Raw genomic sequence first — 72,089 nt, forward strand, 5'->3', positions numbered from 1 at the left:
GCCTGGAAAGCTATAGGACCAGCCCTGAAGCAAGGGCCACTGGGAGTTATCACACAGATCAGCTGGTAGCACCAAACGGAGAGATTCTAGCATGAGATGGGTTGGTAGACCTTGACCTCACTCTCTTCTGAGAAGTGGGTTTGGCAAGAGTTGGCAGTTAGTTAATGTTCAGGCTGCTGACTTTGCCCTCTGGACCTTTTGTTACCATAGATTTTGTGGGACAGACCTGCTCTCCCTCTCCATATGGCACAAACCTGTGATGAAGAAGAGGCCAGAATGTGGAAAGATCATAGCAATAGAGTTCTGGTCTGAGTGTGTCCCAAATGTCATATCCAGGGTGAGATTTTTACTGTCTCATCCCCTGATCCTTCTTCTGTAAAATAGATGTAATAATTTATACCTCAGAATGTTTAAGTGATATCACATTTAAAAGTTTTTAAAGTTCCTGGCACATGTCAGATGCCTTAAGGAGGCATCTGTCCTGGGTGAAGGATGCACAATTCTGGGCAGATGGACAGAGGCCACGTGTAGGTCCACCAAAGAGGTGGACCTCAGCCTCACACTTCCTTTTTCCCAGAAACTCTCCAAAACCTAGGACTCAGCTTCTTGTCCAGTGGCCCTTGTGGCCCAGCTGGAAGCCAGGAGTTAAGCAGACTCTGGAGACCACTGGATAGCTCTGGTTCTAGGCTAACCTGAAGGGTTGTTCTTCAGGGCTGTCTCCTCAGTCATCAGATCTCTCCTACATGTCATGCTCCCTGGAGGATCTCATTAGCTTCCAAAACTTCCAGTGTGCTTTATTATCTTAGCCTCTCTAAATCAGATCTCCAACTTGTCCTCTCTTCTAAGCCAGAGACAGATAGACCCACTATTTTCTGGAAAGCTTCACTGTACCATGGATACATGGGTACCCCAAATTCACATCCAAAACCTAAATCATGTTCTTCCTCCCTGACATTGAGTCCTCCTCATATGTTCCCAGTCTGATGGTATCAGTGATGGTAAAATTTCTGGAAATATAAAAGCAACAGAAAAAAAGAAAAAGAGAGAAAAAAAAGAAGAAAGAAAGAAAAGGAAGAAAGAAAGAAAGAAAGAAAGAAAGAAAGAAAGAAAGAAAGAAAGATCACCATATCTGGGAACAGAAATGGTATCATCCTCCATTCTTTTCGTGAAGCAAGAAAATGTGGAGTCATCCGAAGCCTCCTCCCTCTCTGGTCCCCCTACATATCTAGTTAACCACAGAGTCATTTATTTAATCATTAATTCAACAAATAATTACTGGATGCTTGCTATTGTAAAGCACTACACTGTGTGCAGGACAAAAAGTAGTAAACAAAATAAGCATAACTTCCATCATCTCTGGGGAGACAGACATTAAATAAACATACAAATGAATTCACACGTATAAATTCTGGAGTTATGAAGGAAAAACATAAGGAAAACAATAGGTGGACCAAATTTAGATTGGGAGGTCAAGGAATGTGTACTAGTCAGAAATCTTTCAACTAGAAACCCAATTTGAGCTAGTTTAAGCAAAGAGGAGGAATTGATTGAAAAGATATTGAGGTAGTTCATTGAAGCACAGAAGAATGGACAATTCAGGTTTGGAGAAGTTGCCAAGGGTGGATAACGAGATCCAGAGACTGGCACACCATCTGAACTCTGCCTTTGTTCCTCTTCTCCATGTCTCTCTGAGTTTGGCCTCATTCTCTCCTACTCCAGAAAAGCTTTCTCCACACATCAGAAAACATGATTCATAGCCAAGTATCTCTTTGACCCAAGGGCAACAGAGCCTTCCAGATAGGAAAATCTGAGGAGGGGACTTATATTGACCCAAGGAATGGGATACAATGAAGCTGGTCCAGCCAGGGTCAGTGCCTACCCCTGTCACGAGTGAAAGCTGTTGCCAATAGATGAAGGGTAAGGTGAGGGGTGGTCATCAGAAGTCTTCTCTGAATAAATGAGATGTTGAAAGTGATATGAGACCTAACAGATAAATAATATTTAATTAGGTAATAAGTGAGGGAAGAACATTCTAAACAAAAGAAACATCACTCATTTATGTAGCAAATATGTATCAACTATTTACACATTCCTGGACGTGGGTATAAAACTGAGAACAAGAAAGCTACAGCTCCTGCCCTCCTGGAGTTTATGAGTGCTAAAGATCTTAGGCAGGAGAAACTGGCCTCTCAGAGGAATACAAGAGTCCAGGAGGCTAGAGGACGGGGAGTAAGGAGATGTCAATGAAGGGACACAAAGGAGTAACATTATCTGAGTTATATTTCTAAAATATCCCTTTAACAGCTTTGTCCAAGGGGTTATAAAGAAACAAGAGTTCAAGGACCCCAGTTAGAAGACTACAGCTGTAAGTCAAGCAAGACCGCACGTTAGCTTAGACTGAAAAGAGATGGAGAACAAAAGGAATGTGATGTCTGTGAGTTGGAATAAATGGTACCTGAGAATAGGTGGGATGTGATGGGGGATGAAAGAAAGGGAGCATATAAGATGACTCCCAGATTTCTGTTTTTCTGTTCTGGGTAACTGATTAGCTAAAGGCACCATTTACTGAGATGGGGAGACTGCAGGTAGGTTACATTAGAGTAGGGAAAATGACACGTTTAGTTTTGAACAAAATAAGTTGAGATGCCTGTGTGACATCTAAGCATAATGTCAAGTCGTCATGTGTGTGTGTGTGTGTGTGTCAAACAGATGGCATATGAAATGGATGACCTCAATTAAGAAGAGTTTAGAGTGAAAGAAGAGACTCAATATGAACCATGGGAGCTTCGACATGTAGAGGAAAAATAGATGTGAAGAAAAGAAAACCTGGGAAGAAGCAGTCAGAGACTCTAGGAGAGTGTGGTACCAAGGAGCCCAAAGAAGAGAAAGTTTCAAGTATAGAGGTGATCGGGGCACCTGGGTGGCTTAGTTGGTTGAGCATCTGACTCTTGATTTTGACTCAGGTCATGATCCCAGGGTTGTGGGATCAAACCCCATGTTGAGCTCAGTGCTGAGTGTGGAGCCTGCTTAAGATTCTCTCTCTCCCTCTGCCCCCCACTCTAAAAAATATAAAAAAATAGAATAAAAACACTTTTTAAAAAAGAACAGAGGTGATCAATGATGTCAATGCAACTGAGGTCAGATAAACTATCCTTTAAAAATGTCTTTTAAATATGGCAATATAGATGTCATTGGTGGCTTTAGCAAGAGCAGTTTCAGGAAGTAAAGTGTGGAGGTCGGAGGGAATGAATGGGACACTTTAAAATCAGGAATAAGACAAAGATGCCTGCTCACACTATATCAGTCCACTATTGTCTTGTAGTTCATAATCAGTGAAACAATACAAGAAAAATATATCGAAGGTATAAGAATTTTAAAGGAAGAAACAAATTAGCCATCATTTGCAGGTGACATGATTGCCTATATGGACAACTTAAAATAATTTACTAATTACTGAGATGAAAATTTAGCAAGGTAGCTGGATATAAAATCAACATACAAAAGCCTATTTTTGCTGCTCGATACACGTAGGAATAATTTTTTTTTGAAATTAATATCTATAATAGCAACAAGAACAACAATCCATGTGATCACAATCATCTTCATTTTTACAAGCTGTTCCCACTATTTAGGATCCTCTTCTACCTTATATATTTGACAAATGTCTACTTATCCTTCAAAACCCTAGGCAGACCTGATCACCCCTCCTTTTCTCAGAATCATTCAGTATCTCTTATCGGCTGCTTCTGAATCTTCTGGTTGCTTCAATTCTTGTTTGGGACACAGTGCACTCTAATTATGTGTTTAAATGTCTACCTGAAGCTAGACTTCCAACAGCATAACTCATATCTCGGGGAATGAGCAGTAGGAAGGTCAGCTGTGGAGTTTCTGAAAGGCATGAATAAGTTCTCAATAAACACTTTTGGATAATAGAGTACTCAGCGTTAGCCCAAGCCCACAATGGGGATCCTGAGCACATCATTTATTCTCTCCCTGTCCTTCTTCCATTATCCTGAGCCTGAGAATCTGAGGGTCTGGATGTCAGGAAGCCAGGCGTAAAAGTATTCCCAGGGTTAGAAGTCACAGGATACCTTGTTCCAAAGTGCCTCACTGCCTCTTTCATGCCAAAGAGACCGTGCAGAGAATGACCATCTTCTTCCCCAAAGGCTCTCTGGCCCTCACAGAGGACTCCTTCTTGAATGGACTGACCGAGGCAATGTTCCCAGATTAACTGTAAAGGAGAGGTTAGGGCTGGGAGGGAACTTAGAGCCAGAATCCCAGGCACTGCTGTCGGGTTAGCATAAATCAGAAATGCAGGGAAAGAAATCTCCAAGGCGGCAGCATTAAGCAGATGATAGGATATGATTTACTCATCAAAGAAATTTAATTTCCAGGTAAGTTTTCAGCAAACCCATGTATTTCATCAAGGCAGAGACACCTGTATACCTTCTAGTGTTTTTGCAGTATAAATTCTGAATTTATACAATGGCCTTGACTTTCACATTTGAGGACAGCTTATAATCTCTGGGAGGACAAGATGTGATTTATAAAATTATGCATTTATGCAGAGCTTTGCATATAATAGAGCCTGCTGAGGACAAATTGATGGATGAAATGAGGGAAGCAGAAGATACATATAAGGTTTAAAAAGTTTATGCTTAAGCAAATGGAGAGAAGCTTCTTCCAGACATTTTTTATAGCATTTTCTGAATGTTTACTGAAAATCTAAATATATAAGGGGAATTTTGCTTAAAATGATCCTAATGAGGATCTCTACACACTGGTTTTCTAGGGTTGGGACACGTTTGATAATGAGATGCTGAGCAGATCTGCTTTCCAGAGGGGTAACAAGATCTGTGTTTATAAAGCGAATATTCACTGAACATCAGCGTGTGCCAGGTTATTGTTCCAGGCATTGGAAATGAGCCATAGATAAGTCTTCAAGGGAACTATAATCTGATTGTGGAAATAAACACGCACAAAGATAAAACCAGAAATGTAATTAAAAAAGAAACTAGAAGGGGCACCTGGGTGGCTCAGTTGGTTAAGCGCCTGACTTCAGCTCAGGTCATGATCTCATGGCTCATGAGTTCGCGCCCCGCATTGGGCTCTGTGCTGACCACTCAGATCCTGGAGCCTGTTTCAGATTCTGTGTCTCCCTCTCTCTCTCTGCCCCTACCCCACTCGTGCTCTGTCTCTCTCTCTCTCAAAAATAAATAAAAACATTTAAAAACAATTAAGAGAAAAGAAACTAGGAATGCTGAGTGAGAGCTGAGCTTGTCATGGGTTTCCAAAATGGTCCCATGTTTGGAAATATTGAAGAAGGGTCTAACTGGAGGGAAAGGAAAAGAACAGATGGAGAAGCCACCATTTTGTTGATTTTGTTGATAGTTTTTGTTAAATTTTTATCAAATACATGGGTGTGGCTAAAAATAGTAAGGAGACATTCACCATGAGATGAAAAGCAGCACGCTTTCCACTTCTATTGACTCTCCCTAGGAATAACCAGTTTTAACTCTTCTAGCTGCTTGTTCCGGCTCTGGAATCTGCTCCTACCACTATTTCTTAATTTATAAATTCAGAATAGTATCCATTGACTTTTTGCTTTCCTAGGTAGGATTGAAGTCTCTAGTTCCACCTCGGCCTATCTACACACTGAAAATTTTAAGTGGCTCAAATCTTAAGTTCCTTCAATAAATATGCATGCCTTCATTTCTTTTCCATTGACCGTAGATAGTATTTTACAATTCCCCACTGTTATGGACCACAGTATGTTCCTCCCAAATTAATATATTGAAGCCTTAACCCTCAGTGTGACTGTATTTGGAGACAGGGCCTTTAAGGAGATAATTGAGTTTAAGTGAGGCTATAACAGTAGGCCCTAATCCAATATGACTGATATCCTTATAAGAAGAAGAAGAGATACCAGGAGTGCATGTGACCGGAGAGAAAAGCCAGTGTGAACATGGCAAGAAGATGGCCATCTGCATGCCCAGGAGAGGACTCACCAGAAACCACGGCTTCTAACACCTTGGTTTTGGACTTCCAGTCTCCAGAATTGTGAGAAATAAATTTCTGTTGCTTAAGCCATCCATTTTGTGGTATTTTGTTATGGCAGCCCATGCAGATGAATATACATACTTTACAAGATTAGGATCCTCTATCTGCCTTACAATAATCATATTTTTATTTTCCATGATGTCTTTCTTGTGTCCTGATTGTCTTTTTCTCATTTGGTCTTGATCTTGTCTGCAATATGTTTTTAAATGAGGATAATTATTCTAATACCAATTAGACCTTCTTTAATGATTGTTTTTCTCTCCAGCTATTTTCTCTGAAAAGCCTGTTTTTATTTGTTTATTTTTCACATCTCTCTAGCCTATTAGATGATTTCCACAAATGTCCGGAGAACTTTAACCCTATCCGGGAGAGACTACTGTATTGTGTCTAAAAAAGAATGTACAACTTTAATTAAAAAGTACTTTATTGCAAAAAAAAAAAAAAAAAAAGCTAACCATCATCTGCGCTTTTAGTTTGAGTCGCAATCACTGATCACAGATTACAATAACAAATATAATAATAATGAAAATCTTGAAATAGCGCAAGAATTACCAAAATGTGACACGGGCACAAAGTGAGAAAATGCTATTGGAAAAATGGCTCCAATTGACTCACCACACAGGGTTGCGACAGACCTTCACTTTGTATAAACAATCTCTGCAAAGCGCACTGAAGCAAAGCACAGTAACATGAGGTAAGCCTGTATAGAAGGGTCTCCAAAACTCTACTGAGAAAACAGCAATTTAGTTTTTTTTTCAATGGGCAAAAGGTTTGAACAGACACTTCATCAAAGAAAGATATATGGATGGTAAATGAGCACGTGAAAATATACTCGATAGCCCTAGTCATGAAGGAAAAGCCAATTAAAACCACAGTGAGGTACTCAGAGTGTCTACAATGAAAAGTCTGAAGACAGCATGTGCTGGCAAGGACACAGGGGATTGGGACTCTCATATACTGCTGGTGGGGATGGGGAGTGGTACAACCACTTTGGAAGTTTATTAAAGAGGTAACTGTAACCTACCGTATGATCCGGCCATTCCACTCCTACGTATTTGCCCTAGAGAAGGTCCATACAAACACTTGTACTTGGATGTTCACAGCAACTTTCTTTGTAATAACCTGAAGTAACCCCAAAGTGGGAACAACCTTGGCATATTCCAAAGATATAATACTCTTCAACAATAAAAGTGAATAAACTATTGAGCTACTCAACAATATGGATAAATGTTTAAATAATTATGGTGAGTGAAAGAAGCCAGATAGAAAAGGGTACATACTATGCGATTACATTTATAGAAAATTCTAGAAATGCAGAATAATCTCCACTGACATAAAGTAGATCAGTGTTTTGGGGGGCTGGGAGAGGTAGGGTGGAAGGAGGGAGGGATTGCCAAGGGGCACAAGGACATTTGTGGGGGCGGGGGTAGATCTGTTCATTGTCTTTACCGTGGTGATAGTTTCATGGCTGTGCACATGTGCTAGAACTTATCAAATATGTGTATCTTAGGTTATTATACCTTAACAAACCATTAAAATAGTGTATATAAAATATATACCATACATATGATGATACATATTGTAAATATTGTAATATATAAATTACATACTATTTATGTCTTGAAATATAGGAAATAGAACAAAACAGCCCTGACAAACCCCCAGCATCTGTGGACACTGACTTTTAGAAAGAAGAGTAATATAAATGTTAAGTTAGATCACTTAAACCGTACAACATGAAAAGTGGAAGTGGAACACAGGTGCTCACAGTTTCCCCCTGCATCTCGCCATCTCTCTCCCCAGAGGCACTCGCTATGAACCAAGTCTAATGTTGGTCTATGGTATGACTTTTAATGCCTCTACTTACTGCTGAAAGTTTTTATCAAGTGGAAACAAGTCAAACACCCTTGGATAGCTTTTTAAGGAGACCATGCTACCCAAATCTTATCCAAACACAAATGTTCTAAATCATCCAATAAAGTTATTGTTTATTAGACACCGAAGTAAAGGTTATTATAGCTCCTATATTAACTTTAAGTCGAATTTGTGCAGAATATACTACATCTTTAAATGTCATATATAAATAAATTTTATAAGATGTCAAGCATTCTACCCTCTACCCGCACAGAAATTTGTGCCCATTTTATAGATCTGAAAGCAGGGTTTCATTATATCATATAAATAAAGAAATATGGGATTAATGGAGCTCAAAGGTACTGTAATCACGCAGGTTTAGGCTGAAGGCAGGATGGGACACGGGAGAAGGACGCAGAGCCAGGGTGACGTAGGTACAGGGTACCTTAGGCACAGGGATCATCCTCAAAGATGGAGGTGGGGAAGTCCAGAGAGGGTCCAATGAGAGCCCATGCCCTGTGCTTGCTCCAGCAGTGGTTCACTGAAGGAGAAAGGCATGGGACTCAGGCATCCAGGTGGCAGTAGATCCCCAGGGTGAAGGAGAAGAAGCACTCTACATTATTGATTGTCCTTTGTGTGCTAGCCGTCTTGCAGGCACTTCAGAGCGAGCCTGGGGGCAGCCATCATGGCCTCTGCTTTTATTGATGAGGAGACAGAGGCTCAGAGGCAAGAAATTACTTTTGAACAAGTCCAGCTCACGTGATTCCAACACCAGGCACTTGCTCTAGAGGTAGCAGATGGGATGTGGCTGGCTGCCACAAGGAAGAGGCAGAGAGATAAAGGGGTCCAGTGCTCATGTCAGGTGATGCTGGGTCTGCTGGCCCAGTGGAGGTAGGTATGGGAGACATAATGGTGACGAACAGAAACCATGGTAATGAACCCAGATGCTGTTAAGTCTGGCCCACGGGGTTTATTCTGGGGAAGCTGGATAAGGAACGAGGGCAAGCAGGGTGAGACAAGCAGAGATGAAGCCTTGTCCATCACATGATGGAACTGGAACCCTGGGTCCAACTTTCCTCTCCTCCACCTGGCACACACAACCTAAAAGGACATGCTGAATGAACAGAAGACAGCAACATGTAGAGAAGCCTGTCAATGGAGATCTGCTGATGTAATGAATGGCTAGAGTCAACAATAATTTTTTTATTGCCCTTCTCAATGATCTGTTTGTTGGCCTATTTTTGGCAAGCCCATTTTTTTCTTGTGGCAAACCTGAGCGACTTTGCCATATCCGTGGCTTCCAAGAACACTTTGGGCACAAAGACAAGGCCTGCCTTTACCTGTCTCCTGGGCCCTCTGTCCATGGCTTGGTTTCTGCAACATCCTTATGTCTCAGCATTAAGCTGAGCTCTTTCTCCTCCTAGAGAATAGAATATTCTTCCCAGTTCAAGGCCATGGGGAAGTGGCATAATATTTTTTCTCACTTCAGACCATGCCAGACTTTACAGATGGTCCCTTCGCTTGATGCTTCTTCTCCTCTTCTGCACCCTCTCTCCCTGCCCCCAGTTACCTTACCTTTGTTCAGCATCTGAATAACCTTTCTGTCCTTGGCCCTTGAATTCAAGGCCTGTCAGGAATGGTTGGCACCTTCCAAAGAGACTGATGAGAGTTTAAGGAAGGGACTAATTACAGAGGTCTGGCCAGCGTTACAGGCAATACCCAGGGACTAGAAGAAGCAAGGGCTGTTACCACCCTTTGGCCTGAAGGGGCAAGAAAAGGGAAGGGTATTGTCTGAGCCTGAGAATGCTGGAGACATGGACATGGGATGGGCTCACAGGACCTGTGACTATAGAGAAGAACGTAGCATTGCCAGAATCACAGCAGAGCCAGTGGGGAACCCTAGCATCTGTAGCATTGAAAGTTCTGTCCTCTTTTTCTACTCCCCCATCTGCCACTGGTGCCCCTGACCAGTGGGGCCTAAAGGGAAGAAGGAGGGCTAAGGAGCCAGGAATTGTGGTCCATTGAGATCAGCTTCCCAGGGCACGGAGACAGGCAGGGGAGTGAGGAAGGATCTGGAAGGGGTGACAAGTGAAAAGTCACACACACAGTCTTCACATCAGTTCCGTATGATGAAGGCAGCAGGCACCATTATCCCCATTCTTTAGATGAGAAGCCCAGAAACAGGTTCACAGGAACCCACAGAGGGGTTGTGGTGGAGCAGGTGTCTGACTGCCAGATCGAGCACTCTTTAATTTTCTGTCATCCAGGACCAAGATGTCTGCCTGAACACTTCCCAGCTTGTGCGTCCACACTGCAAGCCCTCTTGGCCCTCAGTCTGCCGGTCATTCCTCATGTCCTAATGAGCCCACGCCAGTCCAGGCTCTGGGGTTACGAAGCTGATCCGAGTTTTGTTTTCATCTGGTTTAGGACTATTTCATGCCTTATCTTTCGTCCTCGAAACTCTCTCGCTTTCTCCCCAGTTCTTCCTCATCCCCATTCTCAGCTCTTGACCTCACTTCCTGCTGTATTGAACAAATGAAGTCTCTAGAACAAAGTCTGTCCTCTCCTCACCACCAAGTTTCCAATATTCTTGGCTCAGCACCTTCCCCCTCCTCCTCCTGTTAGAACGGAAGACGTGTCTCTTCTGCTAATCTGAGACCAATCTCACCTTTTAGGCTAAACTTTGATGTTTGGTAGATTAGGTGTGGGCTTTAATTTCATCTAGATTTTCAAATTTATTAGCATAGGGTTTTCATGATGTCCTTGTGTTAGTGAGCCTGGGCTGCTATAACAGAATAGCGTGGGTGTTTAAGCTTGGGTGGTTTAAACAACAGACATGTCTTTCTTATAGGTCTGGAGACTAAAAAATCCAGAATCAAGGTGCCTGCAGAATTAGTTCTTGGTTCTTGGTGAGGGCCCTCTTCCTGGCTCGTAGACAGCTGTCTTCTCCCTGAACACTCGCATGCCTTCTCCTGAGTGTATGCGTGAAGAGAGAGCAAGGCCTCTTCTCAGCAGGGCCCTACTGCATCATGAGGGCTCCACCCTCGAGCCCTCATCTAAAGCTAATCACCACCCAAAGACCCCACCTCCAACTACCATCATACTGGGGAACAGGACTTCCACGTATGGATTTGGGGGGTACTCAAACATTCGGTCTATAACAGGACTTTAACGTTTCTCTTACATCCATATTTTTCTATATTTTGTTTGCACATTATCTTTTTTGTCTCGATCTGTCTTGACAGAGACCTAGTTTATTAATCTTCTGAAAGAACCAGGTTTCGGTCTTACTAATCTTTGTTGCTGTTGTTTTCACTCCTTATTTCGCCGACTTCTGCTCTGGCTTTTATTATTTCCTACTATTTTATTTCTTCTTGGTTGGCTCTCTTGCTTCTTTGCAGATCTTTTTTTTTTATTTAAAAAATTTTTTTAATGTTTATTTATTTTTGAGAGAGACAGAGACAGAGTGTGAGCGGGGGAGGGGCAGAGAGAGAGGGAGACACAGAATCGGAAGCAGGTTCCAGGCTCTGATTGTTTGCAGATCTTTTGAGTTGGTGGCCTAGCTCACTTCTTTTCAACCTTTCCTATATCCTGGATAAATGTATTTATAACGTTCACACTCACCTTTATAATCCACCATGTCTTTATGTTTATTTGGTTCTAGTTACATTTTGATTTTTCTTATGCTTTAGTTTTTAACCCAACTGATGCTATTTCATTTCAGACATACAGGTTTTTTTTTTTTCAACGTTTATTTATTTTTGGGACAGAGAGAGCCACACAGACATTTTGACAGCTCCTGGAAATTCTAAGGTCCCTCCCACCCCAGCCCCAGCACTTGAATTTTCTATGCCTGGCAAGCTCCTGTCCAGGCTCATGGCTTAGCTGGGTCCTCTTGTCCTCCAGAATTGAGCTTAAATGTCACCTGTTCAGAGACGCCTTCCAGGATCAACCACTCTCTATTATAGCACCCACTCTTTCTTCGTTATATTAATCACACGCCACAGTTCTTGATTTTATGTTTTATTTTTGATCATCTATTTCTACCCCAGAAGGGAAGCTCCTTAAGGGCACATATTTTCATCTCTTTTGTCCACTGTTGTATCCCCAGTGCTGAGAACAATGCTGGCACATAGCAGGCACTCAACAAAAATTGCCAAATAATTGGGGTGAATGACCATTTAGTGAATGAAAGGTTAAGGACCACTAAACCTTACCATGCTAGGAATATAGCTAGGTGCGATCTGTACATTTCACCCTTTATACCCTTCACAGTAACTCTAGAAGAATTAAAGAAACTTCTACAGCACACGGTGAGCCAAGAAGCAGAACCTGTTGGAGCCTGATGGCGTGGGGCCTCTTGATGCATCACTGCAGTAAAAGGGAGTGTGGCCATGACAACAGGAAGAGGAAAGAGCTGGTGCACTTGGCCCAGAAAGCCTCAGAAGGGAGAGCTGTGCCGTGCTGATGGCCATGGTTGCACCAGCAGGGAAAGCAGGTGGAGTGGAAGATGAGAGCTTTATTTTTGCCTTCATAGTTCTCCAACCTTCCAGCAGGTGGGGATGGGGACTCACATCTTCAGTGGAGGTTAGAGGTCAAAGACCAGAGTTCAAGAGTACAGAAGACCCAGGTTTGAAATCGGGGCTCCCGGCTGTTCTCAGGAGGGTCCCTACTCACTTACAGCCTCCGGCAAGTTCTTTATCTCTCTAAGCCTGAGCTCTTCACTGTAAAACAGGGATAATTATATCTGCCCAACCAAAATCCCAGGGTCGTTGTGGGTCCCCAAGAAGGGGATGCGTGTAAAAGAACCAGAATTAGTGGCAGACTGCAGTGGATTCTCAATATGTATTTGCTTCAAGCATTCAAGTTTAAGAGGTGCTGCACAGATTTTGGACACTGTTTGGTGAAAATATCAGCTTGATTATGGAACTTTGGGGATTTTTATGAATTCAGGGCCATCTGCTTCCTTCTTACTGGTGTGGATTTGGTCCTTCTCCACTACACTGAGTAAGGATCTCTTTGAATGATTATCACGTTTGAAGGATTTTTTATTTAATGAAGTGTAGGCTGACCTGGGACTTAGCTGTTAATGTTTCCAATTTTTTTTCCGATTGCTGTAAGAATTTTATAAGCAGTTTTACACTTATAATAATATTCCCTCTCTCTTTCTATAAGAACAGCCCAATACGCGATTCAAGCCTTGTGTTCATCTAAGTCTCGGTAAGGAGAAAAGGAGGGAGGGAGAGAGACAGAGAGAGAGAGAGGGAATATGATTGAGTCTCTGTGGAACTCCTGTAAGTAAGTGAAATTCCATTCATATCAGGTTGATTCCAAGCAAATTCTTAGGTTGTGCAGAAGACAAAGGACACACAATAGCTGTTTGTGCTGAGTCTCTGAGGGAATGCATTGACAAGTCAGTTTGCTTTCAGGTTTGGGAGCATGTTAAGGCTACTATTAATACGGGTGGTCCCTGAAGCGTGAACGCTTGGTTTATAAACAACTCTTATATAAGAACAGACACGGCAACATCAAGATGTACTCCCATTGCCCTAGATGCTTCTGAACTACTGTCCCAGGTCCACTGGTTAGTCAGGTAGCCATTCAATACACATGTATCAAGAGCACCTCGTCCAGCTCCAGAGGCAGTGTGGGGCCGTGTCTGAGAAGGCGGGTTAAGGGGGGGCCAGGGGTTGGGGTTTAAATTCTGGCTGAGCAGCTGCGAGACCTTGGATAAGTGGCTCTCCAACAACCAACTGGAGATAACTCCCTTTTATCATAGTTCCACAAATAGTTGTGCTTCTTCCCCTGATACTTGAACTTTATACCTTCTGGAGATTAGGGATCTTGAAAATGATTGTAATTTCTTTCTTCCGGTTGGTTACAAAAAAGCTCAGAGCTAACTGTGCCTGTGGCTTCTCTCTGGTAAACAGAACTTCAAGGCAAGCATTTGGTTACCAATTTTGCTCTCTCTTGTTTTCTCCCTGCCTTGCCTGAATTTTCTTACAGCTCTTTCATTTTTGGCCTCCCTCTGATCTGTTTGCCCTGCCTCGCTGCAGTGAATTTTTCTGTCTAGCAGGACAACAGGTGGTTAAGAGAGAAAAGGCAAGTCCACCGTTACTGTGTTACCTTGGTGAGTTGCTCTGTTTCCTCATCCAAAAGAGCTTCTATAAGGATCAAAAGGTCCCAAGCAAGTATGTAGTGTTTAGATTAGTACCTGGCATTTAGTAAATGTTCACTAATTCTATTACTGGAACAATGTCACAATAGGGCAAGGGGCTTATGTTCTAGAACATTCTTTTTTTGAACGTAAGGTTGCGCTGGGGCATGCACCTGAGGAAGGAACAGGGGCCTGAAACTCCACTCTCCAAAACTAGGATAGAACTACACCCACTCAGAGAAAGGGATTCCTTTAAAAAATAGGCCCTAGGCGACTCCCCTCTCCTGCTTCCTTATGAACTGAACATTCATGAGAGATTAGAACTGAAAAAATTGAGCAATATCTTCCATTTGGAAGAAGTTTAATCTAGCGTCAAAAGAAGTTTAATCAAAAGAAGTTCAATCTGGTGTCAACCGGTATCCAAACGGAACAGTTTCTTTCCAAAGTGTATTTCCCAGTGGTCTTGATCTCACTAACCCATGACTACACAGTAAGGTCCCATTTCCTTTAAAAACCAAGTTATAATAACTCAGAGCCCCCACCTGCCAAATTGGAGAAGTTTGGTTACTTGCCGAAGCTGCGCATGCGCGCGTGCACACACACACACACACACACACACACCCCTGTGCCCTAAACCCAACCTGGATCCTTCTGTTTGCTCACCTGCTGCCACCTACTGGAAGAGAAGGAACTCAGACTCTATCACTGATAAGTCTGACCTCAGGACCACTGAGCTCTGAACCACCCTGTCCCCGCTCCACTGCCTCTCACCTGCAGGTGCGTCTGAGAATTCGCCCAGGTCTTGGCCAGTCTGCAGAGCTCTGGGCTGATTGAATTCCCAATTCAGCTGTCCTCAGAGCTCCGCTTATCTCTGCAGCTGCCCGTATAGTTTATGCCGCTTAGCCCAGTCTTGGTGTTCCTCAACTAGCGAGAGTAGACAGCTACGATGAGCATATGTAGCAGAAAAACTGCTTGAGGCCCCACAGTACAACCCTTAATGGCACATCCTTTAGTTCACCTACATAACCTTTCCCTCCCCTTCCAAGACGCTCTAGTTGGGCCAGGCTTAAAATACTAAAAGCTGTAATCATCAAGACAGTATGGTACTGGCACAAGAACAGACACTCAGATCAATGGAACTGAATACAGAACCCAGAAATGGACCCAGAAACATATGGCCAACTAATCTTTGACAAAGCAGGAAAGAATATCCAATGGAGTAAAGACAGTCTCTTCAGCAAGTGGTGCTGGCAAAACTGGACAGCGACATGCACAAGAATGAACCTGGACCACTCTCTTACACCACATACAAAAATAAACTCAAAATGGATGAAAGATCTAAATGTAAGACAGGAAGCCATCAAAATCCTCGAGGAGAAAGCAGGCAAAAACCTCTTTGATCGTGGCCACAGCAACTTCTTACTCAACACGTCTCCAGAGGCAAGGGAAACAAAAGCAAAAATGAACTACTGGGACCTCATCAAAATAAGAAGCTTCTGCACAGCGAAGGAAACAATCAGCAAAACTAAAAGGCAACCGATGGAATGGGAGAAGATATTTGCAAACGACATATCAGGTAAAGGGTTAGTATTCAAAATCTATAAAGAACTTATCCAACTCAGTACCCAAAAGACAAAGAAATGGGCAAAAGACATGAATAGACACTTCTCCAAAGAAGACATCCAGATGGTCAACCGACACATGAAAACATGCTCAACATCACTCGTCATCAGGGAAATAGAAATCAAAACCACAATGAGATACCACCTCACACCTGTCAGAATGGTTAACATTAACAACTCAGGCAACGACAGATGTCAGAGAGGATGCGGAGAAAGAGGATCTCTTTTGCATTGTTGGTGGGAATGCAAACTGGTGCAGGCACTTGGGAAAACAGCATGGAGGTTCCTCAAAAAACTAAAAATAGAACTACTCTATGACCCAGCAATTGCACTACTGTTTATCCAAGGGATACAGGTATGCTGTTTTGAAGGGGCACATGCACCCCCGTGTTTATAGCAGCACTATCGACAATAGCCAAAGTATGGAAAGAGCCTGAATGTCCATTGATGGATGAATGGATAAAGAAGATGTGGTATATATATACAATGGAGTATTACTCGGCAATCAAAAAGAATGAAATCTTGCCATTTGCAACTATGTGGATAGAACCGGAGGGTATATGCTAAGCGAAATTAGTCAGAGAAAGACAAATATCATATGACTTCACTCACGTGAGGACTTTAAGAGACAAAACAGATGAACACAAGGGAAGGGAAAAATAATATAAAAACAGGGAGAGGGACAAAACAGAAGAGACTCTTAAATATGGAGAACAGAGGGTTGCTGGAGGGGTTGTGGGAGGGGGGATGGGCTAAATGGGTAAGGGGCATTAGGTAATCTACTCCTGAAATCATTGTTGCACTATATGCTAACTAATTTGGATGTAAATTTAAAAAAATTAAATTAAAAAAAAAAAGTGTTCCCATATCCCCTCCACACTGTGCCTAGACTTACTGTCCTTCCCTAGCCCTGTTTCTTCCCACCTCCTTCCTTTGTAGAGTGTTTCCTTGTGGGGTACCCCGCCCCCACCCGCCCAGCCCATTGCTTTTCCTGCGATCTGGCTTCAGCTACTAGCTACCCAGTTCATTACACAAGTCTTAATTATTTCTGAAAGTCGGAAAACAGGCTGTAACCCCAAGACCTTTTCTCCCAGGGCCCTGGCAAATTCCTGGATACAAATAGATACGTTGAGTCTCCAGTCGGTGCAGTAGCCAAAACCGCAGAGGCAAAGGACAGGTGCACCTCCCATCTCCCCACATCTCAGCAGCAGACTGCCACCCAGCCAAGGGCCCTTTCACACCAATTTCCTGGGAAGACTCGCTCAACCCAACCACCATCATCCTTTCCGTGTCTACAAATGCTCTCCGTGGGATCTTGCAAGATTCCCCGGTCTGGTCACCTTTCAGGTCTGCGGGCAGCAACCTTATCCGCTCGTTAGGGACAGAACTCCAAGCAGGTTCCTTCTGAAGCTTCCCCACCCCCACACCATACAGCCTGGGAATCTGTTGATCCACCCAGCAGGGGACAGGAACCAAAGACTGGACCCAGGAATCCCGGCAGGAAATTAAGGCCATGGGCCTGTCCCACTCAGGAAGTAAAAAAACGGACTCAGAAATGGGCTACCAAGGTGCAGTTATCGGATTTAGTGGATAAAAATGCAGGATGCCCAGTCGAATTTGAATTTCAGATAAACAACTATTTTTTAGCGCAAGCAGGACCTGGGCAATGCTGGAGCAACCCCGTGTTTTGTCTGGCAAGCCCATCACGGGCTACTGTCAAGCCCACTTAGCCCTCACAGAAGCCACAGAACCACAGAATTGCCCCAGCCTGTTCAGGATTTATTTCACCGCCTGGGTGTCTGAGAGGTGGTCACGGGTCACACGTGGCCTCCGCGTTGGCTTTGTGGATGTAAACCACCCAGCTGGGAGGTAAACCAGAGTCAACAGCCCCGGGCTGCCGGAGAGAAGGAGGGTTTCCAGGAAGAGATTAGAGGGGAGGATGCGGGCTCCTCCTTTTAAGAGGAGGGCCCCGCCCAGTGTGTCTGCCTCTAGGCTCTGGGGCCTCCCCGCTGTTTTACTTGGAGGGAGGAGCAGGGAAGCTGGGCCCGGAGGCATGTATGCTCCCTGGAAGGAATGGGATGCTTTTCTCCCTCAGACCAGCACTTTATAGTTTCAATCTGAATGTGTTTGTTCCCCCAGTGAAAGGAAAAGGAGGTGCAAGCTGGAGAGGAGGCGGCCAGACCAGGAGTCCAGGAGGCGGCTGTCCAAACAGGCCTTGGCTGGGGCTGCCTGGCGGGCGGCTCACTCGAAGCAGAGAGTGACCCAGGGCAGCCTCCCTGAGTCCTCGATAGGGCTCTGCGGGATTTCAGTGCTTCCAGACCTGAATGATCCAGAAAGGAATGATGATAAAAATTCCTTATGTTCCAGAGCTTACAAAGCATTTTTCTAGACATTCTCCCATTAGGCCCTTGCATCAGCTGCTTGAGGCAGGGAGGCCTGAGAAAGAAAGGGAGGCCGGAGACACAACTGCCCCGGAATTTACAAGGCTGCTGAGGAACTCGAGCCGGACTCACTCGAGCCCAGGTGTCCAGAGATCATTCCAAGACTCGAGCCCAGGTGTCCAAGAGATCATTCCAACAGATGCCCTGTTGCTCCTTCCAGGTGGCTGGGGTGGCCACAAACCAACCCTGAGGGTGGTGACCGGATGTCTGGTTTGTTGCGGGACCAGCTGTTTCCCAGGATGTGGGACTTTCTGTGCTAACACCAGGACAGGCCTGGGCAAACTGGGACTGTGGTCACCCTACTGGGGAGCCTGCAGTGGCTCTCTCCCTGTGTCCCCTCCCACCTTGTCCGGAGGGAGGCCCCTTAAGCAAGCCTTAGCCCAGGAAAAGCAGGAGTTGGACAAAAGGTGGCAAGAGAGCGGGAGAAGGAGGGATTCGAGGGCCATGCAGTCTTACTTCTGTGTCTTCGCCCAGGCTGATCATTACACCTTGAGGCCAAGACTCTCCCCGCGGTGTCTCTTCTGTCCCTCACTCAGCTCTCCTGACAGGGTCGTGATGCTACCTCCTTCATGAGCACCACTGATCTTCCAGAGATTGTGTTAGGTGCTCTGTGTGCTCCCAATTCCCACAGAATTTCCTGGTGAGTTTGCTTGTGTGCTTGCCTGCTTCCTCCCTAGAAAGCAATTCTGTGGAGCCAGGGCTGTATTCTAGGGATACATACGGTGATGCCCAGGACCTGCCCACATGCAGCATACAGCCTGGTGGGTGAGACAGATGTCAATCAAATCATCATACAAGTAAAAAGAAAGCAAAATCACAACTATGTTGGTAAACATTTGTTCTGAGTCCCATATAATAAGTACAGGAACAGTACCCGAGTTAGGAGAGCTTCTAATAGGGAGGTCAGAGAAGCAGGTGTGTTGGAGAAGCTTCCCTTGAGAAGGTGATTGTGGAATGGAGATTCTGACACCAAGAAGGAGTAGGGACAGGGACAAGACCCAGAAGGAGCTCCAAGAAGCAGCAGCAGCCTGTTCCTCGTTGTAGGAGGGAAGACAACAGAGGTTCTCGACAGGGGTGATTTTGTCCCCCAGGGGACATTTGGCCGCCAAGTCTTAGAATACTTTTCTTTCATCACAAGTTAGGTTGAAGGGTTAGGCATCTAGTAGGTAGAAATCAGAGACGTTGTTAACATCGTACAATGCACAGGACAGTCCCCCGCAACAGAGTCATCTGGCTCAAATGGCCAATGGTGCCCCTGTTGGTAGAGCAGAGGGGAAAGGCAGGTCTGGTGTGTGTGGAGGCTGGACCCTGTAGCTCTTGTAGGCATGGTGGCACGATCAGACCAACGTTTGGGAAAGATTAATTTAGCTGTAGTGTGGAGAACAGTACAGATGAGAAGGGGAGTGGAAAGACCGGATGTGGACAATTGTAGCAGTCCATTTGACAGATGACAGTGGCTTGGACCAGGACTTTGGTGATAAAGAGGGAGAGCATGGAATGGATTCCTCAACCACTGAGCAGATAATGTAACCGGCAGTGGGGGTGCAGGTTGGAGGAGAAGCGGACATCCAACCTGACTCCTGGTTTTCTGGCTTGAATACATGCACAGGGAGTAAAAATAGCTATTCTACATATTCTACGTGCTTCAGTTCATTCAGTCCCCACAACTCTGAGGAAACTGAGGCACGGAGAATAGAGTGGCGCACTCGGCTAAGGGGCTTGGCGAGCGCTCCCTCTGAGGTGGTTCACTCCTTGCTCAGTCACTCCTCTGTGCTGCCTCTCTGAACAATGGTGCTGTCCATCCACTGGGGAATGCGGTCAGAATGAGGCTTGGCCAGGGCACAAGAGCTCACATTGGGGCATGTTGAGTTTGAAGTCAAGTAAAGAGCTGCATGCAGTCTCCTCACAGTTGTGCCCCCGCAGCCTCGTCCCGCCTGTGTGACATCATAGAGGGGGGGGACACAGGAACAGCCGCTGAATGAGCCAGTGGCTTAATCAATTGGTTAAAAAGTAACATTTACTGAGCCTGCGATTTTCAAGGCAGGGCGGTTGGTGAGAGGTATATTGGGAAAACTGAAACACAGACCGGGCCCCTGGGGGCTTCCAAGTCCCTGGAAAAACACAAGAATTCCAAGGAACTGGAATTCAGCCCTGCCCCAGACTTAAGCTCAGTCTTCTCTCTCCCCCGCCCTCACCTGTGGGTCTTAGGGGGCAAAATCAAGTGTCTGAACAAACCCTTTGGGCTCCCAGCGTCTGAGAAACCAGAATTCAGTTGTCAGGATGACTCTGGCCAATTAGCAACAAAGCAACAAATGAAAACAAAAACAAGGCCAAGGTGGGTACGGGTGTGTGCGTGCAGGGCCACTCCCAGTCTGTGCTGTACCCGCCCAGACCTCCGGGGATGGCTCGCTATCCCAGACAGTCAGAAATCCTGCCGCTGCCTGCTTTCTGCTCAGGGAGAAATGAAATGAAGAACTCAGCCTGAGATACAGAAACGCCGCTCTTAAAAACCTCTGCCTAATTCTGTGTGGCCACCTGAGGGCATGAAGTTGGGTAATGGGCCCCCCTTTGCTACTCAGGCAGGCCCAGGCCTTAGCTGTTCTCTGCAATAATGAGAAATCTTAGCCTCTGGGTGGGGTTCAACTTGGGCAGGCTGTTTTCTTGTTTTATGGAAATACTACCCTCAGTCCCAGCTGCTTGATTTGCAGGGCCCGATGCAAAATGAAAACGCAGGGCCCTTGTTCAAAAATTATTAACAGTTTCAGAACGCAAAGGCAGGGCGTAAAACCAATGAAGAGGCTCTTCGGAATATGCGTGGGGCCCCATGTACACGCTGAAAAGCCTTCAGAGCCTTGGGTGGTGGTGTGGGCAATACCGGAGAAGCAGGCCGAGAAGCGCCGTCCCCCACACCTTCCCTCTGTTGCCGCCCTGCACTGGGGGGGGGGGGGTTGGCAGGGGGGGGGTCGGGGGACACGAACGATGTTGCTGCTCGAGATTCCAGGAGGAGCAGACCAACCCAACGGCAAAGTCAACAGCAGGTGCGGCAGACCAGAGGAGCGACTTCTAGCAGATGACACAGGGGCAGAGTCCTTTTCTCTGCAGTAGATGAGAAGAGGTGGCCACCAGAGAGAGGGAGACTGGTCCTACTCCAGTTTCCCAGCTGCCACCATCTCAACCCAACCAGGAACACCTCTCCACCCTCCTCTCCCATGCCGCAAGCTAACTGTTGGGACTTCCCTTCCCCAAAGTGTCGCCCTGTCCATTCTTCCTTCCTTATTTGATTAAACAAATACCTCTTGAAAGCCTACTCCCTGCCTGGCCCAGCACTCGGCCCTAGAGGTACAGTGGTATAGACCGATGTAGTCACACTGGTTAAAATACTGAAAGACATCTCTACCCTCTGGCCAATAGCTGCTACCCTAGGTGGTCTTCTGTGGCTCCGCTCCCCCATCCCGGCCACACCAGGACCTACCCCAGGCCCCCAGGACCTCCCATAGACCCAGCAACAAGACCTGCCTTTAAGCTATTTAGCAAACACTGGCTCTGATTGGTTGGAAAGGAAAGGCAGGTAAAGGGTAAGATAGCTCTGTGGAGGTTCAGGAAAGGCCTCTGGCAGAATGTGGGGTCAGAGCAGAGACCTGAGTGAAATCAGGGAATGATCTGTAAAGATCCAGGGAAAGCAGAAGGAATGGCCTGGAGGTGGGGTGACGTGCCAAGTTCAAGGACATGGAGGGGCTGGTTTGACCAGAGCCCCGTTAGGAAGAGGTGAGGTGGACGGGAAGCTAGGCAGCACGTCCTGAGAGCCTGACACACCTCATAACCTGGAATTTGTGTTTCCTTCTGAGTGTGACGGGGAATGAGGGGAGGGTTTTGAGCAGAAGAGTGGCAAGCTGATTTACGTTTTGAGAAAGGCTCTATTTTTTACAGCAGTTTGAGATTGACAACAACACCAGGAGGAAGATACAGAAGTTTCCCTTATTCCCTTACCCCTACACATCCACAGTCTCCCCCGCTCTCAATATCACTCATCAGAGGGGTCTGTTTGTTACCAAGGATAAATGTATACTGACAATCACCGAAAGTCCATGGTTTCCCTTAGGGCTCACCCTGGCTATCGTAGATTCTATGGGTTTGAGCAAACGTATAAGGACATGTACCCGTCAATATAGTATCATACAGAGTATTTTCACCACCCTAAAAGTCGTCTGTGCTCTGTCTGTGCATCACCCTCCCCCCACCCTGCCTACTAATCTTTGTATTGTCTCCATAGTTTTGCCTTCTAGAATGTGATATAGTTGGAATCATTCAGCCTTGGAAGTAGTTTGGATTCTTTCGCTTAATAATATGCATCTAAGATTTCTCCACATCTTTTCGTGGCTTGATAATCCATTTCCGTTTGGGGTTGAATGTTTCATTGTCTATACGCGCCACAGCTTACTTATCCGTCCACCTACTGAAGGACATCATTGTTGCTTCCAGGCGTTGGCGGTCATGAATAAAGCTGCTACAAACATCTGCGTGCAAGTTTCTGTCTGTTATTTGCTTTCAACTCCTTTGGGCAAAAGCCAAAGAGTGCCGCTGCTAGATCATATGGTGAGGGTGTGTTTAGTTTTATAAGACACCACCAAACTGTCTTCCCAAGTAGCTGTACCAATTTGCATTCCCATCAGCAATGAATGAATTCCGACAGCAACGAGCGTGAGCGTTCTTGTTCCACATCCTTGCCAGCATGTGGTGTTGGCCGTCTTCCAGATTTCGGCCCTCCCAATATACGTGTGGTAGTATCTCGTTATTGCTTTAATTTGTCATCTGCTTGTCTTCTTTCGTGACTGTCTGTTAAGGTCTTTGGCCCATTTTTAATCAGACTGTTTTCTTATTGTTCAATTTGGAGAGTTTTTTTGTAAGTTTCGGAGAGCAGTCTTTTATAAGATACATCCTTTGCGACTATTGTCTCCCAGTCTGTGGCATGTCTTCTAATTCTTTTGATATCATTTTTCGTGGAGGGGTTTTTAACTTTAGTCTAGCGTATCAATTATTTGTCTCATGGATGATGTCCTTTGTATTGTATCTAACAAGGCATCGTGATACCCGAGCTCAGCGAGGCTTCCTCCTAGCTTATCTTCTAGGAGTCTTTTAGTTTTTCATTTTGCATTTATGTCTATGACCCATTTTGAGCTAATTTTTGTGAAGGGTATAAGGCCTGCGTCTGGATTCACTTTCCACATGTGGATGTCCATTTGCCGGGGAGACTACCTTTGCTCCGTTGTATCGCCTTTCCTCCTTTGTCCTCACTTGCATTTTAACGGATCACTCTGGCTGCCAGGAGTGGAAGGACAAGAGCCACTGAGGAGGACTGTACCTTGTCCAGTGACAAGTTCCTGACCCCGCGGGAGAAGTACTTTGGGGTTTCAGAAGGAGGGACGGTGTGCAGTGATTTGGCTCTTGGCCCCAGGTCTCCCAGGCTGAGTCAGCTGTGCCAAGTAGTTACTGCACGAACACTAAACTCCATCTAAGGAGGTGGTGGCAAAGTGGAAAGCATATGGGCTTAGAAGCTTGCAACGTCAGATGCGCCTCACTTTCGATCCGTGCAACTCAGCTGGGTGACTTGGGCAACGTTACTAAGCGTCTCCGAGTCTCTGTTTCCCTTCCTGGGAAAACTGCCTAATGGTAATACCTGCTGTGCATTCATTATGTGCCGGGCACCGTTCTCGGTAACAGGTAACTCACTCGGGCCTCCCCATAACCTACAAGAGGTGCAATTATCACTTCTATTTTATAGAGAAGGAAACTGAGGCACCAGGTAAGTGATTTTCTCAAAGTCTTGCCCTTGAGGGGCAGGAGCTGGCATCTGAAGCCAGGTACTTGGCACGACACTCCTCATTCTACCCTGCCTCCCGCTTTGCAGAATCACTGGGAGGTTTGGATAAGACAAGGCATCTAAGTTACCTGGCGCAATCGTCCACACGTTAAGACCAAAGACACTTGTCTGATGCTTCACAGAGTAAAACAGGCAGACGATAGTTGGAAGCTGCAGGATCAGAGCCCTTCAGAGGGGGGTGTGCCCACAAAGATGGTTGAAATAGGACATGTGTGACAGCAGAAACTGGAAACAACCGAACCGTCCATCCTTCAGGGAGCGGACTAATGCATTCTGGTTCATGTATCCAATGGTGTACAATACACAGTGAAAATGAATGAACTGGAACATAGATCTCAGAAACAAAGTTGGGTGGGGGAAGCACACGGGGTAGGGTGGGAGGGGAGAAGCCAAGTCATACACGAATAATTTTTTTTAATGTTTATTTTTGAAAGAGAGAGACAGAGAGACAGAGAGAGAAAGACAGAGCCTGAGAGGAGGAGGGACAGAGAGAGGAGACGGAATCCAAAGCAGGCTCCAGGTTCTGAGCTGTCAGCGCAGGGCTCGAGTTCACGGACCGCAAGATCATGACCTGAGCCAAAGTCGGATGCGTAACTGACTGAGCCACCCAGGCGCCCCAAGTTATACATGAATATAGACAGTATGATACTATTTATAAAAATGTTAAAACATAAAAAATGCCTATACTTTGTTTACGGATATATCTAATTTATACATATAAGAAGTACTACATGGGCAGGAAAGAGACACATCATGATTGGACAGCCTATAGATGGACAGAAGGGGATGAGGAGAGGAAATGGAAAAACTTCTACTTTAGTTGTAACATTTTATTTAATTAAAAAAAATATCTGAGGCAAGTATGGCAAATGTTAGCACCTGTTAACACTGAGTGAGGGCACAGGGTTTCTACTTTGTAATAACAGCTAATATTTGTTGGCCGCTTACTATGTGCCAGACCTGTTGTCAGAGCTTTCCCGGTGTTGACTCAGTCCTTGAAGACAATCCTGCGAGGTCGTTCCAATATAATCTATATTCCTACAGATAAGGGCATGGAAACACAGAAAGGTTAAATAACTTGCTCAAGATGATACTGTCACCGGGCGTTAGAGCTGGATGGGACGCACGGGCAGGTGACCCGAATACAAAATCCACACTATCGTGGCCGATACAGACCGTGAACGCTAACACAGAAGCCGACTGTGCCGGGCTCTGCTCCGGGACATTAGGAGTGCTAATGCATTTCGCCTTCACTGCTGCCTCACCAGGGGGTGTGACCGTCCCTGTGTCCCAGGAGGAAGCTGAGCTGCAGGGGGGGCAGCCTGCCGGACCTCACACAGACTGACCCCTTGGCCTCTCTCAACTGTCACTCAAAACCACCACTTGAACTTCTGTTCTATTATTCCTAGTATTTTGAAGCATGGGTGAAATACTTCATAATTTGAATGTTTTGGTTAGAATTAAAAATAAGGAGGGGCGCCTGGGTGGCGCAGTCGGTTAAGCGTCCGACTTCAGCCAGGTCACGATCTCGCGGTCCGTGAGTTCGAGCCCCGCGTCAGGCTCTGGGCTGATGGCTCAGAGCCTGGAGCCTGTTTCTGATTCTGTGTCTCCCTCTCTCTCTGCCCCTCCCCTGTTCATGCTCTGTCTCTCTCTGTCCCAAAAATAAATAAACGTTGAAAAAAAATTAGAATTAAAAATAAGGAGCATATAAAAGGGAGTTCATCACTAGTGTTGAATACTATGGAGAGAACGGAGACTTGGTGTGAACTTGGGGGCTCTTTCCATTTGCCATTGGAGGTCAGCTGCCCCTCATCCCTGCCGCCATCATTCCTGGGCCTGTCTCCCCACTGGGTTGTAATCCACTGTTTCTGTCTGCCTGTCCCCCGTCATAGACTGCACACAAATCTTTGAAGGTGAGTCGCTTTTGGATTCTCCTCTCTGCCCCCGAGAGCAATGCCTATTAAATAGCTGAGGTCAAATAATGACACTGGGTGAATAGTGAGACCCAAGAAAAAAGCCAATTGCTTTCTGCCACTGCCTGCCCTACCCCGACCCACACAGGAGCTGGCAGCTGGGAGTCCTCACTGAGGAGAGATGAGACACCACAGCTCCAGTCTGACTGTAGCATAGATGGAGTCAAGACCCAGGACCGTGGAGGAAGGGGACACAAACCAATAGGAGAAGGGTCCAGAGACGCAGGTGTTGGGGGGCCAGGTGCTGATCTGACAGGATCAGAGCTCCCAGGAGGGTGGATGTGAGGTACAGAGAGGTGGAACTTGCCTTACGAGGCAGTTGTCGTACTGAATGAGTTTCCTGACCCTGCACAGGACAGCAAGGACAGCACAGCATCGATTAAAGACCAAGACACGAAGCGTGTGGACTTGGCTTTACAGAGCCTCCAAGAGCGCGTTCCCCCATCAGAAATGGACATCTGCCTTCTTTTGCGTGGGCAGATTTTTAAAAAACACATAGATACGAAGTGTTTTCTTTCAGCTTCCCGACTCAAATCTTTCGGCGATAAATCAGCTCTCAAAAAGGTACACCCACTTGGTTTGTGGAAGCAACGTCCGATGCGAAAATAGTCACCAGAATGAGAAACTGATTCGATTTCTCAGGAATGCAGACTATTTGGCTCTTTGCGCCTGAAACTCTTCATTCACTAGCTTGTGTCTGCTCATGGTTGGTTCGACCATTGCCTTTAACTCGGATTTTGCTTTACTGTCAGAGTTTAACACTTCCCAACTACTTACATGTGTCCTGTGATACAAGGGGATTGAAGAGGCCTAGAGGGAAAGGCGAAGGAAGAGGAAGCCAGACAGACCAGAAGGGTCTGAAGGATCCCTATATAGAAAGGTCCATGAAAAGTTTTTGCATGGACCGGACTCTGAGAAGCGCGCTGAGTGTATATGGAGCCCGTCTTGTTATGGATGTATAGACAGCTTACTCACTGGTTCCCGAGATTCCCGAGATTCCTCAAGGTGTTGTCAAAGTTTGGATGAGTTTACAGGTTACAAAGCTATCTGACAAGTTAAAACAAAAAAGTCAGCCAGAGTCACACCCCAGGGCTTCAGGAACATGGCTCCTGGTGTTCTCAGCCATGAAAACTGCCAGCTGAGGCATGAATTCTGGACTTCCTGGGAGCAGAGGTAGAGGCCCATAATCCTAACCCTCCACCGTGGCATTCACCCCCAGAGAAACGCAGTATGCTACAGGCAGGCCTCTCGTAAAGGGATAGTCCTCAGAAAAGGGAGGTCTTTTTAGTTCACGGCAGAGCTTCACATTCACTGTATTAATTAAGAAAAAAAGGAGCGCCTGGGTGGCTCAGTCGGTTGGGCATCCGACTTCAGCTCAGGTCATGATCTCCTGGTTCATGGGTTCGAGTCCCGCGTCGGGCTCTGTGCTGACGGCTTGGAGCCTGGAGCCTGCTTTGGATTCTGTGTCTCCCTCTCTCTCTACCCCTCCCCCGCTCACTCTCTCTCTCTCTCTCTCTCTCTAAAATAAATAAAATTTTAAAAATGAAGAAAAAAAAAAGGTCAGAGTATCTTTAAAAAATTTTCTTCCCTTCAAGCTTCTAGACAAAAACAAAGCTCCAAGTTATCTTAGGTTCCTCTCTCTCCCTCACCTCCCACACCCAGTGGGCTGCCGGCCCTGTCTGCCCCGCCATCCAGCCCTTCCTCTCCTGCTGCTTTTCCTACTTAGCCTCTTCGCTGGCCTCCAGGCTTCCAGTCCGTCCCCTTCCATGGAGCAGCAGCGTTCCTGATACACTCATCTGTGTCCAGTGCCTGGGGCCCTGGCGTGGTTCAGTAAACGTTCAGCCTCCGAATCTCTGATTTGTCTGCCATTTGGTTCAGAATTATTATACAGGTGCCCCTGAATTCTACACTTGAAGTCTGGACTTTTTTTTTTTATTATTATTCCATTATTAGAATTTGAAAATAGTGGGCACACAATGTTACGCTAGTTTCGGGTCTACGACACAGTGATTCAGCTTCTCTGTTGAAGTCTGAACCCTGCTCCTCAGAGCTCTCAGGATTCTCACCCACCCAGCCTGCCTGTCGCTGCCAAAGCTCATGGAACTTCTTTCCGGGCCGTGCTTCTGGCGCTCTCCTGCTTCCTGTCCTTTGCTCATGCTTCGCTCTCTACTTGCAACGTCCTTTCCCCACAGTCTTATTCTGCAAGACTCATGCCCAGTGCCACCTCTGTCTTGAAGCCATGCCTGACCATGTGCAGAGGGACACCGCCCTCTCCTTCCTCTGCGCTCACCGGACTTCTGCTCTCTTGTGTGGAACTTACTGTCAGTTCTGCGTATATCGTCTTAGACTGTGCATAGCTGGGGGCAACATCAACGTCCTCAATGCAAAGTGCACGTCAGAATAACTGGCGCCTAGCAGCATTCAGTAAATGTTAGAGTCAGTCCCCCCTTCCCTGACAGCATTTTGTGAGGTGAACCGCTAAAATTCTCTATGCTACAGCTCCTTTTCTTGAGAAGCCCAAGGGACCCCACGGCGTCTTCTCTCTGCTTGAGGGGAGGCGGCATGAGGAAGCAGAACATGTCAGACCTGGGTCCGAGTCCGGGTTTACAGTACCGTATCACACCTTGGTGATTTTAGAAAATTCGCGTGGCTTTTTCATTTTTTTCATCACGAGCATAGATTTCTGCCCCACTCACTGCATTACAACTGTAGAAAATGAGTTTACGTAGCAGAGAGATGTCCAACTAGAAAGACTCAAATAAGTTAGAAGTTTCTTGTCCTTTCATGTAATGACCCATAGGTGGGCAGGTGGTTGAGGTAGAAGACTATTCTCTGAGGCTGGCCAGGGACTCAGTTTCCCTTGGTCTCATTGCTTGAACGTTGCCCAGATGAACTAATGCTTATGGGCCAGCCCCACAACCACGGCCATTTCCAGTTCCCAGGAAGGCAGAGCAGAGAGGAAACAGCTTGCCTAGGAAGGACTTGACCCCGAGGTTGCACGTAATACTTTCATTCAGATCCTGTCGACTAGCACAGAGTCTCATGGCCATGCCTAGCTGCAAGGGAAGCTGGGAAATGTCCACCCACTCCGAGCATCTGATCTTCCCATTGTCCTCTTCAGGGACAGCTGGGAAGTCATGTACCTTGCTGAAATTCCTGGTGGGGAAGATTCTGTTACTAAAAGAAGGCGGCAAGCAAGGGTGAGGGCGGACAAGTCCTCTTTGCCACACCTATCTCACACAGTTGTTGCAAAGATTATGCGCAAAGGTTGGGAAAACACTCAACATGATGTGCAGCAAAATCGACATCGGTCCCTTCCAGTGTATCTCAGCATTCTCACTTGGCCCATGGCCTTCCACACAGCAAGCTCTTGCTAGATTTTTGACCAGTGAATGCTTAAATGAAGGGGCTCCTTTCGAAGGCCCACCATTTCTTTAAAAAATTTTTTTATGTTTATTTTATTTTTGAGACAGAGAGAGAGAGAGAGAGAGAGAGCAAGTGGTGGAGGGGCAGAAGGAGAGGGAGACGCAGAATCCGAAGCAGGCTCCAGGCTCCGAGCTGTCAGCACGGAGCCTGACGTGGGGCTCGAACTCATGAACCATGAGATCATGACCTGAGCTGAAGTCGGACACTCAACTGACTGAGCCACCCAGGCGCCCCAGAAGGCACACCATTTCTAACTGGACAACCCCATTTGCAATTTGCTCATTAATCAATGTCGTATAGAAGCTGGCTGCTAAAATAGTTTACTGGGGATAAAAATGGATAAAGAGCTCTCTTTCTCCGTCATCAATCTGCCAAATAACGGAATTATGCTGAGTGCCCCTAAGCCTTGAAAGTTCCCAAATGAGGAGGACTAACGTTATGAAGGACCGCGGCTTAGTGTGTGATTGCTGGATACGCTTGATGTGGATCCCTGTGTGTCTCCAGAGAGCGGATAGCACAAGAGGTGATCCACACCAGCCCCTCACATTCTTTGGTTTGAACACTCATGCTTGGACTGTTTCCAGGGACATCAAGATGGAGAAGTGGATGGGCAGGAGAGTGGGGTCTGCTCTTCTGGGAGAAGCTGAACAGGACTGGGGAGTCCTGCTGGAGGTCACGGGAGCCTGTGCCTGGGAGAAAAGAACATGGAAAAAGGTCTGTTCCAGAGGGGGAGTGGGTGGCTCCCCCGTCAAGAAATCCTGGGATTCTCTCCCCCACACTAAACACAGAACAGCCTTGAAATCAGCTGCCGTGAGTTTGAGCTTGTCGCTAGAACTGTGTGCTGCAGCCTGTGGCCTTCTGTGCAGGAACGTTCTTAGGAAGTGACTCAGCAACACACTCAGATGTCCAGGAACAGTCATTTAAAGCAATCCCAGGACTCTGGGAAACTGAGCAAGTGGACCTAAATAGAATAGTTTTCGATGGCTAGAGGGGACTCACTACTGCCTCTCTAGGCACCTGGTCTAGAGGAAGCCCTGGAAAGGGCGCAAACCCGCCTTGGAAAAAACCCTAAGGCCCCAGGACTGCCTCCCCAGAGGGCAGAGGGCAGGGGCACCGGCTGCCTCCCCTGTGTCCCTTCCTCTGCTGTATCTTCTTGCTCCGCTCGGGACAACTTCCCGCTCCCTCCGCTTTGATTCCCGCAAAGTTGGTGTGCTAACCTCTTCTCTTGAAACCTCAGTTTTGTACACTAAGATATTTTCTGAAATTGGACTGTGTGAACCAAACCTTTCACGATCTTCTCTTTGCTAGCTTTTCCTCTTCCAGCCTAATATCAAGACTCCTGGCAAGAAAACGATTTATATTCATAATTGTGTGTGTGTGTGTGTGTGTGTGTGTGTGTGAAGTGTGTGTGTAATTGTGTCTATAGATGTGTGTGTGTGTGTGTGCCCACATATATGTGTTTAGGGATTTCCCCAATACTGTTTTGGGGGTGCCTACTCTGCCCAGTATTGTTTCAGGTACAGAGATATAGTAACGAATAAAACAGACATGTGCTATGGACATATGCACCAACACACCCGCTCACAGTGGCTGGCAAATGGTGATTACCCCCAAATGAGGTGCCCAGTAGAAATAAGGAGAACTAATATTTACTGAGGACCTATTATGTGCCAGGTGCCCTTCTAATTCCTAACAAGCCTGTAAGATATAAATGATTATTGCCTCCCGGTACAGAGAGACAACTGAGGCAGAGAAAGGACAGCCAGAAAGTAGTCGTTTGGCATGGAGACACCAGCCCCGAGCCTGAACTTCCTGACTCTTCCCCTTGAAAAGGAGCTCCCTTTGTGAGAATGCATGTATTATTCTAAGAAGATCAAGTTTCAAGGAAGAGTCTGGGGGAAAGAGAAACTTAGAGCTGGGTTAGCAACACAACCCCTGAGACTGTTTTGACGGCCTGCAACGTGATTTTCCTCTTCCAGTTTTGCTTTTATCTGACAGCAAGGAAGGGGCGAAAAAAGAAAGCCCTTTCCCGGATGCATGATAAACATATAGTTTTAAGTGTTCCTTGTTTCAAAAAAGAAAAGAAAAGAAAAGAAAAGAAAAGAAAAGCCAAGGCGAAGCGATCGCAACACATTTTTCCAGAGAGGCTCTGAGAGATGATATAATTCTGGTTGATTCTCCAAAAGGTGAAGGCAAGAGGTGAAGAGAGGGACCAGAAAGAATACCTCTCCAGGGAGATCTGATTACTGGGTCCCCCCACCTCAACCCTCTGAGACCAACCAGGATAAATACAAGTTTCCTGTAAGGGTTTTGAGAATCAAGATGTCAAAAAACTCCAAAGGGCCTTAGTTGGAAAGTTTGACCTAAAAGTGATTCAAGGTGAATGATTTTTATTTATTTATTTCAAAGTTTATTTATTTATTTTGAGGGAGAGAGGGTGTGAGCAGGGGAGGGACAGAGAGAGAGGAAGACAGAGAATCCCAAGCAGGCTTCACGCTGTCAGCGCAGAGCCCAACATGGAGCTTGATCCCAAAAACCATTTGATAGTGACCTGAGCCTATAACAAGAGTCAGACGCCCAACCGACTGAGCCATCCAGGTACCCCCAAGGTGAATGGTTTTTATAACCAGCATATTTTAGTTACCATTTATTGAGGACCTAGTATGCGTAAGACAGCTTGCTAGATTTCTTATAGACATTGTCTCGTGTAGACTTAGAAATATGTAATCTATTTGAGCTTGAGAAAAAATGAACAACCGATTAAGCATCGATTATAACTATTAGTGGTGAGTGAAAAATGAACTAAGCTCTACTTACCCAATGACTTAAATCCTGTTCTAAATGGAATATCAATTTTAGGGGCACCTGGGTTAAGCATCTAACTCTTGATTTCAGCTCAGGTCATGATCTCACAGTTCATGAGATTAGCCCCACGCCGGGCTCTGCAGTGACAGCGTGGAGCCTGCTTGGGATTCTGTCTCTCCCTCTCTCTCTGCCTCCCCTCCTGCTTGTACCTTCTCTTTCTCTCAAAATAAATAAACATTAAAAAAAACAAATGGAATATAAATTTTAGACATTGTCACTGCCATGCTATTAACTTAAGGTTTGTTTTTTTTTTTTTTTAAGCGTCGAAAGACACAAGTAGGCAGGAAAATTTCCTGTATTATTTCTCTCACTCATGCTCATGGCAATTGTCATCATGAAAATACAGTCATTGCGTATTTAGCGTGTGAAGGGGCAACAGGCCTGATACTACAGATGCAAAAACAAAAGGAAACACGCGTTCTGTCCTTGGAGATCTTTACGTACTGTTTGGGACATGGAGCTTCCTTGTGGAAATGTACAGGGCAAGGCAGAGTATCTGTGCTTGGAGTCAAATGAGCAATACAGGTGCTGGGAGCTCACATTCAGAGAAGGGAGGGCTCTTCGGAAGCTAAGGATGCTGGGAAAAACCTCAGAGTCACACAAAGTAATGCTTTTCTCCTGAATTCTCTTCTCTGGATTTTAGAATCATCTCCTTGTTTTCTTTTCTCTCTAACCCTATCACCACCAGCTTCCTATCCAGAAGTCCATTGGTCTTGAACCTCTTCTAGAGCCTCCTGTTTTTGGCCAATGACATCTTTTTATCAGTCGGTCAACATACTGTTGAATGGGCCCTAGGTGTACAGAGAGTGGGACCCGCGGTGGGGCAAGGGTTAATGAAGGAAGAGGATGATACACCCTCCTCCTCCCCTAAAACCGAAGCAGAGGCTGCCTATCTCGAAAGAACTGCCCTTTCTTTGGGTGCAGGCCCTGATAACAAGGCATATCACCCTGTCTCCACCCTCCACAGGCCTGGTCTGTACCACACAATTCTGCCCCTGATATAGTCAGACAACAGTTCTGAGCTCAGCCAATTTCAGATTCTCCCCGAGACACGCTGAACTTCTGTTTGCTAATGCACATTAGTAACAGGATTCTAGGGGCGCCTGGGTGGCTCAGTTGGTTAAGCGTCCAACCTCCGCTCAGGTCATGATCTCCCGGTTCATGGGTTCGAGCCCCATGTCGGGCTCTGTGCTGACAGCTCGGAGTCTGGAGCCTGCTTGAGGCTCTGTGTGTATATCTCTCTCTCTGCCCCTCCCTCACTCACGCTCTGTCTCTCACTCTCAAAAATAAACATAAAAAAAATAACAGGATACTCTAGAAGGGCTGCAAATGCCCGCCATTGAGGTCTTCAGTTTCTCCCCTTCCACAGGTGAGTTGTATATTCAACATTCACCATCTGGATGCCCCAGTGGTCTTCCAATAAATGTCTGCCTCTCTTTATTTTTGCTGAAATCATCTAGAGTCGGTATCTGAGGTTTTCAAATAATAAGATTAAATAATTCATAAATGGGTTCTAGAGAGTATGTTGCAAATTTCAGACCTGCGAGGAAAATGTAATAGGTCATTTTGTTGAGATGGGAGTGAAGACAATAATACTCTTTATTCAGAGATAGGAAATTAGCAAGCTTGGTGAAAAGTGACAGGCAGTGTGTTTCTTGTAGTCACCTGGGACTTCACCAGTGCTAGAGTGTGAGGGGACCCAATAGTTGCCACCATAAAGCAGTTGAAAAGAAATGAGACAGGCTGAGACCAGAGTCAGGTGGTTGCCTCTGAGTGCCTTGGGATAACCTGCGTAAGGGAACAGCAAATTCTGTCCCAGAAGTCTTCCTCATAGACATAAATTCAAAGTTAAGGTCTTAATATGATCCCACTAGCTACTAACTTGAGATCATTAAAAAAACAACTTCAGAAACTGATATTTCAGGCTATTGAACTACACCTGCACTTTCACTTACAAACTCACTAAGTTTCATATGTGTGTACAGCATGATCAGGAAAGAGTGACATCCTGGCCATGGAAATTAAGGAATGAGGGAGGAGCTGGAGGAAGCGGGGAATCAAAGCCTTCAAGCCCCTCCAAAACATTCCTCACTGCACCCCCAATCCCAGCAACCAGAGAAAACTAGCCATCCACCCTACTGGGTTCCACTGCTCAATAATGCCCACTCTCTGGCCAGCATTTGAACTCAGCACAACCTGGAGTGGGTTATGCAGGACCATCATAGAGAAGAAAGAAGTCATACACAAGGACTGGCTAAGGAATATCGTTAAGATGGGAGAAATTGTGTTAGCACAGACTTTGAGGATAGGGTGTGTTATTAGTGGTTTTGTTTGCTAAGTAATACATAGCCTGATGGATATCAGATGGGATCTCAATATGACAAGAAGAGTAATGGCGATCACTCGGCTATCTAGACTGAGAACAACGGCTCCATGATATCATCTTGGATGTGGTAGCTGATATGACTTGGAATTGGAGCCCATTGCATATGTGGTTGTATGTGGGCACATCAGTCGTGCTGGGCAGGAGCATCTTAGACCTACGGGATGAAGCGTATGGGCTGTGCGTGTGTGTGTGTTTTATGCTAAGCAACTGAGGAGACTAATAGACACCACGTGGAGTAGCTGCCTGAGCCACAGCAGTGCCCCCTTCTCTGAGTACAGCCCTTGAAATGCAGGGTGAGCCTTTGAAGTCTTTGTCTATTTTATTACGTGAACCTCTCTCCACCACCCCCACGACCACCCCCCCCCCCCAACCACCACAACTGAATGCACTAGGGTACCAACCGCGGGGCACGGGGAACAGTCTACCCTGGGTTCAGGCAATAAGGAAGTCTGCAGAGAATTTAAAAACAATAATAAAACCAAATAGAAATCAATCTGCTTTTTATTATCACCATGTGTCGGCAATTCTAAGCAATGTCAGTGATAAAGTACTCCTTCCTGAAAAAAATCTTTTGTTGGTCTGAGTCCTACACAATTGCTTATGGTTGCCTTCTAAGTCGTATGTATGTAAGCTTCAAATTAGCACATTTTCATTTCTTATCCTTTATAACTTGCATTCTACATGGGAGTTAACTTGGAGAACTCCCAGTTATGCGGCCAAGCCCGGGCACACGCAGACTCAGCCACACACATTCGTTCGGAGTAAATTCCTGACGATTTGGGTTCATTCAAACTCACTTCATGGGCCCAACCCCTGTTATCGTACATATTCCTGCATCCAAACAGTAGATTCAAAACAAGCCACAATGAGAGAGCGATTACAAAAATGGAGAACTAGAACTCAAATGACTCCCATTCTGTCATTCTGCGAACACCAGGAGAAATGACGGAAGATACTGGCTTGCACTGACTGGAGGAATCAAAAGGACAGCATGTAATAACCTTGATCATTGTCACCAAGAACTGGACACTTGATCTAAAGCAAATAGTGTCAATGTTTGCTATGGTTCAGACATTAACTCTGATTTTTATAGAACAAAAACTTTGGAAGTTTTAACAAAAAATAATTGAGTTGTATAATGGATTTTCTACTTTACTAGAATATTGTCAACCATGTCAGCATTCGAAAGCTACTAGAATCAATGAGTAAGACACAGAGACATGAATTGTATTACCATTCCTAGAATTTATTGTGAAATGGGATTTTAATAAATTCTGCCAAACATATCTTTATGTTTAAAATTTTTCCGGGGCGCCTGGGTGGCTCAGTCGGTTAAGCGGCCGACTTTGGCTCAGGTCATGATCTCGCGGTCCGTGAGTTTGAGCCCCGTGTCGGGCTCTGTGCTGACAGCTCAGAGCCTGGAGCCTGTTTCAGATTCTGTGTCTCCCTCTCTCTCTGCCCCTCCCCTGTTCATGCTCTGTCTCTCTCTGTCTCAAAAATAAATAAACGTTAAAAAAAATTAAAAAAATAAATAAATAAAATAAATAAATAAATAAAATTTTTCCTATTCATTAAAAGAATTTTTTTTTAATGTTTATTTATATTTTGAGAGAGAGAGAAAGACAGAATGCGAGTTAGGGGAGGGCAGAGAGACAGAGAGAGGGAGACACAGAATCCAAAGCAGGTTCCAGGCTCTGAGCTGTCAGCACAGAGCCCGACGTGGGGCTTGAACCCACGAGCTGAGAGATCATGACCTGAGCCGAAGTCAGATGCTCAACTGACTGAGCCACCCAGGCACCCCAAACTTTTCCTATTTATTTATATGTTACGTCACAGGAAGAAAATCCTATAAAATTGATAAAAAGTATTATTCAGTCAACCATGAGCAAAGACAGTTGGATAAATCTTATTAAATTGCCTATTGAATGTGAATATGCAAATATTAAGTTTGACCAAATAATTTGCAAAAAGTTACAACTTAAAAACAAAAACTGAAGTGATATTACTCATTACTGTGACAGACCAATATGCGAGTATAAACTTATTTTCCTTCTTTCCAAAAAATACATGAATGCAAAAAAGAGTTATTTCGTGACTTTTTCCCTTCATTATACTGCAATAGTTTTTATTTTGTATCTTACTTTTTAATTTACTTTTTACTGGGATGACTGTATATACAAAGTTTAATAGTGAAATTTTCACCGCACTTCTTTCCTGGTGTTGTTTGTATTATTATTATCTGTATTTCATGATTGCTACTGAAAATAACTTCATTGGGGGAGATGTTTAAAAATGGATGTCCCTGAGCCTGGGTGGCTCAGTCGGTTAAGCGTCCAACTTCGGCTCAGATCACGATCTCAGTTTGTGGGTTTGGGATCCGCCTCGGGCTCTGTGCTGACAGCTCGGAGCCTGGAGTCTCCTTCAAAAATAAATAAACGTTAAAAAAAATTTTTTTAACGTTTATTTATTTTTGAGACAGAGAGAGACAGAGCATGAACGGGGGAGGGGCAGACAGCGAGGGAGACACAGAATCAGACTCTAGGCTCTGAACCGTCAGCCCAGAGCCCGACGCGGGGCTCGAACCCACCGACTGCGAGATCGTGACCTGAGCTGAAGTCGGATGCTTAACCGACTGAGCCACCCAGGCGCCCCTAAAAACATTTTTTTAAATAAAAAATGAAAAAAAATGAATGTCCCTAATTGGTTGACCCAGGACACATAACTGACCCAAACTGGAGCCTCAGCTAGTCCTCCTGGCACGGAGACCCACAGGCCTGAGGGGCATGGATGTCTAGAGAGTCCTCATGGAGTTGGGTTAAGGGTGATACCATGGAGTCCAAGTGCATGAACTCCCGCCGTGAAGCCCTCCAGCTGCCCTGCTTCTGCCCTTCCCACCGCCCCCTTGGATCGTGAGAAACCCCAGAATCATTCCAGGAAACCTTCCCTGTGCCTACAGAGCCAGGACCAGTGTGTACCGCCAGGACAATCGTTCTTCCACAAGGGAGGGCCTAACGGTAGGGGAGGGAGGAAAGGAAAGACAGGAAAGACGCTGTCAGGCAAAATGTCTGAAAGGCGAGCACTCACCCTGCTCACTCTGCAAGAATAACCCTCAGAGACAGCTCTCATGACATCGTCGGGGGCGGGCGTGTGGGAGAGGGGCGAGGACAGGAATGGAGTTGACGTGGTGTCTGAGGAGGAGGCTGCCTGTTTCTGGGACAGCACCGCACCCCCCCTTCACCCTCAGGAAGCCCTCACCCCCACCCTTCCTCCAAATCATCCAAGTTATACCCTGCTGAAAGGTGACAGTGACCACCTAAACGTTTAAAGTCTCCAGGATTGCACCTGAGATAAGAGTCATGGACATTCTGCCCGGCATGCCCTCAGCGTCCCCAGGCAAGCCGAGAACGTCCGGATTCTTGCATGACCCCATCTCCCCGGCCACGACCTACTGACCCAGGGATGGGCCCTAGCTCCAGCCGAGCCAAAGAACTTCTTTCCTGGGAATTAAAAAAAAATTTTTTTTAATCACATTTATTTATTTTTGATAGCACAAGTGGGGGAGGGGTAGAGAGCGAGGGAGACACAGAATCCGAAGCAGGCTCCGGGCCCTGAGCTGTCAGCACAGAGCCCGACGCGGGACTTTAACCCATGAGCCAGGAGATCATGACCTGAGCCGAAGCCGAATGCTCAACCGACTGAGCCACCCAGGCACCCCTTTCCTGGGAATTTTTAGCTCCAAATCAAGAAAGTCGAGGTCTGACACCTGCCACAGCGGGAGGCTATTGCCGCTTTTGTTTCCAGAAAGCCAGACTGCAGCTGCAATGAGATGGGCAGAGATCAACAGGCAAAGGAATAGTAGAGAGTCAGGTGGCATCTGGGTCTCTTATTCTAGCCACATCCATGCCCCCCTCTGGTAGCTATGAATTCCCCTTTCTGCTGAGATGAGGTTCGGATAGTGACGATCAAAATTACACAGGATATGTGAATCTCATACGAACTGGATTCTTCTTCTTCTTCTTCTTCTTCTTTTTTTTTTTTTCAAACAAGAGCAAAATTGAGAGGTGGAAAAGCATGAGCAGGCCTCACACAAGTCCACCTGCCACGTGTGACTTGTGCTTCCCGTCCCTGGCTGTGCCTTGTGTCACTGCACGCCTGAACTCACGGGGCAGCCAGAGGTGAGCGGGAGCCCCATGAGGCCAGCTTGGGGGACAGCTGTGGCCAGCCGCAGCTCCCCGTACCAGGTGTCATCCTTGGACTGGGGTTCAAGTGACCGGCCCCTCATATCTGAGGATCCCATATGCCTGCTGTTGCTCCCTGCTGGATTGCTTCTTTTTATTCTCGTGCGTCCTGGGGCTTATATCTCCCACAGAGGAGACCGTCCTCTCTTGATCTAGCAAAGGAAGGAGATGGGTCTCCAGCCGAGAAGGAAGGGATGATGTGCAGGCACTTTTTCATAGGCCATCGCATGGAATCCCGACCTTCACCGCGTGAGTATGTGTGGTTATCTTCATTTTGCACGAGAGCCCAACCAGGGTGTTATTCCTCCCACCTGTCTTGCGTCTACAAATAGCACACACCTCGGCAGTCGCTGTCCTCTCCCTTTCCACCCCCTCCCCCTTTTTTGGCCTTGTTTCCTAGACAAGAAGCAGCACGGATAGAAAGCCAGCTACTGCTGGTTCCTGAATACAAGACGCCAGGGGAAGTCTCTATTTTCATACCAAACCTGGTTTCCTGGTGGGCACGCAAATTGTTGCCTGCTAAAATAGCAACCCTGGCAAAAATGTCTCCAATCTGCTTAGATGTGCATCAAATTAAGAGCCTGCCTTGCAGTTAAACCAACTGACCGTTTCTAATGAGCTGGAAACAAAACTCCCTTCAAAGCCACCAGCCGGTGGCCCAGAATCATCAGCACAACTAGAAACACGGGCCTCTAAGGCCGAGCCTCCTCCTATGTTTAGCTCGTTTCAGCCCTACCGTCTCCATCATTATTCCTTCCTCTCTCCCAGACCCTGCAGTCCAGGACCACTGCCTTTATGCACGCACACATGCATTCACTAACAGTGATAGACAGCAACCATTGGGCCTGGAGCCCGGGGACATGGTCCCTGCCCTCAGGGAGCCCCCCTCGAGCAAAGGAAGTGAACACAACTCTTGTTTCCTTTGCACTATCCGTGCTGTCCCTCCACCCACCCCTGTGCTCTTTCCCAGTCAAGACCAGAGTCATAGGACCAGTTTCCACGGCCGCTAGCAATGTCACAAATTCAAATGCCTCCAAGGACCAGGCAGATAATAATAAAAATATTTGACATTTTCTCAAACACGACAGGCTGCCTCTACACTTTCTGCTTTCTGTTCCATCAGCCTGCACACTTTTCCCTGCAGAGCTCCACATGGCTTACTATTTGCCTCCCTACAGTCTTTTCTGGAAGGTCATCTTCTCAGGGAGGCCTTCTTGGCTCTCCTTTTTAGATTGCACCCCAGGGTTCTCCACCCCCTCCCTGCTTCATCTTTCCCTATAACGTGTACCACTATATTTATTATATAATCTACTCTTGTGTTTATTATCTATGTCACGTACAGGGCAGAGATTAGTCTGGCTTGTTCCCTGATATATCCCCCGTCCCTAATACAGTCTGGCCCATGGTGGGTGCCCAGTAAATATCCATCGTATACCCAATGCTAGGCATTGTCCTGAACATTAAACACTCATTTGACACTCACGGCAAACCTCTGAGATTGGTACCATGTATGACAAAGGGGACGTTGATGATGCCCATTTTACCCACCAAGAAGCTGAAGAACAGACAGATGAAGTTCCACAGCTAGTTAGGGGTGAATCCAGAACTCAGGCCCCGGCAGTGCAACCATATCCATGTTCCTAACACATTCTACAACATGATGGGGCTGGTGGGAAGCATGACAACTAGGAAATACTTGCCCTGCCTAATAACACTCCTTTCTTTTTTTTTCTTTTCTTTCTTTTTTTTTTCTTCTTCTTCTTTTTTTAATCCTGTCTGGTCCAGAATAAGAGTCTGTTGAACACATTTAGCTCTCCGGTCACCAGTTAGAGGAGGCCTGGGCTTAAACTAGGAATTGTAGACAAAAATAGGTTTTTATTGGGTTAGGAGGGAATAGAGATTTAAAGAAAGATTATCTACACAAGCCTTGGGCATTGAGGAATCTTCAGGTGCCTTTTGCTAGTCTGCAGGTGCTTTGGTAAGAGGGTCCATGCTAGGGGAGGCTTCAGGGAATGCTGTTGGAACATCATGTCCTTGTGGCCTGGCTAGACTCTTCCTGGAGAGCTGATCTCAAGGGCCACCCAGATGACAGTCAGGCTGTTGACTGTCACAGGTTGGTCTCTGGGATAACAGCAGCTTCACGGAGGAAGAACCCAGCCACAAAGCCACTGACATGTGTATTGTCATAGCACTGCCATGGCATTAAGGTGGCTCCCTCCATGTCCTCCTGGACTATTCAAAATAGTTTCTTCGGCAGGCGGGCAGTCTACGGTTAAGATACCAGAACACCCTGGCTTGCTTCAGACCCCAGCCATCTCACACTAGGGTTTCTGGTTCAAGGGATCCAGGGGTTAGAATGCCAGCCAAAGCCTTCAGAAATGCCTTCGCACAATAATACTCAGAAGCCACAAGTATTCGTTGACTACCGTGGGCCACATTAATAACATGACCCAGATGGTAGGGAAGATAAAGAAGGACTTGTCCTCTGTGAGGCAGCTCACATCTAGTAATAACCAGCCCAACTTTTCCAGGCAACTACAAATGGCTGGAAGTTGCCCCGCCCTTAACACTCACTCAGCAAACGTTGGTCAAGCCCCAAGCAGTGCCAGCAATGTGCAGAGTGGTGCAGACAAGCATGAGACACGTATATTCCTAACTGTGAGATAAGCAACCTATCAGATGGGCAGCTGACGGGCTGGAAGAAGGCAGAGGAGGGCACCACACCCTGTCTGGGACGTGTTGTTTGCTGGCGGGAGAAAGAAGCAAATCAGAACCGCGTGGGCCGGGTTGTGTTGAAGAAAGAGCTCTCCGAGGGGCTGCCGGGTGGGCAGGTCAGAGCAGATGGTTCCTCGAAGGCCGGCAGGACCAGGAACCATCTCGGTGTATAGGTGGGAAGCGGCCTAGAACGCAAAAGCACTTGAGCAGAGTCCGGTTCCGTCCACTTGGGCTGAGGGAGAAGGAGGTATGCACGGGGAGAACACGGTTTCCACAGCCTTTGATGTCACATCATTCCATGGAACAGAATTTGCCTTTGGCAAACTTTGTGTCTCACTGAACCTCTGTAAGTGGATGCCACCAGCCTCTCTATGCATAGTAGTTAAGATCTTGCGTGGGCCCTAAAGTCAGACATACCTGGGTTTGGACTCCTGTTCTGCCACTTACTGGCTGTGCGGACCTCACACAATTTACTGACTCTTCCAGGGTCTCTGTCTCCTTGTCAGTAAAATGGGGTAGTGTCTAACTCCGGGAATTACTGGAAGGATTGCATGAAAACAGGAAAGGATAAAACTACACGTATCATATCAGCCCGGACTATTCAAGAGGATTTTCTGTTAAGAAAAGATAGGGCAAAGCCCTTTGCAAAGTATAAAGATCAATGCCAATTCGGTATTACAACTTTTGTTGCAGATCAGCTCCCCGAGGGGGAGATTTGTGTTTGTTTGGTCCACGGCTGCCCCTCCAGAGCCCAGGACGGTGCCTGGCCTATAGCAGGCGTTCAGTAATATTTGTGGCACAGACCGATGAACGGCGGCCCAGAAGGAAATATACAAACTGAGAGCCCAGCAGGCAGAAGTGAGCTCCCTCATCCGGCTGTAGGACTGGAAGCTGAGCGTCCACTGGAGCACCTCTCCCCTCGCAAGCCTACCGGCTCGAAGGCTGGAGGTGTATCCCCGGCTGCCTCTCCGGAGCTCAGTCTCAACCCCCAGAAATCTCTCCAGCCCTGCAGGCTGGGCTGCACACGCACAGGCCCGCTGCATCTGAACTGGTTGCAGTCACCACCTCCGGGTGGGGGCTATTTTGGATCTGAGGGTGTCAGGAGCATAAAAGGATCAGTCTTGGAAGTTGTGGCTGAGACACAACTCTCTCAGGCAGAGAGTGCTGGCTTCCCTCCCCACGTCTAAACTGGAGCCTGAAATAGCTGTGAGGCTAAAGACAACCTCAGAATAGCTTTTGGCTTCACCACAATCTCAGGCTAGAGCACAACACATACCCAAGAAGGGCCAAATAGGCAGCTCGTGGCGTGGGAAAGTCCTTTGGGGGAGAAAAAATGAAAATCATGATACAAAATCCAGGCTTGTCCTTGTTTGGGGAAGAGTGACAGCATGTTCAGCAACTTCAATGGCACAGGCAGTGGTTGGTGACCAGTGTGGCAAGGTCACAGAGCCAGCAGGGCGGCCATAGCTGGGGGTGCTTTGCATTGGAGAGCCTTGGTATGGGAGCTTCTGAATGTCCAGGAAGATACTTTAGAAAGTATTCATCTCAGGGGTGCCTGGGTAGCTCAGTCGGTTGAACGTCTGACTCTTGGTTTTGGCTCAGGTCATGATCTCACAGTTTGTGGGATCGACCCCCACATTGGGCTCCATGCTGAGCATGGAGCTTGCTTGGGATCCTCTCTCTCCCTCTCCCTCTGCCCTCTCCCATTCTCTCTCTCTCTCTCTCCCATATGGAATCCCATGGAGTTCTCTTCACAAGGCACTATCATTCCCATTTTACAGGTGAAGGAGCTGTGACTCACAGGCATTAAGAAATTTGGCTCAAGTTTTAAGTGGTAGAATTGGGATTTCAATGCTGGTCTGTGTGATTCTGGAGTTGCACAAGTAGGTAGGATTCTGACCTCTTCAAAGGGACAGAGTCATGAAGAAGACAGGTTTCCAGCTCTCAGGTGTTTGAGATCTGTCTCTGGAAGCCCTCTGGGAATGCTGGGGACACCCCCCGGGCCCCAGCCCATGCTTTAATATGGACAGAGATGGGGCTGGAGAATCCAGGGTCTCCCGGTGCAGCTGCCCCTCTCTAGCCTCCCTGGGAGGTGGGAAGTGCAGGGAGCTGGGGATCCAGAAGGAGAGCTGAGGAAGCCAGAGGGCCGCCCACCCGCTGCAGGGTGCCCATCACTTGCAGCTTCTGCTTTTGAGGCCCTTCCTTTCACTCTCAGTGGTCTGCCCCAGGAAGTGCCACATGCCCCCTTGAGGGTCTGAGACTCTTCCTCAAAGATAGATACTCTGCCATGTTTCAACACGAACCATGGTACCCTCCAGAGTGACTGCCAGAGGCAAGGGAGGAAGGATCACGCGAGAAAAAGAGCTCAGACTGAACCATGACCTAGGTTATCTCGGCTGCCGTTCCCATCCTGTTGCTCGAGACCCTCAACCAGCCAATGTGCTGACATCCACTGCTGCTGTCCTCTGTCCCCTTACCCCTCTCAGGCAGAGACCCTGCCTCTCTTGAACCAGGCTGGGAACATGAAGACACTAGGGAAGATGTGGTGAAGGAGAGCACCACGAGAGGGCAGTGTAGAGCAACCCCCCAACCGGTCCATCTCACTAAGGACCTGTCCTTTTCTCAAAGCCAAGGACCAGTCACCAGTGGAACACATTCTAGGGGTCCGTGAGCTTGGCATGGAGAATCTTCACATTCCTTGTGTTTGTTGCTATGGTAAGTTAACGTACAAGCGTGTGTTCTGAATTATCCGATGCCACCTCATGGCTGCGCTTCAAGGCCGTCCTTGACACTTGGCAATAAGTAGCAATATGTTAATTGGCATAAACAAATGCGTGAAGGACAGAGGCATATGTAATATGGAAATAACGTGCTTGTTCTACATGTAGCCCATACGACGTCAACTGGTTTTGCATTTGTTCCAATAGAGCCAGCTGGTATGCAGTATATGGCAAAGCCAGGTGCCAAAGAACCTGAACCTTGGCTGTCATTTTACAAGAGGAAAGCAACCTTCAATAAAACCACCTCCTCCATTATGTTGGACTTTTTGATCTTGTTGCGCCCTTTATATGATATTTAATTGGTATATTTACCTTGGGTTTAGGCTTGTATGATTTAGCAGTTTGTACCTAGTTTCATACAAGCACATATTTAAGTAAAAAACTAATTTAAGTCAACACTGGTCGACCGTGAACATTTTTTTCCTCTTAACTGCCGTTACAAACACAAACTTCAGCCAGGGTGAGGCATCAGTGCTTGGAGTCAGGGAAGGCGGAATAGGAAGGCTGGGGTGTGAAGGACAAGGAAGTGTCCTCCTTAGAAGAGGTAGAGGCCAATCGTGGCAGAGGAAGACTCTTGGATTTGGAAGCAGAAAGAATGGGTTGCAGTCTGGGTTTGGCCACTTTGTGGCCTCCTTGGCATGTTGGTGTCTACTTCTAAAGTTCTGGCTGCTTGGTGAGCTTCCGGTCATCCAGCAACCCCTTAGCTGTTCCCCACAAGCTGGAAGGTCAGGGACTGCTGGGGGTGGCGGCAGGGGGAGCCAACGGGAAGCGGCTTTGGGCTACACAGATCTGCCTGACATGTATGACTGCTGGCCCCCAATAGCCTCCCCCAAGTAAGCTGCCTACCACTTTGCAGTGAATCCATTAGTAGAGGTCAGGGGCAAATAAGCACCAGTCCATGGCAGGACCTTGCTAAAAAGAGCCCACGCTGGCTTGGACTGGCCTTTCCCATCAGCACCCCCAGGGTACACGGTCCATCAGACATTCTGGATTCCATAGACTTGGGTTAGGAATTGGACAACCTGTTTCTTTTCAAGGGTGGGAATAAAGCCAAGCCATCTGGCAAAGAAAATTCTGAAATCGCTGGGGCCTCATCTCTCTGGGACAAGGTCCCCTCTGCTGCTGGTAAGATGGGATTGTCCTCCCCTTCTCCAGGCTCAGGTTTATCATCAACATCAATAATAATCACCACTTAAAAATAGGCCTTTATAGCTTATAAAAGCTCTTCACATGTATTATCTCATTTGGTAATCAGAATAAAGAGCTCCGGGAGAAAGATCCCAAGGCCCACAAGTTAATAACTGTGTCTGAAAACACAGTTATAAAGTAGACACTGGAGACCAAAATCCGGATCTTTGGAACCAGGGCCCCCGTTCTTTCCACCACAAGTGCTGTTTTCACTTGCACAGTGTGCAGGGGAATTGTGCAGCTGTCCCTGCCTTTGGGACACTTATGATCCCAGATGTTTGGGTATCAGCTTCCCAACTTAGCCGTAGGATACTGGGACACATCTTGGAGTTACCCAGAGTGGTCATGCATAAATGCCTGATGTGGTTTTGATCTAAGAGAATAAAGTTGGAGTGATTTGGGCACAAAGGCTTCCTGTCCCGTAGAAACATCCTCCTCTTGCTCGTCCCTGACCAAGTTCCTTGAACAGAGGACGAGGATCTTCATTCTACCACAGGGACTCAGTCCACAGGGCTGGGGGTAGGGGTGTTGCACATAAGACAGCGGGGACTAGAGGAGAGAGGAAGGGAGCAGACAGACTGGTGCTCAGGTACTCAACTTTATCTCCTCTGCAGGTGCCTTGAATATGTGAAATACACATAACCTGAAGAACCAGACTGGATTGGCGATCCTTTAAAACCTTTTGTTTTAAAACAGAGAAGTCTCTTTTTAAAGTGCAGTTTCCCTGGGAAACCCAATACTTCATCATAACAAGCAGAGGTGCTCTTTACTAAAGAGGAAGGGAGGGCAGAGTCATATCCACAGTCCCCCAAACCGCCGCCTCCTTTCGGGGCTCCTCATGGCACAGTTTGGGCACAGTTTGAGAATCACCTGATAGGATAGTTTGCCAGCCGGGCTCCAGGGACACTGAGGTGAACAGCACCCAGGCCCTCCCCGCCAGCACTGCATTCTCAGATCACTGTAACCCAGTGTGACATGGGCCAGGACAGGGGGTGCCTGGGTGCTATGGGACTAGAGGAGAGTGGCCCGCCCCAGCTGGAGACAGAGGGCCTGGGGCAGAGGACGCTTCCCAAGAAGGACTGGTGCTTGTAGAACACTTCTGTAAAACAAAAATACAAATGTTTTAAATAAATAAAAAAAAAAAAAAAAACCTGTTGGTGATTACAGCTGCAAGCACATTCACGAAGTCACTGCCGAAACAGTTTGCATCTCTGGAGGGCAACCAGTACGCTAAGGGGTGGAGAAGTCAGGTCTATGTGGAGAGGCAGGGCTCCCTCCCGGCCCAGCCCAGGCTGTGTGCTTCTGCGGAGCTGAATAGCCTCCAAGCTCCCCAAGCCCGAGCGGTGGCAGGCATGGCCCTCAGGAGTCCCACAAATGTGCTAAGTGTCTGTGTGTGGAAGGGGCAGCAAAATATCCCTGAGCCACCCGAGACCAAAGCCCACTCCTGCCCTGCCCCTTGACCCCTTCGAGATGAGATTCAGCTTCCGTCCGGCCGTAGATCTCCCCTCCTTCTGCCTCACTTCCTTTCCTCTCAGTCTGTCTTCCTGAGTCTCTATGTTTCTCTTTCCCTGCCCCCCTCTCTCCAGAATCGCTCCGAAATCTAGACTTTAAGGACATGGAGAAGCAGCCTAGTATATTATTAAGCACAACCCCCCCCCCAAACCACGACCAACAAAAAAGGCAGTGTACGAAACAGTGGGTGCTGTATCATCCCATTTTTGTTTGTAAAATGACAGCACTGGGAGGGGCACCTCTTTCCTGCTTCAGTTCAGGAAACAAACAAACAAAAAAAAGGAGAAATGAAACCAAAGAGCAGCAGAGGCCGATCTCTGGGCATTTGGGGGCTGACGCTCATTCAGGTAGGAACGTGAATGGGAGGAGAAGAGGAGGTCAGCCTGGAGTATTCTGGGGGATTCAGCAGGCGTTGAAGTCGCACATCTTCCTGGGGCAGGCTCAGGGGGAGGTGGAGAGGGCCGGGGGTGTCCTCATCCATCCTCCTCCTTGGGAACAAACTAAGGTAGCTGGTTAACCCTTTATTACCTAGTGGATGGCAGCAGAAGGCAGGTGCAGATGGGGGCATCGAGGGGCTTAGAGTCTCTGTGAGGTCAGGAGAGTGGGTGGTGAGCTCCCTTGCTCCTCTGGAGTCTGGCTTAGCGTTCCAGTTCAGGCTTTCTACCTCGGTCCGTGGGTTCTGGAGGGATCCATGGATGGGCTCAGAGCGGGGAGCGGTGCATGCAGACTTTTTCTGGGATGATGGTCCACACTTTTTGTGGCATTAAGGAGTGGTCCAAAGCCTCCAAGTTATTAAGAACCACCATTCCCAAAGTTGAAGGAACTGGAACGTTTTGTCTGTTGAAAGGCAGTCATGTGAAAGAAGGCAAAATGCTGCCTGGGTTCCCAGGAAGGAACCAGAACCAAGGGTGAAATTTCACAGGGGGTGGGGGAGGGGGCGATTTCAGCTCTCTGCAAGGACCAACTATTTGAGTGATGTGAAAATAAAACAGGCTGTCGCTCCCCAAGGGGAGTTCCTTGTCACTGAAGTATTCAGTGCTGGGGTGCAAGGTGGACCGAGGGCCTCACGTGTCTGGTCCAACTCTAAACTGGACGGATTGAAGGAAGGCTGGGGCTTGGATGCCCTCTCAGGAAAGAGGGGAGACAGATATCACCCTGTATGTGAGGAGGACATCAGCAGGGCTGCAGAACCTCAGTGTGCCCCGTCTTCAAGAGCCTGGCGGGGGCTAGACCTGTGCGCTGCTCCCTGGGGGCTGCGGAATCTATCTGTGCTGGTTCTCTTTCAGGCAGCTTTCCTCAACTGTATTCTGTGTGATATTATGGGAAATGCTAACGGGTTTTCTCCACCAGTTATTTTTGAAATACAGTAGAAACCTTGGTTTGCGAGCATAATTCGTTCCAGCAGCATGCTCGTAATCCAAAGCACTTGTATATCAAAGCGGGTTTCCCCATAAGAAATAACGGAAACTCAAGGGGCGCCTGGGTGCCCCAGTGGTCAGCGTCTGACTTTGGCTCAGGTCGTGATTTCACGGTTTGTGGGTTCGAGCCCCGCGTTGGACTCTGTGCTGACAACTCAGAGCCTGGAGCCTGCTTCGGATTCTGTGTCTCCCTCTCTCTGTGGCCCTCCCCTGCTCATGCTCTGTCTCTGTCTCTCTCTCTCAAAAATAAATAAACATTAAAAAAAATATAAGAAAAAGAACAGAAACTCAGATGATTCATTCCACAACCCAAATATATTCATATAAACATGATTGCAATATATAATATTGCAATATAATTCAAAATAATAAAGAAAATACAAAATATAAAGAAAAACAAAGCAATTAACCCGCATTTACCGTTGAAAACCTTTGTGGCTGGGCTGAGGGAAACAAGAGAGAGGAGGGTTATTGTGAAGGGCGACTTTCACTATCACTAAGGAATGTCAACTGCAGTACAGTATTAATAAACACTTGTCATATACTGTATTTAATGTCACTGGCAACAAGGCAGCAGAGGAAAGAGTCTACATCTGCAAGCAGCCTGAGCTAGAATGCAGCAAAGCATTCCTAAGCTCACTCTTGTGTGGAAAGGCAAAAGAGTGTCCATAGGTGCTTTGCAATGACAAAAAATACCCAAGTGCCAGTTGTGGGCACCTTCCAACGTTCTGAAAAATCACTCGCTTCTGCCAAACACCACAGCCTGAGACCGAGCATCCGAGCGTGGAGACAATCACCCACAATACTGCAGAGAGAGAGAGAGAGAGAGAGAGAGAGAGAGAGAAAGAGAGAGAAGAACCATTGGCTCAGTTGTGATCATGATTCAGCATCACGTACTACTCATATTGCAAGACATCGCTCGTTTATCAAGTTAAAATTTATTGGACATGTTTGCTCGTCTTGCAAAACACTCACAGAACCAGTTATTTGACATGCAAGGTTTTACTGTATACGTTAGAAAGCCGTTAATCATGTTTACGCAGTTATTTGTAAGTTAAATATTTTCAAGAAAGGTATGCTACAGGAGAAACACCACTCTCCTAGACGACCTGATGCTGGGCTTTCCAGCAACGTTCCGTACTGATCTGGCACTTGCTACCTCAGGTCATGTCGACAGCTGGCTTCCAGTCCGTGATTACTGACATAGATTATGTATCTTGACTTCAAATTTTACCACCTAGTTTTTACTTGGTTACCATTCACCGCAGACATGTGGTTCTTATGGATCTGTGGCTTAAAGGAGGGAAAATTGACGTGAAAAGCAGTCATCTGGGTCTCAACCTGTCTGAATCAAACAAGATAATAGACATAATATCGCAAAGGGAAGGTGAATAGTCATGGTCCTCCATTTCTTTAAAAAAAATAAAAAATGGAGGAGAGCCGCTGTGGATGAAACAATGGCTTTGGAGCAGCCTAATCAGAATGATCACAAAACCATCACGCTTGGTTCAGAGGGACAAACATTACTTCTTATCCGGTTTTCCTTATTTGTGGAGTTGACACACCCTCGCTGGCCACCTGGAGGTAGCCGGCAGATTTCCAATGGGCAGAATCCAGAATTGGCCATGAGCGCAGAACTCACCCCAGTCACTCTGCTTTGCTCTTTACCCCTCAAGAGCAGCCTGAGCGGGCCTTCCCAGCAGGGGACCTCCGAGAGGGTTCCAGTGTTCAAATCCATAACCCAGCCGTTCCTTCCTGACTCCCACTGGGCTGGGCCCATGTTGGAGAGAACCTAAAACTAGGGGGCTGGAGCCTGGGCACGATGAGCTGTGTGGGGCGCCCGGGGGGCTCGGTCGGTTGAACGTCTGACTTCGGCTCAGGTCACGATCTCCCGGTTGGTGAGTTCGAGTCCCGCTGACAGCTCCGAGCCTGGAGCCTGCTTCGGATTCTGTGTCTCCCTCTCTCTCTGCCCCTCCCCTGTTCACACTCTCTGTATCTCAAAAATAAACATTAAAAAAAAAAGAAAAGAAAAAGGAGCTGTGTGGTGTGGAACAGCAGGGGCCCCTGTGACAGGTGCCCACGCCAGCCAACTGCCCCTGCCTTTCCTGGGAAGGCCCTCCGACTAGATGCAGGGGTGGGTGCTGCTCCCGCGGGAAGGGGGCTAGGTCCTTCTCTCTCTCTCTCTCTCTCTTTTTTTTTGATAAAAACGTTTTGTTTATAATTTTTCTTTAAAAAATATATTTATTATTATTTTAAAATTTATTGAAATTGTAACTTCAATATTTAAATTTAGTTGAAATTTTAATATTAAAATTTATCGAAATGTGGTTAAGGCCCTTCTGAAAAGTGTACCCGAGAGTGTGGCAGGCCGGCCGGGGAGACGTGGGCCTGAAGAGGGAACCCAGGAGGGAGGCGAAGGCAGGGAGGAAACTTCAGCTTCCTCTTCTCGTCTTGGCAAGATCTTACAGCCTTCCAAACATCTCTGTACCCTTGGAGGACCGCAGCTGCCGAAGGGGAAACCTGGCCTAGGTCCTGGCACTGACCAACGTCATTCGTCTCGGACCTCCCGGTCAGAGGATGCCTCGGCTTCGTTGGTGCTTAATGACTCTGGAGTGGGGTGCGTGGGGCAGGCACCATGGTTACCTCGGATTTGCTGCTGAGCGTCAGGGCTCTCGGATGCCAGACCGAAGTCACACCGCTCCTAACAAGGCACATGAAGCTTTTGAAATTGGACGTCGTAACTCCAAAGTCTAACCTCTCTCCAATATTCGGGCCACCCTACCCACGCGCACTCCACAGGAGCTCGATGTGCACCCTCTCTTCATGAAGGAGGCATGTTTGCAACGGCTTTGTCAATCCTCGTGTCCTATTGTGAGATGTGTCGATATGTCTGTGCAACAAATCACCTCAGGAAGCTCAGAGAGGCTAAATAACTGGGCCAGCGTCACACAGCAAAGCGGGGGTTTCATTCAAACGTGTTCACGTGCTCTCGACAATCCTGAAGAGTGTCCACAGTGGGATAAAGGGTCTCACCAGCTTCTGCCTCTGTCTTGCTTTGTGTGACCCGGCTCTTTGGGGGAGAAGCATATTATTTCTGGAAGGCAAAGAGGAAAGGAAAGAAAGGGCGACATCTGGGAGGCTGAAAATAGATCCCACCATGGTAAGGATGATCCTGACGCCTCACGAAGGTGGGCAAGGGTCTATTCCTGGATGCTCTGGGAAGGCATAGGAATGATTGTCCAGCCGAGTGTTTTGTAACAAAAATCTTGAAATACGAAATTTCCTTTTCTTAAGGAAATTCTTAATTTCTTAATTTCTTAAATTAAAGGAGAATATAATATCCTTTAAGAAAAGGATAATGCAAGCCTATTAGACCATTCAGCTTTATAAAGGAAGTGGGTAAGCAGCTACTTTTATTATTATTCTTTAAAAGTGGGACCCAAAAAAGCTTAAATAAAGCCAAAGTGATTCACTAAAGGAACCTCCAAAGGGAGGTGACTCATGACATTATGTGCATGCTGTGGGGTAACAGAAGCAGCACTGAATCTGGAATCCAAAGGTACGGGCTGTGTGATCTTGGGCAAGTCTCTTAGCCTCTCTGAGCTCCAAAGGCCTCCACCATAGACTGTGTCCTCTTCGGGGAGTGATGGTGATGAGCATATAACACCCTGATCGTTCCGTCCCCAGCCACCTTGAACACTTTGTTCACGCCACTCTCACAGGCCTGTGCGCATCATGGTGCAATTTCCTGCTTACTTCGCCGAGTCTCCTGGTCAGCCCCACCACCTGCCACATTGTGGTGCCAGTGAATGTTCGCCGAAGGAGTGAATGAATGAATGGACAAATCTGAAAAGCAAAATGCAGGCTTTGGCATTATTGCTATTTTTTGAACACGTATCCACATGAATCACATTGCAAAGAAAATCCTTTTTCAAGCTTCTGGTCATAGCCAGAAACCGAATATTATGCAACATTCGAGAGACGGTCAGAAATGACGCAAAGCATTGGATGCTCTTTGCCCCTAATGAGGTGAGTTTCTCCCCAAGCGTTTCCCCTATTAGACGGAAGTGCCCACTTCCCGGGGTACTCCAGACACTCCAGATGGATCCCAGAAGCATGGGCAGCTGAGACCCCGGGGCCCGCTGGGACCTTACCATCCCTACCTCTCCATTCTAGCTCACAGATGGGAAAACTGAAGCCCGGGGAATAGAAGTGCTTTGCTCTAGGCCCCCCGGAAACCTGGTCGGCAAGCCACAGCGGCAGCTCAGGTGCCTGCCGGTGCAGCCAGAACTCTCCCCCCACCCAGCCAGGCTCCTGACAGGGCACGAGGCAGGGAGCAGAGGCTCCAGAAGCCCCGGCTTGCCATGGAGCGTGGGTTTGGCTCCCAAATCAGGGGGGTTGTGCAGATGTCCAATAGCAGGCCGAGCTCAGATTAATTCCATAAACGTTTACTGAGCACCTATCATGTACCAGGCGCTGGGTTTTTAAGGTAAAATATGAGGGGTTCATAAATTCTGGTTTGACACAAGCCGCTTGGGATCGGACACCTCCTTTTGGGAGAGGGATCTGAGAAGTGCTTTCCTCCAGGCTGCACCCTATCTTGCCCGGTCCTCTTTCTGTCCTGGGGGCTTCCCACGCTGGTCTCCAGACCTCACGCTTGTGGAGTCACTCTCCTCTCCCTGGGGCTGCCCCCACTGTCCCTCCTCCCCTCCTGCTGGGACAGCAGTGTCCAGGCCTTTCTCCCCCACCACTCCCCCTGCCTAACTCCCCAGGGATGGTGGAGGAGGACAGCTGTGGAGAAGGTACTAACCCTGTGACCCTGGGGACAGAGCCAGCTCCTGCCCCTCCCTGCTGCCTGGCAGCTGCCCAGGACTGTGACAGGAAGGTTCCCCCTTTACCCCAGCTGTTCTGTGGCCTTCGGGAGGCCGTGGGCCAGAGCCCAGAGGGAGCCAGGCACCCTATGCATCAGTGCGCTCCAGGCAAAGACAATTTCCTAGGGAAGGCTGGGAAACAGAGCCAAACGAGCCCTGTGTTCAGACAGAGAACAAAATAGAAAATGCCAGGAGGGGAACTGGACGCAGGGGCAGGGTGGGGCAAGAGGAAGTGTCTGGAAACCTCTTCTCTGCCTGGTGGCTCCGAGTCTCCACATGGCCAGAGGCTGGAAGGAAGGCCCAGCTGGGACGGATGTGACCATCCAGTCTCCCCCCTGTGTCTAGGTGGGGAATCCAAGGCCCAGAGAGGGGAGGGAACTGCCCAAAGCTGCACAGCAGTTAGAGACAGGGCAGGACTGGATTCCCCGAGCCCAGTCTCTGGGCTGCGTGTTGGGGCCTGCGGTCCCAAGTGTCTGGGGGTCACAATCTTCACCTCCCTTCAGTGCCCCCGTGGCTCACTTGGTTGTCCGTCCCTCGTGGAAAAGCAGCATTTCCGATGACCTTCTAGGAGTTTAAACCCAATTGGTCCTGATCCAAAAATGTGTCCAAACCCAATGTTTGGCTTCTGTTAGGAGGTTTATAACATGCAATTCCACAAACAGAGCAGCTACTGAACCCTAACCTTGGGTTCAGGCCCGCTTGACCTGGGAAGGACACAGGCAGGGATGTGATCAACGTCTGACAGTCCCAGTAGCGCACTCCAGGCAGGGAACCCCAAGATGCACCCCGAATACGGGAGGCACTGAGTGACCAGGCAGCTTGTGGACAGCGACAGTGCCGTGCTGAGGGCCCTAATGAGGGCTGCCTGTACCAGCTCTTTTCTGACGAGGGGACTTACTCTGGACCCTGATTTCGAGCCCCTCCCTGGCCCAGTGTGGTAACAGCCAGCCGGCCTGCTCCAAGGGGTTGCTGGCAATGAAAAGAACAAAGGAAGAGATAGAAAAACCTTTGGGTTTTCATTTCAGCTGCGTTATTCTTGAGCTGTGTGACCTTGGGCCAGTCCCTTTCCTTCTCTGGGCTTCCCTTTTCTCATTTGTTAAATGAAAGTGTAGTCGAGATGAGCCCTCAGATCCTTCCAGTCCCAAGACTCTGACTCATATGAACTCAAGGAAGATCTGCCCATGCCCACCCAGCCCAGGACTTTCTCCTCGTGGGATTTCCTCACGTGAGCCTCTCACATGGTGCTGACCTCTGAGATCGTATTCACGGGAATCCTCGCCCAAATGTGGAGTTGAAGAATGACTACACTTTACAGAACAGGAAAGCCATTCTGTAAGGGGAATCTCTTTTCTTTTTACTTTCTCTCATCACATTCCCTGGGAACACGCAGCCCTCAGGGGCACCATGCTAACCAAAATTAAACCAGCTTTCTCCGTGGGGTGAAAAATTAGTTTCTATTGCATCTCAATGGGCTCAGCAAAGAAACCACGTGGTTCTTGGATGCTGAGGACATCCTATATCTAATTCTGGTGCGCTTTTCCCCTTGTTCTTATCACTGAAGCTCGTTTTGGTACCCAAAGTATAAAACTGCACCTGCAGATATGTTCTTGAGTTTAGAAGAAGCTGGGGCAGCAGGGGGTGGGGATGGGGGGTGGGTTGCTCTTCTCTAGTTGTACACATGCTTTACTGAACTCATGTGCGTCTCACACTGTCCCTGGTCAGCTTTCCTTCTGCAGGGTGCAGCCTGCGTAACTGTCCATGGCAATCCTGGTCTTCAGGAGTGGTCCATCTTGTGCTTCCCTAAACAGAGGTCTAACTTCTCTTTTCTGCTGACTTCTCAGCCCTGACAGCTGAGATAGAAACCTTTAAGAGTTTAATTCCTTATATGAAGTCATTTGAGATGTCAGCATCCTCTCTTTCCAGCGTCTGAAGCAGAAGAGAAACGGTCTTGGCAAAGTGCAGCACTGAATCCACGCAGCTCTTTCTGGAAAGTCTGCCTGGCCTTATCTAGAGCTGAATGCACTCTCCCTTCTTTCCTCCTACCTCTATCCTGGGTACAAATTGCTCAGAGCCGAAAACCTCAGTGACAGGGGCACCTGGGTGGCTCAGTCGGTTGAGTATCCAACTTTGGCTCAGGTCATGATCTCACGGTTCATGGGTTCGAGCCCCACGTCGGGCTCTGCACTGACAGCTCAGAGCCTGGAGCCTGTTTCGGATTTTGTGTCTGCCTCTCTCTCTCTGCCCCTCCCCTGCTCGTGCTCTGTCTCTCTAAGTCTCTCAAAAATAAATAAACATTAAAAAAAAATTTTTTTAAAGAAAACCTCAGTGACAAACTCAAGGCGTACTGTCACTTCTGCCCTATTCTACAGCAAAGTGCACCACAAGGAATAGGCAAACACTGTGCATTTGGGGAAGCACTTCAAAGTTACATGGAAAAGGCTTGGCTGTGGGGTGGGGCGTAAAGAATTGGGATCATTGATGAAGTGAGCCTACCACACCCCACCTTCTCCCGCACTCTGTCCAGTCCTCAGATCCTCCTTCTGCGTCTTCTCTACTTGATCAGACCCCACCCCAAAATATGTGTAAAACTTTCCCATCTTAAGAAAAAAGTATTATGAAAGAAAGAAGATAAAATATAGAGGTGTGTATAAAATAAGAAAAAGCATACAAAATACGGAACGATGTTGTCCATAACAATGAAACGGAAGCAATGCAAAATTCTTTTAACTTTTTTAAATGTTTTTACTTATTTCTGAGACAGAGAGAGACAGAGCATGAGTAGGGGAGGGGCAGAGAGAGAGGGAGACACAGAATCCGAAGCGGACGCCAGGTTCCGAGCTGTCGGCACAGAGCCCGACGCGGGGCTCGAACTCGCGGAGTGTGAGATCATGACCTGAGCCAAAGTCGGACGCTTAACCGACTAAGCCACCCAGGCGCCCCACACTTTAACAGAGGAAGAGTTTGGTGACGTGCCACACAGGGTGGATGGAGGTGCATTATGCAGTCATTATAAATGATGGTTAGGAAGACTACTCAATAGCATGTGATAAAGCAAATTGAAAAACGACAATACAGACCACACACGCAAGCCTATTATAACCATGTTCACATAATAACCATAACATGCAAAACTGATAAAATCTGAATAAGATCTGTCGGTTGTGCCAATGTCAATTTCCTGGTTTTGATATTTCGCCACGTTTATGTAAGACATTACTGTCGGGGGACACTGGTTGAAGAAAACATGAGAGCTCTCTGTTCCATTTTTGTCAAACTCCTGGGAGTTTCTAATTATTTCAAAATTTAAAAAAGCATAAAAGCCCCCAATTGTAGAAAGAAGAAGCCTGAAAAAGTTAAAATAGCTACAGTATGTGACAGAAACACGGGTGATTTTCTTCATCTTATTTTTTAATGAATGTTTCCATTTTTTTTTAATTTTTTTTTTCAACGTTTATTTTATTTTTGGGACAGAGAGAGACAGAGCATGAACGGGGGAGGGGCAGAGAGAGAGGGAGACACAGAATCGGAAACAGGCTCCAGGCTCTGAGCCATCAGCCCAGAGCCCGACGCGGGGCTCGAACTCACGGACCACGAGATCGTGACCTGGCTGAAGTCGGACGCTTAACCGACTGCGCCACCCAGGCGCCCCAAGAATGTTTCCATTTTTTAAGGTCAATGTGTCATTATGGGAAGGAAACACCCACTGTATTTTTAGGAAGGAAACGTTCAATTCCTTCAGCTGCTCCCGCTGTGGCTCTAATACCTACCTTAGCCATCAGCCTGCCGGACAGTGCACTCCCTGAGGGCAAGGCTGTGTTTTGATCACCCTCGGGCACCTCTCCTGCTCCCCTTCTGGTGCCCAGACTGGGCTTCATACTAACTGACTCATAAATGCAACAAATAGGTATTGAACCCAAACTCCACTGGGTACTGGGGTACCATGTGCCACTTTTTTCAAGACGCACGGAAGAACACCTACCTTCAAAGGGCTCACAGTCTCCAGACAGGTGTGTGTTTAATGCAACACAGCAAAGCTCCACGTAGGGAAGGACAGAGAGTGGCAGGAACACAGAAAGGGAGGAGCTAGCTGTGCTCCCGATCACAGGGAGGGCTTCACCCAGGAGATAACGCTTGGGCTGGGCCAAAGGGTGAGGAGGAGGTGGTCAGGTGGACAACTCAGAAGGGTATTTTCCAGATAAAGGATGACCTTGGACAAAGACGTGGAGAACAGCACAATGGTGCCTAGGGCATTCCGAACCCATCATTTGCATCCTGGGGATGTTTTCAAACTTTATTTATTTATGGGACGCCTGGGTGGCTCAGTTGGTTAAGCCTCTGACTCAGTTTGGGCTCAGGTCATGATCTCACTGTTCATGGGTTTAAGCCTCACAGTGGGCTCTGTGCTGACAGCACAGACCCTGCTTGGGATGCTCTCTCTCCTCTCTGTCTGCCCCTCCTCTCTCTCTCTCTCTCTCAAAATAAATAAATAAACATCTAAAAAATTTTTTTAAAAAGTATTTATATCAAAGTATAGTTAACACGCAGTGTCACATTCATTTCATGTGTATAGCCTGTTGATTTGACAATTCTATACATGACTCAATGCTCACCATGGTAAGTGTTGTTAGCACCTGTCACCATACAACTTTATGACAATATTATTGACCACATGCCCCTATTGCAGTACTCTTCATCTCAATGTTTTCACTAGAAAAAAAATTTTTTAATTCTTTTTTTTTAAATGTTTATTCATTTTTGAGAGACAGAGACAGAGCATGAGTGGGGAATGGGTAGAGAGAAAGAGAGGGAGACACAGAATCCAAAGAAGGCTCCAGGCTCTGAGCCATCAGCACAGAGCCTGACGCGGGGCTCAAACCCGCAAACCGTGAGATCATGATCTGAGCCAAAGTCGGACGCTTAACTGACTGAGCCACCCAGGCGCCCCTTCACTAGAAATGTTTTTAATCAGAATTACATAAACACTAATGAATTTTTGTTAAGCAAATATGTCCCAGCATGAATTCTGTTGAACCAATTTTTCCTTTATCAATTTGTCTACACAATGCAATTAAATCCTTTCATTTTTTTTAGTTTTATTTATTTATTTTGAGAGAGAGAGAGAATGAGAGAGATTGAGCGTGAGTGGAGTGGAGAGGAGCAGAGAGGGAGAGGGAGAGAATCCCAAGCAGGACTCGAACTCACAAACCATGAGATCATGACCTGAGCTGAAATCAAAGGTCAGATGCTTAACCAACTGAGCCACCCAGGCGCCCCTTGTTTCATATTTTTCCTTATTTTTACATTCCCAGAATTGTTTTTGCCCATCTATTCTTTTTTTCTTTGCTTTGCACAGCAAAGCTTTTATTCATTGGTCTCTTTCTTTTGTTCACCTCCTATTGTACTGATTAGAGCTTTTGCCATTAGGAGGTTATATGCCTTTATTCGTATCAACTTTGATTTCCCTAGGTCAAATTTTATATGAATTAATATGGTCTAGGGTCTCTTACTGTTTTTCTGATTGTTCGGTTAAAAAATAATTTTACCAAGTGTAAGTTTTGCTATTGTCACTTTTATTTTGTTTTGATTTTTCTTCCAGAAATAGTCACAATGAATCGAATACACTGCCAAACCCTTGCTTTTGTTTTAGATTATCCATGAGAAAACTGAGTGAATTTCGAGGCAAACAGAGAGATGGGTAGAGAGAGAAAAGGCACAAGATGCAAGTCTCCGAGAGGCAGAGACAGGCTGCGGACTTTCTACCCTACTACCTGCTAAACACAAATACAGGGAAGTGTCTCTCTGTCTCTTTTTGCTTGGACAACAAAACACCCCACCTTTAAAGGAAGATGAGAAAATCCATGCTTATTACAAAGTGTCACTCACAAAGTTCAGCACATAACAAAAATTACTAGACATGTGAAGAGACAGAAAAATGCAACCTGTTGTCAAGAGGAAAAGTGGTCAGTAGTTCTCGATGGAAAATTTTAAATAGAAGAAAAAGACATCAGTCGTATATTTAGAAGGACCACCCAGGTCGCCAGTGACCGAAGGTCCATCGAGAAAGGACTGGCCAAGGAGGAGACAATGAGTCCTCTTAGCAGACTCTCCCACTGGCTGTAAAGGAAGGTGACAAACATGTAGACGAAGGTCCTGCAGATCTGTGAGTTTTGTGGTTATGCTAAGATCACAAATGACAAGGCTGGAAAAAAATCTTAGTGCTCTGTCTACCCGTCTCATTATTTGTGGGGGAAGTTGGGACTCGGGGAAGATAAGTGATTTTTCTAAGATGAATCAGGATTAGAACCCAAACCTCATAACTTTCCCGTGTCACGTGGCCTCCCTGTGACTATCTTGTGCTCAAAGAGGGTCTCTGAGTGACTATGTGTGTTTTCACAGTGGGGAAGTCCTAGCCATAGTTTCTGAGACAACATCAAAGTGTCATTTCTTCTTTTCTCTCCCACAGAGGACGAGGAGGTTTCCAGTAAAGCTGTCAGATAGTCACACAAAGTCATCACAAACCAGACTTAATGCCCAGTCACCTAGGCGGTTGAGATTTGAAGCTACCGAGATTAGATTTCTCGAAATATGTGTGCTCATATTCACACTTGAATCTGTTTTGTTTTTGCCCAGAAGTAACACGATGCGGCCATGACTGTGGCTTTGATCCATGGTCGTGCCCAGTTAATATTATCCAGGAGAAAAGAAAACTACATTCCCTGAGCTGAGTTTGCACTTGCAAAGGAATGAATCATGTCTTCGCCCTGATTCTGGGAACAAATTTGAGGCATCAACAGATCAACAGTGGTTCTGTGGGTTTATCCCCCACAAAAGACAGCCACCCCCATCCCACCCAACCCATCCCTGGGCTGCTCTTTTTTTTTTTTTTCCTACAGAAGGGACATGTTTGGGATGATGGCAGTGAAGACCAGGAGATGTGTTGTTACTAAACATTGAAGTGGAGATATCAAGAATATAGCTGGATGTCCAAGTCTGGACTTGAAGAGCAGGTCTGTGAATAGTCGGAAGGGTTCGGCAAGGCATAAACCCTTTGAATGATACCCAGGCTGGGTGGTATCATCACCATCCGCGGAAGAGCAAGCTTGCACATCCATCTAGTAGGCTGTCTGTACCGTGTTCTACGGAGCTGCTTCCATCTGTTAAACACATCTCTTATCTTCCACTATTTGAGGCTGCTCTTGTCTAATCTCTCGGCAAGTGATTTCCAAGTACATGACATGCCTGACAATGAAATGGGCTCTTTCCTGTAGAAGTATGTTCCTCCTTAGTCGCCAGAGCTGGTGGAGCCTGGGCCCCACAACCAGGGGCTCTATCTACTTGGGTCTTTCTGCCCTTCCCAGAGGGCCTGCTGCTGGCTGGGACTTGGTGCTGGTGCTCAGGGCAGGGGTGCTAAGACAACCAGAGTAGCCCAGGTACAGGGTTGGCCATGACCCCTAAGCCCCCTCCCTACGCTAACAATGGATAAAATTCTCCCATTGGTTACAGAGGGAAAGAGGTTAAGCATCCACCACAGACCGGGTAGGTAGCGTCGATTTTATGTGGTCGTCTTGTTTAATCTTAACCACAGCCCTGTGAAGCAGGCAGCCTCACATCCGCTGCTTTTACTAATCAGAAAACCCAGGCTCCAGAGATCAAGTCTCTGCCCAGGGTCACACAGCCCGTGGATCATGTTCGGGTCCCTTTGACTTCAAAGGCCACACCCTTCCTGCCAGCCGCGCTGCCTCCAGAAGTACAAAGTGGGGACGCACACCTGGGGAAGCTTTGGGATCCTTGGGAACTTGTAACTGGGTGTATTCATGATATATACCTGGTGTAACGGAGGGGAGTCTCGGGGGGGGAAAAAAAAACCCATGTGAATGAGAAGTAGCTGCTAACAGCTGTGTATTTCCAAGCCATATGTTGTGGGATATTCAAATCTTTACAAACCAACCATGGCAGAGAATTGGAAACCACAACACAAGGTGAGGGTACATCCACATGAGTGTGTGCTCCCCTCCCTTCAGGCATGGATGTGATCTCAGCGGGTGTGAGGATGGTCTCTTTCTCATACAAGGATGTGTATGTGTATGAAGAGATTGGAAAGTATGTTTCACCAGGTAAACAGTTAGTTTCTTTCCTTTTCCAAAGCACGGAAGACAAAACAAGACAAAAAAGTTCCTGCTTTTATTTATGTGCTAGTCTTCAAAGATATATGTGACTTGCAATATTAACTTTTCCTGCAACCTCAAACCATTTATTTAACCACTTAAGTCCACGAGTGGGCAATTCTGAGTTTTTAGGAACCAGTCACAAGGAGGCATACATCATGACTTACTCAAATACGAACTAAACTCTTGCGACTCAGGTTCTCTGGAAATTCTTATCTAGGGGACCAGAGAAACCAGACCTACCCAGCTGGCTCAGGGAGGGGTTGGGAGAGGCCACAAGTTGGTAGATTTCAAGCCAGAGGACCTTCTGCCTTCTCTATCTGCTTTTCACGGAACTGCCAGAATTTAGCACGAACCAAGGGCAACCAGCTTATTTTTAGAAGTGCTTCAAGTTTTCCAGCAGTGCGCACAGGCACGAAGAGAAGGGTTCACTGGCCCGGTCGAACTTGCCAGCGCCCCCAGAGGGAACCAAGAGACTTGAAGCGTGGTGGGGAGAGGAAGGGCCACCTGTCGGGGCCGGCAGCCCGGGTAGAGGTTTCTGAGAAGGGCTGGACAGGAAGGCATCTGGCTGAGCATTTCCCCGTCCGACCCCTCAGCCACCTGCCCAGCAGGCTTCTGGCCTGTAGTGGGACCTCTCTGACTCCGCCAAGCAGGGAGGCATCTTGGCGGCCGTCCACCCGAGCAGAGACACTGGCTTCCATGGTGTCCCCAGGACAAGCGCACACCACACATCTTTAGCACATGCCCCACTGCTCACCCCACTGTAGGGACTCCCCAAACAGTGGTTGAATGAAGAAAGCATTTACCCTGCCCCCCTCCTTCCTGCTCTGCCCAACAAGATTTCCCCAGAGAACTCGAAAGGCAGTTGTCATTTTGTACCCGCTGAGCCGTTGAGCCATGCGGATTCTGGATGCCACTCAAGAGGAAAGCAGTGCCAGGCGGATTAAATTGAATTCAGCAAACATTTGTTAGCACATACAGCACTGTGCGTGTGGGACCAGGTAGCCGGGAAACACGCCTTCGTTGCAGAGATCCCAAGTCGGTGGCGTGTCCGCGGCAGTCATCAATAATTGATCACAGCTTCTTTCCTGTAGGGCCAGAGGTGGCCTAAGGGTCATCTTGGCAAAGCCGTCCAGGCAGTCACTAAATGGGACCAGACCTAGCGCTCAGAATGGAGCCTACCGCCATCCCAAGAGTGGGTCCGCGCCCGGCTGGGCTTCTGTATCAAGTTTGATAAGTAAAGCGTGAACAGAAAGCTTTTGACCTCTGGAAGCCTAGAACTGGGGAAGAAATAAACACCTGGAAGATGAGGCGCCCCTTCCTTCCTCCCAGATGGGTCATCGGTTGCATGATTTTGAGAACAAGATGCTTTTCGGCTCACAAAACCAAGAAACCTCAGTCGTGCCCACAGAACCACAGTAAACACTGACGCTCCAATCTAAGGTCTCCCCCTACCATGACTCGGCCCCTTCAAGGTGAGCTTTCTTCCTCATCACACCAGGACTCTGAGTCCCTTCTCTGGGGTCCCTGTCATTGTGGACTGCAGGTCGTTCCCCAGCCACCTTCGCCCCCACACCAGCGGACCCCAGCCCGCCTCGATGCCCATCCTCTCCCATCTCATCCTGGAAATGGCCTAGATGCTATGACTTTCAGGAAAGCCGCCGGACGTGAGATTTTTGGGAACTGCACTGGGTTGCTCCGGGGATTCTGTTCCACCATTCTCACAGGTAAAACTCAGCTTCCCCAGAGATTGTACCGGAAGACTTCAGGTCTCTTCGGTTCCTGGAGTGTGTGTTTCAAGGCTCTGGGGCCATGTGAACAGCCAGCAGCCCTGGGGGGACACTTGCTCAGAGCGTCCTTCCAAGGGATCTTGCATCATCAGCAGGGAGCCCGGACCCCAGGTACAAGGTGGGAGGCATGTGTCATCTTCATTCATGCTGTGACGTCTCCACTGTCCCAGACACTGTCATCTTTGTCGTCATCCCCAAGCACACAGTCACCCTTTCCTGGGGCATGTGGCTTCCATTGCGCAGCAATGACAGTCCAGTTGGGGAAGGAGGTTATCCACGAGCAGTGATATACAATCCCACAACTCCTGTGCTCACAGCTGAATCAATGTACCGGCACGGACACTCCTAAGCCTATACAAGTTCTGGGAAGCATATTAAAAAATAGCCAATAAAATTAGGATTTGAATCAAATATCAGTTAAACGTGCTCGTATAGTTGGCATTTCTTATATTTTCCTTAAAAAGCTACCTTGAGCCTTTGGGGCCCAGGCAACGAGGAATGACTCGGTATGCGTTTTCACGTTAAAAAAAAATTTTTTTTAACGTTTATTTATTTTTGAGACAGAGAGAGGCAGAGCATGAATGGGGGAGGGTCAGAGAGAGAGGGAGACACAGAATCTGAAGCAGGCTCCAGGCTCTGAGCTGTCAGCACAGAGCCCGATGCACGGCTCGAACCCTCAAATTGCGAGATCATGACCTGAGCCGAAGTCGGACGCTCAACCGACTGAGCCACCCAGGCGCCCCGCGTTTTCATGTTTTTTTTAAAAAAAGGCAGTAAGTTATTTCACATGTTAAATAAAGAGTACATTACAAATGTCAAGTTCTAAGCCTCTGCCTTTAAAATAACCTTCTATTCCACAGAGTTTGCGATCTGGATTTTTAAGGGTGATGTCACAGACTCTGCTCAGAGGGAAAACTGAAGAAACAAATGGAAATTTTGCATGGTTTTGTCCACATCTGTGTCAATTCACCAACTAACACAAAACATCAGCCACACGCCCTCCTTCTCCCAGGACAGAGCCTGGGCCATTTGGATCATGGAACACAATCAGCGAGTAGCCAGGTTCCCCCGCCCGTGGGAAAATCAGATGTTTACATCATCTAGAAGAATCCCATCTCCCCCAGAGGGTCAATTCAGCCCTGCACGTATCTCTTACCAATGACCTTCGAAAGTCTGTTACTTGAGGTTCCTTTCCCTGCATTGATGACATCCTGCCTTGTCCCTGCCATCACATGGGCAATTCTCTGCCATATTTCAGGTCTCAGCTTCGAGGTCACTTCTTCTGGAAGTCTTCCCCAGTTCCCAGCTCAGTCGCGTCTGTCCCCGCTTTACACCCCTAGCCATCTCTCATCACGTCGGGAGCCAGGGGTTCAACTGAGCTTCATGTTCTGTGCGGGCAAAAACTTGTCTGCCTGTCTCACCAAGACTTGGCCCACAAGACCCTGTCAACCACACGGCGTGGGTTCAAAAACATCCAGGGAATGAATGAATGAGCGAACGAACTAGGACTAGGCACTCGCCTCACTTTTCAGGCGTGAGGTTCTCCGAGGCCAGACCCATGGGGGCTCTTCTCAAACATGTCCTTCTCATGCAGATGCATTTTCTTTCCCCTACAGAACAAAAGCCAAGGAACACCTGCTCAGGTACACAGCCCTGGCATTCTTCTGGAACAGGGATGGGCAAACTACCCCTCAAGAAATCATTTCACTGAGCCACGCTCATCCGTTCGCACGTCTGTGACTCCTTGCACATTGCAGAGGTGAGGAGCTATAACAGCACCGATCGGGCCCGCAAAGCCTTGAATATTCACGAGCTGGCCCTTTGCAGACAGTGTGCTGAGCCTGGCTTTAGAACATCAGAGCAGAGGAGGATCAGAAGAAGACACAGGTGGGGGAATGAACGGACAGCACAGGGGTGGGAATGTCAGAAGAGGTGTCTGGGCCCCCAAAGGAGCCTCTGAGCGCCCCCACTCCCACTCCCGGTGTTGAGAAGTGTGCAGGCTTCGGTGGTGGACAGCCTGGGATTCACCGCGTCATAGCTGAAGGTTGCACGATCTCAGCAGGTCGCCTCGCCACCCTGAGCTTCAGCCTCTACATCTTTCAAAGAGAAACCGCCTGTATCGCAAGGTTTTCGTGAGACTCAGATGAAATGAGAAGGGGCAAGTGTCTGAGAGCTAATACAGGGCAGAGTTTGCAAGCAGACTTGTTCTAGATCCAGGTTCAAGTTCTGACCTGCCTTTTATAACTCTGGGGCCCCGGGAAGCACTCAGCCTCTGCGGACCTGTTTCCATGCCTCTTCCATGAGTCGGGCAGGGCTTCCCAGCAAGGCATCGCTACACAGATTAAATGGCACCAGCACAGACCCTGGCAGTCGGGAGGTTCCCTCCACTGTCAGGGTCAAGTTTTGTCGAGCACAGGTCCTAATGCAGGGCATGTGTGCAGTGACTCTGATGTCCTTGCATCCTTCCTCCTGCACATGGTCAGGACCTCATCCTCAGAATTCACAAGCCTATCCTGCTGACAGCTTGGTGAATGACTCTAGACAGCTCAAGGGGCCTCTCTAGATAACTAAAACCTGGCTTATAAAATGATGGGGTTGGTCTGCTCATTTCTAAACTGTGCTGGTTTAGAGAACCTCCTAAAACGCTCAGCCTCCCTAGCTCTTCTCTTAGAGATTCTGGTTCCCGAGGCCTAGAATGGGACCCAGGTTGGAACCTGTCCTTTAAATGTGATTCTTGACTGTAAGGTTCCTTGGGAAATACTGGGGTCCATGCACTCTAAGGTCCTTGAGGCTGAAAAACTCCTGTATGTTCAAGTTCTACAACCCTGGTGTGTGTGTGTGTGTGTGTGTGTGTGTGTGTGAAAGAGAGAGAGAAAGGGGGAGATGTGTCTTCGGGCTGATGAAACTGTCAGCCAGGCATTACATATCAGAAAGATTTTAGGTTGTCAACTTTCGAGAATTAGTCAGCACATGACGTTTCCACGCCCGGGCCGCCAGTATGCACATGTGACTGTTTGCCTCTGTCTTTCTGACTCACATCTGCTTTCCTCCAGAGACCTCTGGCCGTTCTGAGAACCAGCAAGGGACAAGAGCCTGTGGCTGGAGCATCCCTGCCAGCCATGCCCGAAAAATGCCCATTCAAGAGCTTCTAGAAAACTCACCACCCTCCCCGCCCCTCTCAGCACAGGCCAGGGCTCCAGAAGGCTAAGTTTGAGGGAGGTGCGCCTGAAGGCGGAGCCCCCAGAAGTAGGGCTGAGCCAGGGGCGAGAGGCAGAGCTGGTAGGGGTGGCGAGGAGAGTGGCTGTGCAGCCAGGGCCCAGTCCTGAACCTGCCACTTGCAACTGCAGGCCTGGGGGCAACTCACTTTACATGTCCAAGTCTCAGTTTCCGCCCCCCCACCCAAAAATGCTACACAGTGTTGTGAGGGTTAAGTGAGATCATTGGTGAGCTCATTTTGTAAATGCTGAAGCTGCCTGGGTCACATGCCCCCTCCAACTCTGCACATCACCCTTTTCCAGTTCTCTTGAAAGTTGCACCTGTAATGCACAACCCCAAGTTTCTAGTGACCAGGCCTCGGCTGTTGGGGTTTTTTTTTAGCTTCTTAGACTGTGGAGATGCAAATAGCTGTGCACCTGGAGAGTTGTTTAAATTATTCTCCCTTCCCGAGCCTTACTTTCTAGGTCCGGGGGAGAGCGTGACATCCCCAGGGTGCAGGTTGGGCTGACACAGGCTTGGGCTGTGTGGAGACAGGGAGGCCCCGGAAGGTGAGAGAAGAGAATGCCCTGGAGACTCAGAGGGTGACACAGTGCCCCTGGGCTCAGGGACGCAGGGAAGGACTTCCCGGAACATTGTGTGTGTTCAGAGATTTCTGTGCATTTGTGTTTGTAATTGCAAATGTGCATTGTATGCATTGTGTGTGTGTGTGTGTGTGTATGTGGCCTGTGTATGCACTGAGCCTGAGCCTGTTCACGTGACCATGTAGAGCTCTTCTCCAGAAGTAGACTCACTACTGGTCTAACCATGATGTCAGACTCAGACTCACAATTCACTGAATTGAAGCCCAAACACTAAAAGCGTAAGGCCATGGTTTTGGTTCTGACTGTCCCCCAGCTCCTGTCCAGCAGGTCACAGCTGGGGGCTGTCCATCAGGTTGGACACTCCACACCTCTGCCATGGCCCTCAGCTTCCTCCCACCCCACCTACCGCCCACACGATTGTCCAGTGAATCCGAGCAGACCCTAGAGTTAGAGTCAAAGATTGCCGGGCTGAAAGAGGTCTCGGAGGTACAGTCCTTCTTCCAGACTAAAGGCGAGGAAGCTCTGAAGCCCAGAGAGGTCAAGTGGCCAGTCCAACCAAGTTTGCACAGCCAGTTGTTGATATCCATTTCTCGTTTATTCGTGGACAAACATTCACTGAATTCCTATTGAGTGCCTGGAACTGGACTGGACACTGGAGAAGAGAACCAGGGAGCGTAACCTAAGTCAGGGATCAGAGGTGGCTTTAGGAAGTGACATTTAAGCTACCACTTAGCTGAAGAGTGGGTGAGGCGGAGATCGCCAGGTGATGGATGCATGGGAAACTCCACGTGGATGAGCCCCGAGCTTCAATGGGGCTTTGAAGGAATTTTGAATGTTCAAGGCCGTGAAAGGCACTCACCAAGGATGGGGAGATAGACACAAACTCACACAAGGACTTCGGATGCTATCCCGCATGAGGAGGAGACATTTCAGCTGGGGTGGGGGGTGAAACATTCTTAAAAGGTAATTTGTGGAGAATAGGCTGGCAGGAGCAGAAGCCTAGAGTCAGGTTCTGAGATGTTCTCCACCGCTTTGTCACTTGCACCACGTCATTTAAAGGTCATCATACAACCTTATGAGGTGGCCAATTTTATTCCTGTTTTTGTCCCTGTTCCCCTGGGGTTGTGGCCCGGGAGGAAACAAGGCTCAGAGAGGCTGAAGCTTGCCTAGATGCCACTCGCTTGGTGAGCCGTAGAGGTAGCTTGCTAAGTTCCCACTCTTGTCTACTAAGTTTTCCTGACCTTTCTTGGAAAAAAAAATCAGCTACCCTTGGTGGTCATTGCCTCCCACTTATTCTTCAGCCCCCTGCAATAGGGCTTTGTCCCCCTCTGTCCCCACACCTGCCTCTGCAGTCACAGTGATGTACTATGTCCATTTCCCAGTCCGTGCCAACCTCTGATGCTGCCCACCAGCCCTACCTTGACTGCAGGGACATCACACTCTCCTGGTTCCCTGCCTGCATCTCTGGCTGCTTCTTCTCACACTCGCCCGCTGTATCCTCCTTTGCTGGCTCTCTGTGGGTGGATCCTCCTCGAGGAATCTGTCTCAGGCCAATTCTTGCTCACTTGGGTGCTTTGAATACACAGCAGAGGCTCGAGTTACGCCCCCTCACCGACTGACAATTGTCTATCCCTAGCCCTCACCCCAGTCTTGGGCACTGAAACTAGACTGGCAATTACCAGCATCATCTCCTCAAAAGCAGCATGACCAGAGTCCCTAAGCCTTCTACCATGATTCTTCTGGTAATGACACTGCTATCTACCCAATGTCCTGCTACAGAAACTTATTTTTTCCACCTCTGACACCATTATTCCTACATCCAATGAGTCATTAAGTCCTCCAATATTAGCTTTAAAATCCTAATCCAGTCTTTCTTTCCCATTCCTGTGTTCACAACTCTGATCTGTGTCTTCATCAACCTCCTTGGCAAGGTATACAGGGCACCAAGGGTGAAACAAGGGTGAAGGGGCCTATGCCCTTCATCATGGCTTATAACAGCAAGCTTCAACCCAGCTCATAGGCATCCAGCCTCTTCCAGAAATAGGATGTCATCCCAGTGCAAGAGTGGATAAGAGAAGGCCAGCTTTCCTTCCTTGGCCAGCTACGGTGTGTGGGTATGGTGCAAGTCTAACCTGGGGAGGGCTCCCTGACCTCTCTTGCACTCAATATGGCACTTCCCTCTGCCTAGGGAACCACCAGTGCCTGCTCATCCCCCACCATGTATACACACAATTCACTACTGCTTAGTGGGTAGACAGATTCTAAGATGGTTCCCAATGGCCCTCCCCCCCTGGTATTCACACCTTTGTTTATCCCTCTTTCTTTAGTGTGGACAGGACCTATGACTTGCTTATAACTGACAGAATACTGCAAAAGGTGATGGCATGTCACTTCTGTGATTAGATCACATAAACACACAACTTCGATCTTGCTAGAAGACTCATTCTATTGCCTTCTTGGCTTGCATGCTTCCATGAAGCAAGTGGTGATTATGGAGGGCTTCATGTCCAAGAAACTGAGGGTGTTCCCTAGGTTACAGGCAGTAGGGAACTGAGGCATGCAGTCCAACCATCTGCAAGGAACAGAATTCTATTAGCAACAACATATGTGAACTTGGAAGTGGATTCTTCCCCAGTCGAGCCTCAGATAAGACCCCAGCCCTGGCCAACACCTTGACTACAGCCTTGTAAGAGACCCTGAAGCAGAGCACCCAACTAAGCCATGCTCTCATCCCTGCCTCAGAAACTGTGAGATACTGTGTGTTGTTTCAAGGTGCTAAGTTTGCACTAATTTAATACATGGCAATAGGAAATGAATACATTTACAGTGTCTTTTCTTATTTGAACAAAAGGAGGTGAGTTCTTTCTGCTGTAAGCAGGCATGTATGACAAACATAGAGGTGCCCCAAACCCACTGGATTAGCCTATCTTATTGGCCTGTCCTGTATGTCTTCTCCCACACCAACTTTTCTATTATTTTCTATTTTCTCTTAAACTTTCTTTGTTTAGAGTATTTGCCCCTTTTCTTTTTTTTTATTTTTTTTAACATTTATTCATTTTTGAAAGACAGAGAGAGACAGAGCACAAACAGGGGAGGGCTAGAGAGAGAGGGAGACACAGAATCCAAAGCAGGCTCCAGGCTCTGAGCTGTCAGCACAGAGCCCAATGCGGGGCTCGAACTCACAGACCACGAGATCATGACCTGAGCCGAAGTCAGATGCTTAACCAATTTTCTTGACCTGCAAACTGCCTTTTATCATCCTGGACTGGCTGAGATGATACCTCCTCCAGGAATCCCTCTGAAATTAGCCCCTGAGGTTGGATTCACAGCTCACTGTGTGTTCCTTTACCCTGCACCACCTACAATGTCCTGTGGCCACCTGCACTCAGGTCTCACTCACCACTCAGTGCCCCAGATCTCATCTTATTTTCCATCTTATACCCAGGGCCTATTAGGTCATGGGGATACAATAAATGTGTGCTGAATGCGTGAATAGTTGAGCCTAGCACAACTCCTCCACCAGGAACACCACAGCCAGTGAGGGAACTCTGTAACCATCTTGAATGGAAGACAAGGCCTTGCTGTCACCACACTGGCCTACTTTAAGGGTGTTAACATATGCTATTATGATATTTATGTAAGTGGGGAGAACTGCCTTTACAGGGGAGTAGATATGTTGTGCTTAGAAGCAGGATGGTTTTGGATACTCAAGCTAACCTCTAGTAGAACAAAGGGTGGGGACAGGGAATAGTGGAGAGAGCAAGGAGCCAGCAAGATAGTGGGAACTGGGGACCAGCAGTGACACCAACCATGAGAAATCCCCAATACGAGGAAGGCCAAGAACAGAATGCCTGATGCTCACTTTTAAGTTGTTGGCATTGCTGTCAGAGTTGCCAGATTTAGAAAACAAATGGGGACGTGTAATAAAAAAAATTATTGTTTATCTAAAATTCAAATTTAACTGGGTGTCCTGGGCGTTATCGGGGTTTGTATCTGCTGTGACAAAAATCCCTCCTCCTATACATTTTCAGTCAAGTCTACAGTTAACACTGTGCCTCATATGATTTTGGGGGGTTTATGGGATTATATAAGAGGAAGAGTTTGGGCTCTGGAGCCACTGGGGCAAAGAACAGGAATAACACAGAGATAAAATGAATAAATTCAGTGGAATCAGCAGTTGAGAGTCAGAGGTGACCACAAAGGGTAATCTTGGGAAAATCTTAGGAAAGGCTTAGAACTTTTGAAAGGCGGAGTGAGGGCTTGAAGCAAGCTTATCCTTTCAAATGCAAGGAGGGAGCAACCAGATGACATGTGGTTGACACATAGAACACCCGTAGAGCTCTGAATAGAGTCCGAGGAACTGTGTTCTCTCCTCATACATCCCTCACCTTTACTGGGAGAATTTTGGATGCAGGATCCACAACAAAGCAGCAAAGTTCTTCACCTGAGGGTCAGGGAGACGCAGAGGTGTGGTGGAGGGAGAGGCACCCTGATAGCCTTAGAGAGGAGTTGGAAAGGGCCAAGATTGGCTTTGGCAACATACACAGTGGGAGAGGGGCTGGGTTTTCACCAAGTTCATCAGGAACCCTGATGTGAAGAATGTGTGAGGAGGGGTTACTACTCAGCACCCTGCTCCCAGCTGCGAGATAGATCTTGGGGGGCAGCGTGACCCCCAGAACCCTGGCTGGGCTGCCCCAGCAGTGTCCAGTGGGGCCTGGCCGGCTGCCCATTTCAGTAGGGACTGCTAACCCCCAGAACAGCCCTCTCTGCACCCCAGCACTGCAGTTTTGAGGCCTTGTGGCTCTTCTAGGGCTAAAGCCCATTGAGAACCAGCCTGTGTGGTTCCACACGAATCTACTCTACCCACAGTGGACATCCCATTTTTCTCTAAACACACCAGCAATATTCATACCTCGTGCCTTTGTACATGGTATTAAGACAACATAGTGTTAA

Source organism: Lynx rufus, unplaced genomic scaffold (genome assembly GCF_022079265.1).
Source record: "Lynx rufus isolate CCGP_SWC_20201006 ecotype Redwood Valley unplaced genomic scaffold, mLynRuf1.p SCAF_2, whole genome shotgun sequence".
NCBI lineage: Eukaryota > Metazoa > Chordata > Mammalia > Carnivora > Felidae > Lynx > Lynx rufus.